Source organism: Rhinoraja longicauda, chromosome 28, assembly GCF_053455715.1.
Source record: "Rhinoraja longicauda isolate Sanriku21f chromosome 28, sRhiLon1.1, whole genome shotgun sequence".
NCBI lineage: Eukaryota > Metazoa > Chordata > Chondrichthyes > Rajiformes > Arhynchobatidae > Rhinoraja > Rhinoraja longicauda.
The window spans coordinates 19,201,756-19,273,844 of record NC_135980.1 but is presented as its reverse complement, the minus strand read 5'-3'; the positions used below and the strand labels follow the sequence as shown (position 1 = coordinate 19,273,844).

The 72,089-nt window shown below is 40.4% G+C and overlaps 1 protein-coding gene and 1 long non-coding RNA gene across 2 annotated transcripts; both read left to right on the top strand.

The window, feature by feature from the left end:
* The first annotated feature begins 34,332 nt into the window (after positions 1–34,332).
* LOC144607160 (uncharacterized) lies at positions 34,333–37,466 on the top strand. The gene is made up of 3 exons (XR_013549070.1): positions 34,333–34,382; positions 34,470–34,537; positions 37,361–37,466. It is a non-coding gene; the product is annotated as an uncharacterized LOC144607160 (long non-coding RNA).
* A 2,229-nt stretch (positions 37,467–39,695) lies between these two features.
* LOC144607159 (mucin-16-like) lies at positions 39,696–63,191 on the top strand. Its single transcript, XM_078423801.1, has 17 exons — positions 39,696–40,189; positions 45,614–45,750; positions 45,841–45,908; positions 46,316–46,485; positions 46,771–46,797; positions 47,069–47,202; positions 47,290–47,357; positions 48,522–48,688; positions 50,001–50,027; positions 53,807–53,925; positions 54,012–54,079; positions 55,583–55,746; positions 56,373–56,560; positions 56,784–56,851; positions 58,690–58,844; positions 61,955–62,070; positions 62,844–63,191. The coding sequence occupies exons 1-17, from the start codon at positions 39,823–39,825 to the stop codon at positions 62,934–62,936; spliced, it is 2,136 nt and encodes a 711-aa protein (XP_078279927.1). The 5' UTR covers positions 39,696–39,822; the 3' UTR covers positions 62,937–63,191.
* The last annotated feature ends 8,898 nt before the right edge of the window (positions 63,192–72,089 follow it).

The following is a 72,089-nucleotide window of genomic DNA, read 5'->3' as shown; positions in this document are numbered from 1 at the left end:
TGACAGCAGTCAAATCACCTGGGCCTCATCAGATATATCCTCGATTCAAGCAGGGATGCAGAGAAAATGCAGGGACTATTGGCCAGTGAGCTTAACATCTGTAGTTGGAAAGTTACTGGAGAATATTCTGAGGGATATGATATACATGTATTAGTTTGGACATATTGGCTGATGTGAACAAGTTGAATGAAGGGCCTGTTTCCAAGCTGTATGACTCTATGACTCGATGGCATCCTCACTTCCTGGAGGGGAGACATAGGTGCGAAACCAGGTGTGGCACCGAAGAGGGGGCAGGGTGGGGGTTTTGTTAGCGGTCACTTAAAATTAGAAAATTCAAAGTTCACAATGTTGGTTGTTAACTACCTATGTTTCTTTCTTTGCTTCCAGGTTACACTGTGCAGCCCATTGTCACTGGTGAGTTTGGGTTTCCTTTTAATTGTTTCAGAAATCTTTGGATATTCACTGCAATTATGACACTTCCACCATCCATTTTCTGCATGGATATCTGTTGAAACTCGTGAAATTATACTTTGTCCTTTGCTCACAAATACGATCTTGATTGCAAAATGAATGGATTGAAAACTTTCCTCACTGATGGTCAGGTTTATGTTTCTTAAAAAAACAAAAGCAGTTTGGATAGTTACCTCTCAGTCTTTTGCTCGGTACAACCCACAAATTCTCCCATCTACATCATGTGCAGAATGTCACTCAAAAGTATCAAACAATTTTCTCCGATGACATTTGTTCTTCTCGATCTGTTGCTTAAGCTGTGTAGAATTCCATAACAGGAAAACACCATATTTTAAGATGGTGGTACTTACTGCGTGCTAAATTGCTTACTCTATTTCTGCAGTTCCCATTCCAATCGAGGTAACAAATCACATCAATTACAACGTGACGTTCATTGTTGACAGACTGTCAATTGCAGAAATTCAAGTAAACCCTTCAGATACAGCAACCAAGATTGCAGCTGAGGTGAGAAAGTTTACAAGATACTTTACTGCTGATATATTACTTCATCCTTGCTTTTTCATCTCTCATTCTGACACAATTTTTCTTAATGCCCTCAGCTCACGGACCTGTTCATGAACAGCAGAATCAATGCAACATTCTTAAAGTGTATTGTGGAATCATTCAGGTAACTACAATAACTTTCCTATTAAGCTACGTAAATACATTCCTTTCACTTCCAATTGTTCATGCTCAGCTTCCAACTTGCAATCCCAAAAGTCTCAAAAACAAATTACCCACAAATATCATTGCAAAGTTCATATCAATTCGAACAGAAAAAAACCCTATAATATGCTGGAGTATCTCAACAGGACAGGCTGCAAATGACTATGCAAAGTTTTGGATCGGGCCCTTTTTCAGACTGATTGCAATAGGGGTGAGAAAGCTGGATGAGGTGTGGTGAAAGCTAAGAACGATGGGAACTCTGTCCTTGTTCCGTCTGGGAGAGGGTAATGTGAGAGCAGATCTAGAAGATGACGTGGGGGAGTCACCCATTTAATCAGACAAGGCTAATTCACATTTATCAAGAAATTGGACATCTCTGATGGCCTAAAATGAGATGCCTCATTGTTGGAGCAGATGTGGCGGAGAAGGGCAAATTGAGAGTCAGATTTCTCTGACCATTGCTTCTCTTCTTGTAATCAGCCACGGAAACATTTCAGCTGTTCTCTTGCTAAAACTGCAAACAACTTTGCACCAAATTCTTTTCCACTTATTACGTTTTTTGCAGAGAGGTAATGGTTAACAGCACCAGAGTGAGAACTAATTGTTCATTCCAAAACCTGTCAACCATGGAACCCATCAACCGAGAAGAGGTTTATGATGTATTTAGCGAGAAGACCAATGACATTACCTCACTGGAACCATACGCGCTGCAAAGATATAGCCTCTATGTAGACGGTATTTATCAAAATATTCCTCAGTGTTTTTCTTCATATTGTTATTCACGCAACCTATTGTTGGTGTTGACTTGAAGTCAAGTCGTTTTGGTAATTACATATTCAGATCTGGGACAACGAGGTGTGATATCCGATGGGCTTTGGAAAAGCAAATCTTAAAGTCATTCATTAAATTTAATATTAGGGTTGAAGAAGTGCTGAATGTACTATCGTGTATGACAGCAGTCAAATCACCTGGGCCTCATCAGATATATCCTCGATTCAAGCAGGGATGCAGAGAAAATGCAGGGACTATTGGCCAGTGAGCTTAACATCTGTAGTTGGAAAGTTACTGGAGAATATTCTGAGGGATATGATATACATGTATTAGTTTGGACATATTGGCTGATGTGAACAAGTTGAATGAAGGGCCTGTTTCCAAGCTGTATGACTCTATGACTCGATGGCATCCTCACTTCCTGGAGGGGAGACATAGGTGCGAAACCAGGTGTGGCACCGAAGAGGGGGCAGGGTGGGGGTTTTGTTAGCGGTCACTTAAAATTAGAAAATTCAAAGTTCACAATGTTGGTTGTTAACTACCTATGTTTCTTTCTTTGCTTCCAGGTTACACTGTGCAGCCCATTGTCACTGGTGAGTTTGGGTTTCCTTTTAATTGTTTCAGAAATCTTTGGATATTCACTGCAATTATGACACTTCCACCATCCATTTTCTGCATGGATATCTGTTGAAACTCGTGAAATTATACTTTGTCCTTTGCTCACAAATACGATCTTGATTGCAAAATGAATGGATTGAAAACTTTCCTCGCTGATGGTCAGGTTTATGTTTCTTAAAAAAACAAAAGCAGTTTGGATAGTTACCTCTCAGTCTTTTGCTCGGTACAACCCACAAATTCTCCCATCTACATCATGTGCAGAATGTCACTCAAAAGTATCAAACAATTTTCTCCGATGACATTTGTTCTTCTCGATCTGTTGCTTAAGCTGTGTAGAATTCCATAACAGGAAAACACCATATTTTAAGATGGTGGTACTTACTGCGAGCTAAATTGCTTACTCTATTTCTGCAGTTCCCGTTCCAATCGAGGTAACAAATCACATCAATTACAACGTGACGTTCATTGTTGACAGTCTGTCAATTGCAGAAATTCAAGTAAACCCTTCAGATACAGCAACCAAGATTGCAGCTGAGGTGAGAGAGTTTACAAGATACTTTACTGCTGATATATTACTTCATCCTTCCTTTTTCATCTCTCATTCTGACACAATTTTTCTTAATGCCCTCAGCTCACGGACCTGTTCATGAACAGCAGAATCAATGCAACATTCTTAAAGTGTATTGTGGAATCATTCAGGTAACTACAATAAATTTCCTATTAAGCTACGTAAATTACATTCCTTTCATTTCGAATTGTTCATGCTCAGCTTCCAACTTGCAATCCCAAAAGTCTCAAAAACAAATTACCCACAAATATCATTGCAAAGTTCATATCAATTCGAACAGAAAAAAACCCTATAATATGCTGGAGTATCTCAACAGGACAGGCTGCAAATGACTATGCAAAGTTTTGGATCGGGCCCTTTTTCAGACTGATTGCAATAGGGGTGAGAAAGCTGGATGAGGTGTGGTGAAAGCTAAGAACGATGGGAACTCTGTCCTTGTTCCGTCTGGGAGAGGGTAATGTGAGAGCAGATCTAGAAGATGATGTGGGGGAGTCACCCATTTAATCAGACAAGGCTAATTCACATTTATCAAGAAATTGGACATCTCTGATGGCCTAAAATGAGATGCCTCATTGTAGGAGCAGATGTGGCGGAGAAGGGCAAATTGAGAGTCAGATTTCTCTGACCATTGCTTCTCTTCTTGTAATCAGCCACGGAAACATTTCAGCTGTTCTCTTGCTAAAACTGCAAACAACTTTGCACCAAATTCTTTTCCACTTATTACGTTTTTTGCAGAGAGGTAATGGTTAACAGCACCAGAGTGAGAACTAATTGTTCATTCCAAAACCTGTCAACCATGGAACCCATCAACCGAGAAGAGGTTTATGATGTATTTAGCGAGAAGACCAATGACATTACCTCACTGGAACCATACGCGCTGCAAAGATATAGCCTCTATGTAGACGGTATTTATCAAAATATTCCTCAGTGTTTTTCTTCATATTGTTATTCACGCAACCTATTGTTGGTGTTGACTTGAAGTCAAGTCGTTTTGGTAATTACATATTCAGATCTGGGACAACGAGGTGTGATATCCGATGGGCTTTGGAAAAGCAAATCTTAAAGTCATTCATTAAATTTAATATTAGGGTTGAAGAAGTGCTGAATGTACTATCGTGTATGACAGCAGTCAAATCACCTGGGCCTCATCAGATATATCCTCGATTCAAGCAGGGATGCAGAGAAAATGCAGGGACTATTGGCCAGTGAGCTTAACATCTGTAGTTGGAAAGTTACTGGAGAATATTCTGAGGGATATGATATACATGTATTAGTTTGGACATATTGGCTGATGTGAACAAGTTGAATGAAGGGCCTGTTTCCAAGCTGTATGACTCTATGACTCGATGGCATCCTCACTTCCTGGAGGGGAGACATAGGTGCGAAACCAGGTGTGGCACCGAAGAGGGGGCAGGGTGGGGGTTTTGTTAGCGGTCACTTAAAATTAGAAAATTCAAAGTTCACAATGTTGGTTGTTAACTACCTATGTTTCTTTCTTTGCTTCCAGGTTACACTGTGCAGCCCATTGTCACTGGTGAGTTTGGGTTTCCTTTTAATTGTTTCAGAAATCTTTGGATATTCACTGCAATTATGACACTTCCACCATCCATTTTCTGCATGGATATCTGTTGAAACTCGTGAAATTATACTTTGTCCTTTGCTCACAAATACGATCTTGATTGCAAAATGAATGGATTGAAAACTTTCCTCACTGATGGTCAGGTTTATGTTTCTTAAAAAAACAAAAGCAGTTTGGATAGTTACCTCTCAGTCTTTTGCTCGGTACAACCCACAAATTCTCCCATCTACATCATGTGCAGAATGTCACTCAAAAGTATCAAACAATTTTCTCCGATGACATTTGTTCTTCTCGATCTGTTGCTTAAGCTGTGTAGAATTCCATAACAGGAAAACACCATATTTTAAGATGGTGGTACTTACTGCGAGCTAAATTGCTTACTCTATTTCTGCAGTTCCCGTTCCAATCGAGGTAACAAATCACATCAATTACAACGTGACGTTCATTGTTGACAGACTGTCAATTGCAGAAATTCAAGTAAACCTTTCAGATACAGCAACCAAGATTGCAGCTGAGGTGAGAAAGTTTACAAGATACTTTACTGCTGATATATTACTTCATCCTTCCTTTTTCATCTCTCATTCTGACACAATTTTTCTTAATGCCCTCAGCTCACGGACCTGTTCATGAACAGCAGAATCAATGCAACATTCTTAAAGTGTATTGTGGAATCATTCAGGTAACTACAATAACTTTCCTATTAAGCTACGTAAATTACATTCCTTTCACTTCCAATTGTTCATGCTCAGCTTCCAACTTGCAATCCCAAAAGTCTCAAAAACAAATCACCCACAAATATCATTGCAAAGTTCATATCAATTCGAACAGAAAAAAACCCTATAATATGCTGGAGTATCTCAATAGGACAGGCTGCAAATGACTATGCAAAGTTTTGGATCGGGCCCTTTTTCAGACTGATTGCACTAGGGGTGAGAAAGCTGGATGAGGTGTGGTGAAAGCTAAGAACGATGGGAACTCTGTCCTTGTTCCGTCTGGGAGAGGGTAATGTGAGAGCAGATCTAGAAGATGACGTGGGGGAGTCACCCATTTAATCAGACAAGGCTAATTCACATTTATCAAGAAATTGGACATCTCTGATGGCCTAAAATGAGATGCCTCATTGTAGGAGTAGATGTGGCGGAGAAGGGCAAATTGAGAGTCAGATTTCTCTGACCATTGCTTCTCTTCTTGTAATCAGCCACGGAAACATTTCAGCTGTTCTCTTGCTAAAACTGCAAACAACTTTGCACCAAATTCTTTTCCACTTATTACGTTTTTTGCAGAGAGGTAATGGTTAACAGCACCAGAGTGAGAACTAATTGTTCATTCCAAAACCTGTCAACCATGGAACCCATCAACCGAGAAGAGGTTTATGATGTATTTAGCGAGAAGACCAATGACATTACCTCACTGGAACCATACGCGCTGCAAAGATATAGCCTCTATGTAGACGGTATTTATCAAAATATTCCTCAGTGTTTTTCTTCATATTGTTATTCACGCAACCTATTGTTGGTGTTGACTTGAAGTCAAGTCGTTTTGGTAATTACATATTCAGATCTGGGACAACGAGGTGTGATATCCGATGGGCTTTGGAAAAGCAAATCTTAAAGTCATTCATTAAATTTAATATTAGGGTTGAAGAAGTGCTGAATGTACTATCGTGTATGACAGCAGTCAAATCACCTGGGCCTCATCAGATATATCCTCGATTCAAGCAGGGATGCAGAGAAAATGCAGGGACTATTGGCCAGTGAGCTTAACATCTGTAGTTGGAAAGTTACTGGAGAATATTCTGAGGGATATGATATACATGTATTAGTTTGGACATATTGGCTGATGTGAACAAGTTGAATGAAGGGCCTGTTTCCAAGCTGTATGACTCTATGACTCGATGGCATCCTCACTTCCTGGAGGGGAGACATAGGTGCGAAACCAGGTGTGGCACCGAAGAGGGGGCAGGGTGGGGGTTTTGTTAGCGGTCACTTAAAATTAGAAAATTCAAAGTTCACAATGTTGGTTGTTAACTACCTATGTTTCTTTCTTTGCTTCCAGGTTACACTGTGCAGCCCATTGTCACTGGTGAGTTTGGGTTTCCTTTTAATTGTTTCAGAAATCTTTGGATATTCACTGCAATTATGACACTTCCACCATCCATTTTCTGCATGGATATCTGTTGAAACTCGTGAAATTATACTTTGTCCTTTGCTCACAAATACGATCTTGATTGCAAAATGAATGGATTGAAAACTTTCCTCACTGATGGTCAGGTTTATGTTTCTTAAAAAAACAAAAGCAGTTTGGATAGTTACCTCTCAGTCTTTTGCTCGGTACAACCCACAAATTCTCCCATCTACATCATGTGCAGAATGTCACTCAAAAGTATCAAACAATTTTCTCCGATGACATTTGTTCTTCTCGATCTGTTGCTTAAGCTGTGTAGAATTCCATAACAGGAAAACACCATATTTTAAGATGGTGGTACTTACTGCGAGCTAAATTGCTTACTCTATTTCTGCAGTTCCCGTTCCAATCGAGGTAACAAATCACATCAATTACAACGTGACGTTCATTGTTGACAGACTGTCAATTGCAGAAATTCAAGTAAACCTTTCAGATACAGCAACCAAGATTGCAGCTGAGGTGAGAAAGTTTACAAGATACTTTACTGCTGATATATTACTTCATCCTTCCTTTTTCATCTCTCATTCTGACACAATTTTTCTTAATGCCCTCAGCTCACGGACCTGTTCATGAACAGCAGAATCAATGCAACATTCTTAAAGTGTATTGTGGAATCATTCAGGTAACTACAATAACTTTCCTATTAAGCTACGTAAATTACATTCCTTTCACTTCCAATTGTTCATGCTCAGCTTCCAACTTGCAATCCCAAAAGTCTCAAAAACAAATCACCCACAAATATCATTGCAAAGTTCATATCAATTCGAACAGAAAAAAACCCTATAATATGCTGGAGTATCTCAAGAGGACAGGCTGCAAATGACTATGCAAAGTTTTGGATCGGGCCCTTTTTCAGACAGATTGCACTAGGGGTGAGAAAGCTGGATGAGGTGTGGTGAAAGCTAAGAACGATGGGAACTCTGTCCTTGTTCCGTCTGGGAGAGGGTAATGTGAGAGCAGATCTAGAAGATGATGTGGGGGAGTCACCCATTTAATCAGACAAGGCTAATTCACATTTATCAAGAAATTGGACATCTCTGATGGCCTAAAATGAGATGCCTCATTGTAGGAGCAGATGTGGAGGAGAAGGGCAAATTGAGAGTCAGATTTCTCTGACCATTGCTTCTCTTCTTGTAATCAGCCACGGAAACATTTCAGCTGTTCTCTTGCTAAAACTGCAAACAACTTTGCACCAAATTCTTTTCCACTTATTACGTTTTTTGCAGAGAGGTAATGGTTAACAGCACCAGAGTGAGAACTAATTGTTCATTCCAAAACCTGCCAACCATGGAACCCATCAACCGAGAAGAGGTTTATGATGTATTTAGCGAGAAGACCAATGACATTACCTCACTGGAACCATACGCGCTGCAAAGATATAGCCTCTATGTAGACGGTATTTATCAAAATATTCCTCAGTGTTTTTCTTCATATTGTTATTCACGCAACCTATTGTTGGTGTTGACTTGAAGTCAAGTCGTTTTGGTAATTACATATTCAGATCTGGGACAACGAGGTGTGATATCCGATGGGCTTTGGAAAAGCAAATCTTAAAGTCATTCATTAAATTTAATATTAGGGTTGAAGAAGTGCTGAATGTACTATCGTGTATGACAGCAGTCAAATCACCTGGGCCTCATCAGATATATCCTCGATTCAAGCAGGGATGCAGAGAAAATGCAGGGACTATTGGCCAGTGAGCTTAACATCTGTAGTTGGAAAGTTACTGGAGAATATTCTGAGGGATATGATATACATGTATTAGTTTGGACATATTGGCTGATGTGAACAAGTTGAATGAAGGGCCTGTTTCCAAGCTGTATGACTCTATGACTCGATGGCATCCTCACTTCCTGGAGGGGAGACATAGGTGCGAAACCAGGTGTGACACCGAAGAGGGGCAGGGTGGGGGTTTTGTTAGCGGTCACTTAAAATTAGAAAATTCAAAGTTCACAATGTTGGTTGTTAACTACCTATGTTTCTTTCTTTGCTTCCAGGTTACACTGTGCAGCCCATTGTCACTGGTGAGTTTGGGTTTCCTTTTAATTGTTTCAGAAATCTTTGGATATTCACTGCAATTATGACACTTCCACCATCCATTTTCTGCATGGATATCTGTTGAAACTCGTGAAATTATACTTTGTCCTTTGCTCACAAATACGATCTTGATTGCAAAATGAATGGATTGAAAACTTTCCTCACTGATGGTCAGGTTTATGTTTCTTAAAAAAACAAAAGCAGTTTGGATAGTTACCTCTCAGTCTTTTGCTCGGTACAACCCACAAATTCTCCCATCTACATCATGTGCAGAATGTCACTCAAAAGTATCAAACAATTTTCTCCGATGACATTTGTTCTTCTCGATCTGTTGCTTAAGCTGTGTAGAATTCCATAACAGGAAAACACCATATTTTAAGATGGTGGTACTTACTGCGAGCTAAATTGCTTACTCTATTTCTGCAGTTCCCGTTCCAATCGAGGTAACAAATCACATCAATTACAACGTGACGTTCATTGTTGACAGACTGTCAATTGCAGAAATTCAAGTAAACCTTTCAGATACAGCAACCAAGATTGCAGCTGAGGTGAGAAAGTTTACAAGATACTTTACTGCTGATATATTACTTCATCCTTCCTTTTTCATCTCTCATTCTGACACAATTTTTCTTAATGCCCTCAGCTCACGGACCTGTTCATGAACAGCAGAATCAATGCAACATTCTTAAAGTGTATTGTGGAATCATTCAGGTAACTACAATAACTTTCCTATTCAGCTACGTAAATTACATTCCTTTCACTTCCAATTGTTCATGCTCAGCTTCCAACTTGCAATCCCAAAAGTCTCAAAAACAAATCACCCACAAATATCATTGCAAAGTTCATATCAATTCGAACAGAAAAAAACCCTATAATATGCTGGAGTATCTCAATAGGACAGGCTGCAAATGACTATGCAAAGTTTTGGATCGGGCCCTTTTTCAGACTGATTGCACTAGGGGTGAGAAAGCTGGATGAGGTGTGGTGAAAGCTAAGAACGATGGGAACTCTGTCCTTGTTCCGTCTGGGAGAGGGTAATGTGAGAGCAGATCTAGAAGTTGATGTGGGGGAGTCACCCATTTAATCAGACAAGGCTAATTCACATTTATCAAGAAATTGGACATCTCTGATGGCCTAAAATGAGATGCCTCATTGTAGGAGCAGATGTGGAGGAGAAGGGCAAATTGAGAGTCAGATTTCTCTGACCATTGCTTCTCTTCTTGTAATCAGCCACGGAAACATTTCAGCTGTTCTCTTGCTAAAACTGCAAACAACTTTGCACCAAATTCTTTTCCACTTATTACGTTTTTTGCAGAGAGGTAATGGTTAACAGCACCAGAGTGAGAACTAATTGTTCATTCCAAAACCTGCCAACCATGGAACCCATCAACCGAGAAGAGGTTTATGATGTATTTAGCGAGAAGACCAATGACATTACCTCACTGGAACCATACGCGCTGCAAAGATATAGCCTCTATGTAGACGGTATTTATCAAAATATTCCTCAGTGTTTTTCTTCATATTGTTATTCACGCAACCTATTGTTGGTGTTGACTTGAAGTCAAGTCGTTTTGGTAATTACATATTCAGATCTGGGACAACGAGGTGTGATATCCGATGGGCTTTGGAAAAGCAAATCTTAAAGTCATTCATTAAATTTAATATTAGGGTTGAAGAAGTGCTGAATGTACTATCGTGTATGACAGCAGTCAAATCACCTGGGCCTCATCAGATATATCCTCGATTCAAGCAGGGATGCAGAGAAAATGCAGGGACTATTGGCCAGTGAGCTTAACATCTGTAGTTGGAAAGTTACTGGAGAATATTCTGAGGGATATGATATACATGTATTAGTTTGGACATATTGGCTGATGTGAACAAGTTGAATGAAGGGCCTGTTTCCAAGCTGTATGACTCTATGACTCGATGGCATCCTCACTTCCTGGAGGGGAGACATAGGTGCGAAACCAGGTGTGACACCGAAGAGGGGGCAGGGTGGGGGTTTTGTTAGCGGTCACTTAAAATTAGAAAATTCAAAGTTCACAATGTTGGTTGTTAACTACCTATGTTTCTTTCTTTGCTTCCAGGTTACACTGTGCAGCCCATTGTCACTGGTGAGTTTGGGTTTCCTTTTAATTGTTTCAGAAATCTTTGGATATTCACTGCAATTATGACACTTCCACCATCCATTTTCTGCATGGATATCTGTTGAAACTCGTGAAATTATACTTTGTCCTTTGCTCACAAATACGATCTTGATTGCAAAATGAATGGATTGAAAACTTTCCTCACTGATGGTCAGGTTTATGTTTCTTAAAAAAACAAAAGCAGTTTGGATAGTTACCTCTCAGTCTTTTGCTCGGTACAACCCACAAATTCTCCCATCTACATCATGTGCAGAATGTCACTCAAAAGTATCAAACAATTTTCTCCGATGACATTTGTTCTTCTCGATCTGTTGCTTAAGCTGTGTAGAATTCCATAACAGGAAAACACCATATTTTAAGATGGTGGTACTTACTGCGAGCTAAATTGCTTACTCTATTTCTGCAGTTCCCGTTCCAATCGAGGTAACAAATCACATCAATTACAACGTGACGTTCATTGTTGACAGACTGTCAATTGCAGAAATTCAAGTAAACCTTTCAGATACAGCAACCAAGATTGCAGCTGAGGTGAGAAAGTTTACAAGATACTTTACTGCTGATATATTACTTCATCCTTCCTTTTTCATCTCTCATTCTGACACAATTTTTCTTAATGCCCTCAGCTCACGGACCTGTTCATGAACAGCAGAATCAATGCAACATTCTTAAAGTGTATTGTGGAATCATTCAGGTAACTACAATAACTTTCCTATTAAGCTACGTAAATTACATTCCTTTAACTTCCAATTGTTCATGCTCAGCTTCAAACTTGCAATCCCAAAAGTCTCAAAAACAAATCACCCACAAATATCATTGCAAAGTTCATATCATTTCGAACAGAAAAAAACCCTATAATATGCTGGAGTATCTCAATAGGACAGGCTGCAAATGACTATGCAAAGTTTTGGATCGGGCCCTTTTTCAGACTGATTGCACTAGGGGTGAGAAAGCTGGATGAGGTGTGGTGAAAGCTAAGAACGATGGGAACTCTGTCCTTGTTCCGTCTGGGAGAGGGTAATGTGAGAGCAGATCTAGAAGATGACGTGGGGGAGTCACCCATTTAATCAGACAAGGCTAATTCACATTTATCAAGAAATTGGACATCTCTGATGGCCTAAAATGAGATGCCTCATTGTAGGAGTAGATGTGGCGGAGAAGGGCAAATTGAGAGTCAGATTTCTCTGACCATTGCTTCTCTTCTTGTAATCAGCCACGGAAACATTTCAGCTGTTCTCTTGCTAAAACTGCAAACAACTTTGCACCAAATTCTTTTCCACTTATTACGTTTTTTGCAGAGAGGTAATGGTTAACAGCACCAGAGTGAGAACTAATTGTTCATTCCAAAACCTGTCAACCATGGAACCCATCAACCGAGAAGAGGTTTATGATGTATTTAGCGAGAAGACCAATGACATTACCTCACTGGAACCATACGCGCTGCAAAGATATAGCCTCTATGTAGACGGTATTTATCAAAATATTCCTCAGTGTTTTTCTTCATATTGTTATTCACGCAACCTATTGTTGGTGTTGACTTGAAGTCAAGTCGTTTTGGTAATTACATATTCAGATCTGGGACAACGAGGTGTGATATCCGATGGGCTTTGGAAAAGCAAATCTTAAAGTCATTCATTAAATTTAATATTAGGGTTGAAGAAGTGCTGAATGTACTATCGTGTATGACAGCAGTCAAATCACCTGGGCCTCATCAGATATATCCTCGATTCAAGCAGGGATGCAGAGAAAATGCAGGGACTATTGGCCAGTGAGCTTAACATCTGTAGTTGGAAAGTTACTGGAGAATATTCTGAGGGATATGATATACATGTATTAGTTTGGACATATTGGCTGATGTGAACAAGTTGAATGAAGGGCCTGTTTCCAAGCTGTATGACTCTATGACTCGATGGCATCCTCACTTCCTGGAGGGGAGACATAGGTGCGAAACCAGGTGTGGCACCGAAGAGGGGGCAGGGTGGGGGTTTTGTTAGCGGTCACTTAAAATTAGAAAATTCAAAGTTCACAATGTTGGTTGTTAACTACCTATGTTTCTTTCTTTGCTTCCAGGTTACACTGTGCAGCCCATTGTCACTGGTGAGTTTGGGTTTCCTTTTAATTGTTTCAGAAATCTTTGGATATTCACTGCAATTATGACACTTCCACCATCCATTTTCTGCATGGATATCTGTTGAAACTCGTGAAATTATACTTTGTCCTTTGCTCACAAATACGATCTTGATTGCAAAATGAATGGATTGAAAACTTTCCTCACTGATGGTCAGGTTTATGTTTCTTAAAAAAACAAAAGCAGTTTGGATAGTTACCTCTCAGTCTTTTGCTCGGTACAACCCACAAATTCTCCCATCTACATCATGTGCAGAATGTCACTCAAAAGTATCAAACAATTTTCTCCGATGACATTTGTTCTTCTCGATCTGTTGCTTAAGCTGTGTAGAATTCCATAACAGGAAAACACCATATTTTAAGATGGTGGTACTTACTGCGAGCTAAATTGCTTACTCTATTTCTGCAGTTCCCGTTCCAATCGAGGTAACAAATCACATCAATTACAACGTGACGTTCATTGTTGACAGACTGTCAATTGCAGAAATTCAAGTAAACCTTTCAGATACAGCAACCAAGATTGCAGCTGAGGTGAGAAAGTTTACAAGATACTTTACTGCTGATATATTACTTCATCCTTCCTTTTTCATCTCTCATTCTGACACAATTTTTCTTAATGCCCTCAGCTCACGGACCTGTTCATGAACAGCAGAATCAATGCAACATTCTTAAAGTGTATTGTGGAATCATTCAGGTAACTACAATAACTTTCCTATTAAGCTACGTAAATTACATTCCTTTCACTTCCAATTGTTCATGCTCAGCTTCCAACTTGCAATCCCAAAAGTCTCAAAAACAAATCACCCACAAATATCATTGCAAAGTTCATATCAATTCGAACAGAAAAAAACCCTATAATATGCTGGAGTATCTCAATAGGACAGGCTGCAAATGACTATGCAAAGTTTTGGATCGGGCCCTTTTTCAGACTGATTGCACTAGGGGTGAGAAAGCTGGATGAGGTGTGGTGAAAGCTAAGAACGATGGGAACTCTGTCCTTGTTCCGTCTGGGAGAGGGTAATGTGAGAGCAGATCTAGACGATGACGTGGGGGAGTCACCCATTTAATCAGACAAGGCTAATTCACATTTATCAAGAAATTGGACATCTCTGATGGCCTAAAATGAGATGCCTCATTGTAGGAGCAGATGTGGCGGAGAAGGGCAAATTGAGAGTCAGATTTCTCTGACCATTGCTTCTCTTCTTGTAATCAGCCACGGAAACATTTCAGCTGTTCTCTTGCTAAAACTGCAAACAACTTTGCACCAAATTCTTTTCCACTTATTACGTTTTTTGCAGAGAGGTAATGGTTAACAGCACCAGAGTGAGAACTAATTGTTCATTCCAAAACCTGTCAACCATGGAACCCATCAACCGAGAAGAGGTTTATGATGTATTTAGCGAGAAGACCAATGACATTACCTCACTGGAACCATACGCGCTGCAAAGATATAGCCTCTATGTAGACGGTATTTATCAAAATATTCCTCAGTGTTTTTCTTCATATTGTTATTCACGCAACCTATTGTTGGTGTTGACTTGAAGTCAAGTCGTTTTGGTAATTACATATTCAGATCTGGGACAACGAGGTGTGATATCCGATGGGCTTTGGAAAAGCAAATCTTAAAGTCATTCATTAAATTTAATATTAGGGTTGAAGAAGTGCTGAATGTACTATCGTGTATGACAGCAGTCAAATCACCTGGGCCTCATCAGATATATCCTCGATTCAAGCAGGGATGCAGAGAAAATGCAGGGACTATTGGCCAGTGAGCTTAACATCTGTAGTTGGAAAGTTACTGGAGAATATTCTGAGGGATATGATATACATGTATTAGTTTGGACATATTGGCTGATGTGAACAAGTTGAATGAAGGGCCTGTTTCCAAGCTGTATGACTCTATGACTCGATGGCATCCTCACTTCCTGGAGGGGAGACATAGGTGCGAAACCAGGTGTGACACCGAAGAGGGGGCAGGGTGGGGGTTTTGTTAGCGGTCACTTAAAATTAGAAAATTCAAAGTTCACAATGTTGGTTGTTAACTACCTATGTTTCTTTCTTTGCTTCCAGGTTACACTGTGCAGCCCATTGTCACTGGTGAGTTTGGGTTTCCTTTTAATTGTTTCAGAAATCTTTGGATATTCACTGCAATTATGACACTTCCACCATCCATTTTCTGCATGGATATCTGTTGAAACTCGTGAAATTATACTTTGTCCTTTGCTCACAAATACGATCTTGATTGCAAAATGAATGGATTGAAAACTTTCCTCACTGATGGTTAGGTTTATGTTTCTTAAAAAAACAAAAGCAGTTTGGATAGTTACCTCTCAGTCTTTTGCTCGGTACAACCCACAAATTCTCCCATCTACATCATGTGCAGAATGTCACTCAAAAGTATCAAACAATTTTCTCCGATGACATTTGTTCTTCTCGATCTGTTGCTTAAGCTGTGTAGAATTCCATAACAGGAAAACACCATATTTTAAGATGGTGGTACTTACTGCGAGCTAAATTGCTTACTCTATTTCTGCAGTTCCCGTTCCAATCGAGGTAACAAATCACATCAATTACAACGTGACGTTCATTGTTGACAGACTGTCAATTGCAGAAATTCAAGTAAACCTTTCAGATACAGCAACCAAGATTGCAGCTGAGGTGAGAAAGTTTACAAGATACTTTACTGCTGATATATTACTTCATCCTTCCTTTTTCATCTCTCATTCTGACACAATTTTTCTTAATGCCCTCAGCTCACGGACCTGTTCATGAACAGCAGAATCAATGCAACATTCTTAAAGTGTATTGTGGAATCATTCAGGTAACTACAATAACTTTCCTATTAAGCTACGTAAATTACATTCCTTTCACTTCCAATTGTTCATGCTCAGCTTCCAACTTGCAATCCCAAAAGTCTCAAAAACAAATCACCCACAAATATCATTGCAAAGTTCATATCAATTCGAACAGAAAAAAACCCTATAATATGCTGGAGTATCTCAATAGGACAGGCTGCAAATGACTATGCAAAGTTTTGGATCGGGCCCTTTTTCAGACTGATTGCACTAGGGGTGAGAAAGCTGGATGAGGTGTGGTGAAAGCTAAGAACGATGGGAACTCTGTCCTTGTTCCGTCTGGGAGAGGGTAATGTGAGAGCAGATCTAGAAGATGATGTGGGGGAGTCACCCATTTAATCAGACAAGGCTAATTCACATTTATCAAGAAATTGGACATCTCTGATGGCCTAAAATGAGATGCCTCATTGTAGGAGCAGATGTGGAGGAGAAGGGCAAATTGAGAGTCAGATTTCTCTGACCATTGCTTCTCTTCTTGTAATCAGCCACGGAAACATTTCAGCTGTTCTCTTGCTAAAACTGCAAACAACTTTGCACCAAATTCTTTTCCACTTATTACGTTTTTTGCAGAGAGGTAATGGTTAACAGCACCAGAGTGAGAACTAATTGTTCATTCCAAAACCTGCCAACCATGGAACCCATCAACCGAGAAGAGGTTTATGATGTATTTAGCGAGAAGACCAATGACATTACCTCACTGGAACCATACGCGCTGCAAAGATATAGCCTCTATGTAGACGGTATTTATCAAAATATTCCTCAGTGTTTTTCTTCATATTGTTATTCACGCAACCTATTGTTGGTGTTGACTTGAAGTCAAGTCGTTTTGGTAATTACATATTCAGATCTGGGACAACGAGGTGTGATATCCGATGGGCTTTGGAAAAACAAATCTTAAAGTCATTCATTAAATTTAATATTAGGGTTGAAGAAGTGCTGAATGTACTATCGTGTATGACAGCAGTCAAATCACCTGGGCCTCATCAGATATATCCTCGATTCAAGCAGGGATGCAGAGAAAATGCAGGGACTATTGGCCAGTGAGCTTAACATCTGTAGTTGGAAAGTTACTGGAGAATATTCTGAGGGATATGATATACATGTATTAGTTTGGACATATTGGCTGATGTGAACAAGTTGAATGAAGGGCCTGTTTCCAAGCTGTATGACTCTATGACTCGATGGCATCCTCACTTCCTGGAGGGGAGACATAGGTGCGAAACCAGGTGTGACACCGAAGAGGGGGCAGGGTGGGGGTTTTGTTAGCGGTCACTTAAAATTAGAAAATTCAAAGTTCACAATGTTGGTTGTTAACTACCTATGTTTCTTTCTTTGCTTCCAGGTTACACTGTGCAGCCCATTGTCACTGGTGAGTTTGGGTTTCCTTTTAATTGTTTCAGAAATCTTTGGATATTCACTGCAATTATGACACTTCCACCATCCATTTTCTGCATGGATATCTGTTGAAACTCGTGAAATTATACTTTGTCCTTTGCTCACAAATACGATCTTGATTGCAAAATGAATGGATTGAAAACTTTCCTCACTGATGGTCAGGTTTATGTTTCTTAAAAAAACAAAAGCAGTTTGGATAGTTACCTCTCAGTCTTTTGCTCGGTACAACCCACAAATTCTCCCATCTACATCATGTGCAGAATGTCACTCAAAAGTATCAAACAATTTTCTCCGATGACATTTGTTCTTCTCGATCTGTTGCTTAAGCTGTGTAGAATTCCATAACAGGAAAACACCATATTTTAAGATGGTGGTACTTACTGCGAGCTAAATTGCTTACTCTATTTCTGCAGTTCCCGTTCCAATCGAGGTAACAAATCACATCAATTACAACGTGACGTTCATTGTTGACAGACTGTCAATTGCAGAAATTCAAGTAAACCTTTCAGATACAGCAACCAAGATTGCAGCTGAGGTGAGAAAGTTTACAAGATACTTTACTGCTGATATATTACTTCATCCTTCCTTTTTCATCTCTCATTCTGACACAATTTTTCTTAATGCCCTCAGCTCACGGACCTGTTCATGAACAGCAGAATCAATGCAACATTCTTAAAGTGTATTGTGGAATCATTCAGGTAACTACAATAACTTTCCTATTAAGCTACGTAAATTACATTCCTTTAACTTCCAATTGTTCATGCTCAGCTTCAAACTTGCAATCCCAAAAGTCTCAAAAACAAATCACCCACAAATATCATTGCAAAGTTCATATCATTTCGAACAGAAAAAAACCCTATAATATGCTGGAGTATCTCAATAGGACAGGCTGCAAATGACTATGCAAAGTTTTGGATCGGGCCCTTTTTCAGACTGATTGCACTAGGGGTGAGAAAGCTGGATGAGGTGTGGTGAAAGCTAAGAACGATGGGAACTCTGTCCTTGTTCCGTCTGGGAGAGGGTAATGTGAGAGCAGATCTAGAAGATGACGTGGGGGAGTCACCCATTTAATCAGACAAGGCTAATTCACATTTATCAAGAAATTGGACATCTCTGATGGCCTAAAATGAGATGCCTCATTGTAGGAGTAGATGTGGCGGAGAAGGGCAAATTGAGAGTCAGATTTCTCTGACCATTGCTTCTCTTCTTGTAATCAGCCACGGAAACATTTCAGCTGTTCTCTTGCTAAAACTGCAAACAACTTTGCACCAAATTCTTTTCCACTTATTACGTTTTTTGCAGAGAGGTAATGGTTAACAGCACCAGAGTGAGAACTAATTGTTCATTCCAAAACCTGTCAACCATGGAACCCATCAACCGAGAAGAGGTTTATGATGTATTTAGCGAGAAGACCAATGACATTACCTCACTGGAACCATACGCGCTGCAAAGATATAGCCTCTATGTAGACGGTATTTATCAAAATATTCCTCAGTGTTTTTCTTCATATTGTTATTCACGCAACCTATTGTTGGTGTTGACTTGAAGTCAAGTCGTTTTGGTAATTACATATTCAGATCTGGGACAACGAGGTGTGATATCCGATGGGCTTTGGAAAAGCAAATCTTAAAGTCATTCATTAAATTTAATATTAGGGTTGAAGAAGTGCTGAATGTACTATCGTGTATGACAGCAGTCAAATCACCTGGGCCTCATCAGATATATCCTCGATTCAAGCAGGGATGCAGAGAAAATGCAGGGACTATTGGCCAGTGAGCTTAACATCTGTAGTTGGAAAGTTACTGGAGAATATTCTGAGGGATATGATATACATGTATTAGTTTGGACATATTGGCTGATGTGAACAAGTTGAATGAAGGGCCTGTTTCCAAGCTGTATGACTCTATGACTCGATGGCATCCTCACTTCCTGGAGGGGAGACATAGGTGCGAAACCAGGTGTGACACCGAAGAGGGGGCAGGGTGGGGGTTTTGTTAGCGGTCACTTAAAATTAGAAAATTCAAAGTTCACAATGTTGGTTGTTAACTACCTATGTTTCTTTCTTTGCTTCCAGGTTACACTGTGCAGCCCATTGTCACTGGTGAGTTTGGGTTTCCTTTTAATTGTTTCAGAAATCTTTGGATATTCACTGCAATTATGACACTTCCACCATCCATTTTCTGCATGGATATCTGTTGAAACTCGTGAAATTATACTTTGTCCTTTGCTCACAAATACGATCTTGATTGCAAAATGAATGGATTGAAAACTTTCCTCACTGATGGTCAGGTTTATGTTTCTTAAAAAAACAAAAGCAGTTTGGATAGTTACCTCTCAGTCTTTTGCTCGGTACAACCCACAAATTCTCCCATCTACATCATGTGCAGAATGTCACTCAAAAGTATCAAACAATTTTCTCCGATGACATTTGTTCTTCTCGATCTGTTGCTTAAGCTGTGTAGAATTCCATAACAGGAAAACACCATATTTTAAGATGGTGGTACTTACTGCGAGCTAAATTGCTTACTCTATTTCTGCAGTTCCCGTTCCAATCGAGGTAACAAATCACATCAATTACAACGTGACGTTCATTGTTGACAGACTGTCAATTGCAGAAATTCAAGTAAACCTTTCAGATACAGCAACCAAGATTGCAGCTGAGGTGAGAAAGTTTACAAGATACTTTACTGCTGATATATTACTTCATCCTTCCTTTTTCATCTCTCATTCTGACACAATTTTTCTTAATGCCCTCAGCTCACGGACCTGTTCATGAACAGCAGAATCAATGCAACATTCTTAAAGTGTATTGTGGAATCATTCAGGTAACTACAATAACTTTCCTATTAAGCTACGTAAATTACATTCCTTTCACTTCCAATTGTTCATGCTCAGCTTCCAACTTGCAATCCCAAAAGTCTCAAAAACAAATCACCCACAAATATCATTGCAAAGTTCATATCAATTCGAACAGAAAAAAACCCTATAATATGCTGGAGTATCTCAATAGGACAGGCTGCAAATGACTATGCAAAGTTTTGGATCGGGCCCTTTTTCAGACTGATTGCACTAGGGGTGAGAAAGCTGGATGAGGTGTGGTGAAAGCTAAGAACGATGGGAACTCTGTCCTTGTTCCGTCTGGGAGAGGGTAATGTGAGAGCAGATCTAGAAGATGATGTGGGGGAGTCACCCATTTAATCAGACAAGGCTAATTCACATTTATCAAGAAATTGGACATCTCTGATGGCCTAAAATGAGATGCCTCATTGTAGGAGCAGATGTGGAGGAGAAGGGCAAATTGAGAGTCAGATTTCTCTGACCATTGCTTCTCTTCTTGTAATCAGCCACGGAAACATTTCAGCTGTTCTCTTGCTAAAACTGCAAACAACTTTGCACCAAATTCTTTTCCACTTATTACGTTTTTTGCAGAGAGGTAATGGTTAACAGCACCAGAGTGAGAACTAATTGTTCATTCCAAAACCTGCCAACCATGGAACCCATCAACCGAGAAGAGGTTTATGATGTATTTAGCGAGAAGACCAATGACATTACCTCACTGGAACCATACGCGCTGCAAAGATATAGCCTCTATGTAGACGGTATTTATCAAAATATTCCTCAGTGTTTTTCTTCATATTGTTATTCACGCAACCTATTGTTGGTGTTGACTTGAAGTCAAGTCGTTTTGGTAATTACATATTCAGATCTGGGACAACGAGGTGTGATATCCGATGGGCTTTGGAAAAACAAATCTTAAAGTCATTCATTAAATTTAATATTAGGGTTGAAGAAGTGCTGAATGTACTATCGTGTATGACAGCAGTCAAATCACCTGGGCCTCATCAGATATATCCTCGATTCAAGCAGGGATGCAGAGAAAATGCAGGGACTATTGGCCAGTGAGCTTAACATCTGTAGTTGGAAAGTTACTGGAGAATATTCTGAGGGATATGATATACATGTATTAGTTTGGACATATTGGCTGATGTGAACAAGTTGAATGAAGGGCCTGTTTCCAAGCTGTATGACTCTATGACTCGATGGCATCCTCACTTCCTGGAGGGGAGACATAGGTGCGAAACCAGGTGTGACACCGAAGAGGGGGCAGGGTGGGGGTTTTGTTAGCGGTCACTTAAAATTAGAAAATTCAAAGTTCACAATGTTGGTTGTTAACTACCTATGTTTCTTTCTTTGCTTCCAGGTTACACTGTGCAGCCCATTGTCACTGGTGAGTTTGGGTTTCCTTTTAATTGTTTCAGAAATCTTTGGATATTCACTGCAATTATGACACTTCCACCATCCATTTTCTGCATGGATATCTGTTGAAACTCGTGAAATTATACTTTGTCCTTTGCTCACAAATACGATCTTGATTGCAAAATGAATGGATTGAAAACTTTCCTCACTGATGGTCAGGTTTATGTTTCTTAAAAAAACAAAAGCAGTTTGGATAGTTACCTCTCAGTCTTTTGCTCGGTACAACCCACAAATTCTCCCATCTACATCATGTGCAGAATGTCACTCAAAAGTATCAAACAATTTTCTCCGATGACATTTGTTCTTCTCGATCTGTTGCTTAAGCTGTGTAGAATTCCATAACAGGAAAACACCATATTTTAAGATGGTGGTACTTACTGCGAGCTAAATTGCTTACTCTATTTCTGCAGTTCCCGTTCCAATCGAGGTAACAAATCACATCAATTACAACGTGACGTTCATTGTTGACAGACTGTCAATTGCAGAAATTCAAGTAAACCTTTCAGATACAGCAACCAAGATTGCAGCTGAGGTGAGAAAGTTTACAAGATACTTTACTGCTGATATATTACTTCATCCTTCCTTTTTCATCTCTCATTCTGACACAATTTTTCTTAATGCCCTCAGCTCACGGACCTGTTCATGAACAGCAGAATCAATGCAACATTCTTAAAGTGTATTGTGGAATCATTCAGGTAACTACAATAACTTTCCTATTAAGCTACGTAAATTACATTCCTTTCACTTCCAATTGTTCATGCTCAGCTTCCAACTTGCAATCCCAAAAGTCTCAAAAACAAATCACCCACAAATATCATTGCAAAGTTCATATCAATTCGAACAGAAAAAAACCCTATAATATGCTGGAGTATCTCAATAGGACAGGCTGCAAATGACTATGCAAAGTTTTGGATCGGGCCCTTTTTCAGACTGATTGCACTAGGGGTGAGAAAGCTGGATGAGGTGTGGTGAAAGCTAAGAACGATGGGAACTCTGTCCTTGTTCCGTCTGGGAGAGGGTAATGTGAGAGCAGATCTAGACGATGACGTGGGGGAGTCACCCATTTAATCAGACAAGGCTAATTCACATTTATCAAGAAATTGGACATCTCTGATGGCCTAAAATGAGATGCCTCATTGTAGGAGCAGATGTGGCGGAGAAGGGCAAATTGAGAGTCAGATTTCTCTGACCATTGCTTCTCTTCTTGTAATCAGCCACGGAAACATTTCAGCTGTTCTCTTGCTAAAACTGCAAACAACTTTGCACCAAATTCTTTTCCACTTATTACGTTTTTTGCAGAGAGGTAATGGTTAACAGCACCAGAGTGAGAACTAATTGTTCATTCCAAAACCTGTCAACCATGGAACCCATCAACCGAGAAGAGGTTTATGATGTATTTAGCGAGAAGACCAATGACATTACCTCACTGGAACCATACGCGCTGCAAAGATATAGCCTCTATGTAGACGGTATTTATCAAAATATTCCTCAGTGTTTTTCTTCATATTGTTATTCACGCAACCTATTGTTGGTGTTGACTTGAAGTCAAGTCGTTTTGGTAATTACATATTCAGATCTGGGACAACGAGGTGTGATATCCGATGGGCTTTGGAAAAGCAAATCTTAAAGTCATTCATTAAATTTAATATTAGGGTTGAAGAAGTGCTGAATGTACTATCGTGTATGACAGCAGTCAAATCACCTGGGCCTCATCAGATATATCCTCGATTCAAGCAGGGATGCAGAGAAAATGCAGGGACTATTGGCCAGTGAGCTTAACATCTGTAGTTGGAAAGTTACTGGAGAATATTCTGAGGGATATGATATACATGTATTAGTTTGGACATATTGGCTGATGTGAACAAGTTGAATGAAGGGCCTGTTTCCAAGCTGTATGACTCTATGACTCGATGGCATCCTCACTTCCTGGAGGGGAGACATAGGTGCGAAACCAGGTGTGACACCGAAGAGGGGGCAGGGTGGGGGTTTTGTTAGCGGTCACTTAAAATTAGAAAATTCAAAGTTCACAATGTTGGTTGTTAACTACCTATGTTTCTTTCTTTGCTTCCAGGTTACACTGTGCAGCCCATTGTCACTGGTGAGTTTGGGTTTCCTTTTAATTGTTTCAGAAATCTTTGGATATTCACTGCAATTATGACACTTCCACCATCCATTTTCTGCATGGATATCTGTTGAAACTCGTGAAATTATACTTTGTCCTTTGCACACAAATACGATCTTGATTGCAAAATGAATGGATTGAAAACTTTCCTCACTGATGGTCAGGTTTATGTTTCTTAAAAAAACAAAAGCAGTTTGGATAGTTACCTCTCAGTCTTTTGCTCGGTACAACCCACAAATTCTCCCATCTACATCATGTGCAGAATGTCACTCAAAAGTATCAAACAATTTTCTCCGATGACATTTGTTCTTCTCGATCTGTTGCTTAAGCTGTGTAGAATTCCATAACAGGAAAACACCATATTTTAAGATGGTGGTACTTACTGCGAGCTAAATTGCTTACTCTATTTCTGCAGTTCCCGTTCCAATCGAGGTAACAAATCACATCAATTACAACGTGACGTTCATTGTTGACAGACTGTCAATTGCAGAAATTCAAGTAAACCTTTCAGATACAGCAACCAAGATTGCAGCTGAGGTGAGAAAGTTTACAAGATACTTTACTGCTGATATATTACTTCATCCTTCCTTTTTCATCTCTCATTCTGACACAATTTTTCTTAATGCCCTCAGCTCACGGACCTGTTCATGAACAGCAGAATCAATGCAACATTCTTAAAGTGTATTGTGGAATCATTCAGGTAACTACAATAACTTTCCTATTAAGCTACGTAAATTACATTCCTTTCACTTCCAATTGTTCATGCTCAGCTTCCAACTTGCAATCCCAAAAGTCTCAAAAACAAATCACCCACAAATATCATTGCAAAGTTCATATCAATTCGAACAGAAAAAAACCCTATAATATGCTGGAGTATCTCAAGAGGACAGGCTGCAAATGACTATGCAAAGTTTTGGATCGGGCCCTTTTTCAGACTGATTGCACTAGGGGTGAGAAAGCTGGATGAGGTGTGGTGAAAGCTAAGAACGATGGGAACTCTGTCCTTGTTCCGTCTGGGAGAGGGTAATGTGAGAGCAGATCTAGAAGATGATGTGGGGGAGTCACCCATTTAATCAGACAAGGCTAATTCACATTTATCAAGAAATTGGACATCTCTGATGGCCTAAAATGAGATGCCTCATTGTAGGAGCAGATGTGGAGGAGAAGGGCAAATTGAGAGTCAGATTTCTCTGACCATTGCTTCTCTTCTTGTAATCAGCCACGGAAACATTTCAGCTGTTCTCTTGCTAAAACTGCAAACAACTTTGCACCAAATTCTTTTCCACTTATTACGTTTTTTGCAGAGAGGTAATGGTTAACAGCACCAGAGTGAGAACTAATTGTTCATTCCAAAACCTGCCAACCATGGAACCCATCAACCGAGAAGAGGTTTATGATGTATTTAGCGAGAAGACCAATGACATTACCTCACTGGAACCATACGCGCTGCAAAGATATAGCCTCTATGTAGACGGTATTTATCAAAATATTCCTCAGTGTTTTTCTTCATATTGTTATTCACGCAACCTATTGTTGGTGTTGACTTGAAGTCAAGTCGTTTTGGTAATTACATATTCAGATCTGGGACAACGAGGTGTGATATCCGATGGGCTTTGGAAAAGCAAATCTTAAAGTCATTCATTAAATTTAATATTAGGGTTGAAGAAGTGCTGAATGTACTATCGTGTATGACAGCAGTCAAATCACCTGGGCCTCATCAGATATATCCTCGATTCAAGCAGGGATGCAGAGAAAATGCAGGGACTATTGGCCAGTGAGCTTAACATCTGTAGTTGGAAAGTTACTGGAGAATATTCTGAGGGATATGATATACATGTATTAGTTTGGACATATTGGCTGATGTGAACAAGTTGAATGAAGGGCCTGTTTCCAAGCTGTATGACTCTATGACTCGATGGCATCCTCACTTCCTGGAGGGGAGACATAGGTGCGAAACCAGGTGTGACACCGAAGAGGGGGCAGGGTGGGGGTTTTGTTAGCGGTCACTTAAAATTAGAAAATTCAAAGTTCACAATGTTGGTTGTTAACTACCTATGTTTCTTTCTTTGCTTCCAGGTTACACTGTGCAGCCCATTGTCACTGGTGAGTTTGGGTTTCCTTTTAATTGTTTCAGAAATCTTTGGATATTCACTGCAATTATGACACTTCCACCATCCATTTTCTGCATGGATATCTGTTGAAACTCGTGAAATTATACTTTGTCCTTTGCTCACAAATACGATCTTGATTGCAAAATGAATGGATTGAAAACTTTCCTCACTGATGGTCAGGTTTATGTTTCTTAAAAAAACAAAAGCAGTTTGGATAGTTACCTCTCAGTCTTTTGCTCGGTACAACCCACAAATTCTCCCATCTACATCATGTGCAGAATGTCACTCAAAAGTATCAAACAATTTTCTCCGATGACATTTGTTCTTCTCGATCTGTTGCTTAAGCTGTGTAGAATTCCATAACAGGAAAACACCATATTTTAAGATGGTGGTACTTACTGCGAGCTAAATTGCTTACTCTATTTCTGCAGTTCCCGTTCCAATAGAGGTAACAAATCACATCAATTACAACGTGACGTTCATTGTTGACAGACTGTCAATTGCAGAAATTCAAGTAAACCTTTCAGATACAGCAACCAAGATTGCAGCTGAGGTGAGAAAGTTTACAAGATACTTTACTGCTGATATATTACTTCATCCTTCCTTTTTCATCTCTCATTCTGACACAATTTTTCTTAATGCCCTCAGCTCACGGACCTGTTCATGAACAGCAGAATCAATGCAACATTCTTAAAGTGTATTGTGGAATCATTCAGGTAACTACAATAACTTTCCTATTAAGCTACGTAAATTACATTCCTTTCACTTCCAATTGTTCATGCTCAGCTTCCAACTTGCAATCCCAAAAGTCTCAAAAACAAATCACCCACAAATATCATTGCAAAGTTCATATCAATTCGAACAGAAAAAAACCCTATAATATGCTGGAGTATCTCAATAGGACAGGCTGCAAATGACTATGCAAAGTTTTGGATCGGGCCCTTTTTCAGACTGATTGCACTAGGGGTGAGAAAGCTGGATGAGGTGTGGTGAAAGCTAAGAACGATGGGAACTCTGTCCTTGTTCCGTCTGGGAGAGGGTAATGTGAGAGCAGATCTAGAAGATGACGTGGGGGAGTCACCCATTTAATCAGACAAGGCTAATTCACATTTATCAAGAAATTGGACATCTCTGATGGCCTAAAATGAGATGCCTCATTGTAGGAGTAGATGTGGCGGAGAAGGGCAAATTGAGAGTCAGATTTCTCTGACCATTGCTTCTCTTCTTGTAATCAGCCACGGAAACATTTCAGCTGTTCTCTTGCTAAAACTGCAAACAACTTTGCACCAAATTCTTTTCCACTTATTACGTTTTTTGCAGAGAGGTAATGGTTAACAGCACCAGAGTGAGAACTAATTGTTCATTCCAAAACCTGTCAACCATGGAACCCATCAACCGAGAAGAGGTTTATGATGTATTTAGCGAGAAGACCAATGACATTACCTCACTGGAACCATACGCGCTGCAAAGATATAGCCTCTATGTAGACGGTATTTATCAAAATATTCCTCAGTGTTTTTCTTCATATTGTTATTCACGCAACCTATTGTTGGTGTTGACTTGAAGTCAAGTCATTTTGGTAATTACATATTCAGATCTGGGACAACGAGGTGTGATATCCGATGGGCTTTGGAAAAGCAAATCTTAAAGTCATTCGTTAAATTTAATATTAGGGTTGAAGAAGTGCTGAATGTACTATCGTGTATGACAGCAGTCAAATCACCTGGGCCTCATCAGATATATCCTCGATTCAAGCAGGGATGCAGAGAAAATGCAGGGACTATTGGCCAGTGAGCTTAACATCTGTAGTTGGAAAGTTACTGGAGAATATTCTGAGGGATATGATATACATGTATTAGTTTGGACATATTGGCTGATGTGAACAAGTTGAATGAAGGGCCTGTTTCCAAGCTGTATGACTCTATGACTCGATGGCATCCTCACTTCCTGGAGGGGAGACATAGGTGCGAAACCAGGTGTGGCACCGAAGAGGGGGCAGGGTGGGGGTTTTGTTAGCGGTCACTTAAAATTAGAAAATTCAAAGTTCACAATGTTGGTTGTTAACTACCTATGTTTCTTTCTTTGCTTCCAGGTTACACTGTGCAGCCCATTGTCACTGGTGAGTTTGGGTTTCCTTTTAATTGTTTCAGAAATCTTTGGATATTCACTGCAATTATGACACTTCCACCATCCATTTTCTGCATGGATATCTGTTGAAACTCGTGAAATTATACTTTGTCCTTTGCTCACAAATACGATCTTGATTGCAAAATGAATGGATTGAAAACTTTCCTCACTGATGGTCAGGTTTATGTTTCTTAAAAAAACAAAAGCAGTTTGGATAGTTACCTCTCAGTCTTTTGCTCGGTACAACCCACAAATTCTCCCATCTACATCATGTGCAGAATGTCACTCAAAAGTATCAAACAATTTTCTCCGATGACATTTGTTCTTCTCGATCTGTTGCTTAAGCTGTGTAGAATTCCATAACAGGAAAACACCATATTTTAAGATGGTGGTACTTACTGCGAGCTAAATTGCTTACTCTATTTCTGCAGTTCCCGTTCCAATCGAGGTAACAAATCACATCAATTACAACGTGACGTTCATTGTTGACAGACTGTCAATTGCAGAAATTCAAGTAAACCTTTCAGATACAGCAACCAAGATTGCAGCTGAGGTGAGAAAGTTTACAAGATACTTTACTGCTGATATATTACTTCATCCTTCCTTTTTCATCTCTCATTCTGACACAATTTTTCTTAATGCCCTCAGCTCACGGACCTGTTCATGAACAGCAGAATCAATGCAACATTCTTAAAGTGTATCGTGGAATCATTCAGGTAACTACAATAACTTTCCTATTAAGCTACGTAAATTACATTCCTTTCATTTCGAATTGTTCATGCTCAGCTTCCAACTTGCAATCCCAAAAGTCTCAAAAACAAATTACCCACAAATATCATTGCAAAGTTCATATCAATTCGAACAGAAAAAACCCCTATAATATGCTGGAGTATCTCAACAGGACAGGTTGCAAATGACTATGCAAAGTTTTGGATCGGGCCCTTTTTCAGACTGATTGCAGTAGGGGTGAGAAAGCTGGATGAGGTGTGGTGAAAGCTAAGAACGATGGGAACTCTGTCCTTGTTCCGTCTGGGAGAGGGTAATGTGAGAGCAGATCTAGAAGATGACGTGGGGGAGTCACCCATTTAATCAGACAAGGCTAATTCACATTTATCAAGAAATTGGACATCTCTGATGACCTAAAATGAGATGCCTCATTGTAGGAGCAGATGTGGCGGAGAAGGGCAAATTGAGAGTCAGATTTCTCTGACCATTGCTTCTCTTCTTGTAATCAGCCACGGAAACATTTCAGCTGTTCTCTTGCTAAAACTGCAAACAACTTTGCACCAAATTCTTTTCCACTTATTACGTTTTTTGCAGAGAGGTAATGGTTAACAGCACCAGAGTGAGAACTAATTGTTCATTCCAAAACCTGTCAACCATGGAACCCATCAACCGAGAAGAGGTTTATGATGTATTTAGCGAGAAGACCAATGACATTACCTCACTGGAACCATACGCGCTGCAAAGATATAGCCTCTATGTAGACGGTATTTATCAAAATATTCCTCGGTGTTTTTCTTCATATTGTTATTCACGCAACCTATTGTTGGTGTTGACTTGAAGTCAAGTCGTTTTGGTAATTACATATTCAGATCTGGGACAACGAGGTGTGATATCCGATGGGCTTTGGAAAAGCAAATCTTAAAGTCATTCATTAAATTTAATATTAGGGTTGAAGAAGTGCTGAATGTACTATCGTGTATGACAGCAGTCAAATCACCTGGGCCTCATCAGATATATCCTCGATTCAAGCAGGGATGCAGAGAAAATGCAGGGACTATTGGCCAGTGAGCTTAACATCTGTAGTTGGAAAGTTACTGGAGAATATTCTGAGGGATATGATATACATGTATTAGTTTGGACATATTGGCTGATGTGAACAAGTTGAATGAAGGGCCTGTTTCCAAGCTGTATGACTCTATGACTCGATGGCATCCTCACTTCCTGGAGGGGAGACATAGGTGCGAAACCAGGTGTGGCACCGAAGAGGGGGCAGGGTGGGGGTTTTGTTAGCGCTCACTTAAAATTAGAAAATTCAAAGTTCACAATGTTGGTTGTTAACTACCTATGTTTCTTTCTTTGCTTCCAGGTTACACTGTGCAGCCCATTGTCACTGGTGAGTTTGGGTTTCCTTTTAATTGTTTCAGAAATCTTTGGATATTCACTGCAATTATGACACTTCCACCATCCATTTTCTGCATGGATATCTGTTGAAACTCGTGAAATTATACTTTGTCCTTTGCTCACAAATACGATCTTGATTGCGAAATGAATGGATTGAAAACTTTCCTCGCTGATGGTCAGGTTTATGTTTCTTAAAAAAACAAAAGCAGTTTGGATAGTTACCTCTCAGTCTTTTGCTCGGTACAACCCACAAATTCTCCCATCTACATCATGTGCAGAATGTCACTCAAAAGTATCAAACAATTTTCTCCGATGACATTTGTTCTTCTCGATCTGTTGCTTAAGCTGTGTAGAATTCCATAACAGGAAAACACCATATTTTAAGATGGTGGTACTTACTGCGTGCTAAATTGCTTACTCTATTTCTGCAGTTCCCGTTCCAATCGAGGTAACAAATCACATCAATTACAACGTGACGTTCATTGTTGACAGTCTGTCAAATGCAGAAATTCAAGTAAACCCTTCAGATACAGCAGCCAAGATTGCAGCTGAGGTGAGAGAGTTTACAAGATACTTTCCTGCTGATATATTACTTCATCTTTCCTTTTTCATCTCTCATTCTGACACAATTTTTCTTAATGCCCTCAGCTCACAGACCTGTTCAAAAACAGCAGTATCAATGCAACATTCTTAAAGTGTGTTGTGGAATCATTCAGGTAACTACAGTAACTTTCCTATTAAGCTACGTAAATGACGTCTCTTTCAGGTGTAGCGCAAGGATTGTTGGGTCCAAAGGGAAGAGGGCATTTTCAGGTTATTTATGTAAAATTGGAGTATTCATTATTCATACTATTAGGCCCTAAGCTACTCTTCGGAATATGAGGTGCTGTTCCTCCCGTTTGAGTGTGGCCTCACTCTGGCAAATGATGAGGCCCAGGACAGATTGGTCGGTATGGGAATGGGAAGAGGTGTTAAAATGTTTTAAAACTGCGAGATCCAGTAGGCCTTGGTTGACCCTGCACGTGTTCAGCTAAATGGTCACCTGGACTATGCTTGGTCTTGCCAACGTAATGGTGACCATATCAGGAGCACCAAATGCAGTGAATGAGATTCAAGACGGGGGGCGTGAAAGCTAAGGACGAGTGGAATTCTATCCTTGTTCCGTCTGGATGAGGCAGATGCGAGAGCAGAACCAGATGAGACATATGTGAGGGATTCATCTATGACAGCCCGTGGTAATCCATGGTTACTCAAGAAATGGCATATCTCAGATGCCCTAGAATGGGAAGCCCATTCCCGTGGGAGTGGGAGCAGATGCAGCGGAGACAGACAAATTGAGAGTCGGCTTTCTGTGACCATTGCTTCTACTCTTATAATCAGCCACAGCATTTTTAGCTGTGCTCTTGCTAAGACTGCAAACAACTTTGCACCTAATTATTTTACACTTATCACAAATGTCTTTTGCTTTTTTGCAGAGAGGTAATGGTTACCAGCACCAGAGTGACAGCTAATTGTTCATTCCAAAACGTATCCACTATGGAGCCCATCAGCCGAGAAAAGGTTTATGATGTATTTAGCGAGAAGACCAATAACGTTTCCTCATTGGAGCCATACGTACTGCAAAGCTACAGCCTCTATGCAAATGGTACTTGTCAAAATATTCCTTGGTCTTTCTCTTTATATTGTTCATCACGTTATCTATGGCAACTGTTTATTTGTAGTCGAGTCCTTTGGTATTTACATATTCATACCAGGGAGAACCAGGTATGATATCTGATAGGATTTGGGAAAGCGATTCGTAAAGTCATTCAGTCTTGCTCTTTGGAGCCAGCTTTCACACAAACCCTCTGCTTCACTGTTTTGACACATTTACATAAGTGTTTACTTTCTGATAGATGTTCAAGGTGCACGTAAAAATACATCTTCTCCAATAAAACATTGCAAGGAAGATAGATGTTTCTTTAAAAGAAGACGTAAACGCCTGGAGTAACTTGAGGTCAGGCAGCATCTCTAGAGAACTTGGGTCGGTGTTGTTTCACCTCAATCAGTTCTTCAGACTAATTGTGGGAGGGGTGTAGGGAGAAGAAAGCTCGAATAGAGGAGGCACAGTACAAAGCCTGTCAGGTAAACAGGTGAATACAGGTGAGGTAGAGTTTTGATAAGCATATGGTTGGCCAAAGATGAAAAAAAACAGAAGGTGTGAGATTTGAGATAAAACATAAGGTGTGAGACAAAATAATTGATGATTTACGAATTCAAAGCCGGAGGAAGGAATGTAGATGGAGGGAAGAAGGGGATAAAAAGTGCTAGTCCAGTTTGGGCACAGTGGATGGTGGTTGGGGGTGGGTGCTTATTTGATGTTATCTAAACTTTAAAGTTGATACCATTGAGTTATAACCAAATTATGACTTCTTGACAAATGTCCAAGCCAATAGACAATAGACAATAGACAATAGGTGCAGGAGTAGGCCATTCAGCCCTTCGAGCCAGCACCGCCATTCAATGCGATCATGGCTGATCACTCTCAATCAGTACCCCGTTCCTGCCTTCTCCCCATACCCCCTCACTCCGCTATCCTTAAGAGCTCTATCCAGCTCTCTCTTGAAAGCATCCAACGAACTGGCCTCCACTGCCTTCTGAGGCAGAGAATTCCACACCTTCACCACTCTCTGACTGAAAAAGTTCTTCCTCATCTCCGTTCTAAATGGCCTACCCCTTATTCTTAAACTGTGGCCCCTTGTTCTGGACTCCCCCAACATTGGGAACATGTATCCTGCCTCTAATGTGTCCAATCCCCTAATTATCTTATATGTTTCAATAAGATCCCCCCTCATCCTTCTAAATTCCAGTGTATACAAGCCTAATTGCTCCAGCCTTTCAACATACGACAGTCCCGCCATTCCTTTTATAATCTTCAAAATGTTATGCTTTCAAAATCTTTGGCCATAATTTTATCTCTTCATCATTACATCCATATCAGAAATTCACCAATCACTTTAGTTGTCAGAAGCTCACTGTAGCTGTATTCATAATCCTCCTCATGTTGCCTTTTTGAGATTCTAATCACGTCGTAGATACTTGCACCGCTGCAGATAATAAAACTGGACTTTTGGCATGGAGAAAACTTGGAGTCAGTCGTTTGCCTTTTGTCTATACTGACATTTATTTTTACATTCTGTTTTGGCATTATGTTTGTCTAATCAGAAATTCTGATGATTACAAAAATTACTAATATGTATTTTTGAATACATGACAAAACCCTCACACAACATAAAGCTGCTCTGTGAGATTTTGTTTGAATGAAGTAGAAGCCTTTACAGGTGGCACACAATAGTGTACCTGAGCAGAGGACCATGTGGTGACAATTATTTCTGATTGTAGAATCTTTTTCATATCTCCAGATTTCAGCAGATCAGCTTCTAGAAATGGTAAGTTTTCGTGTTTGCGGTTTTTTTAATCGACTAGTTTCATTCTATTTACAACATAGATGCAGATTACCTATTCCAAAAGATTCATGTTAATCTACTAATTTTCTTTGTGATCTCAAATAGAATTTGTAGATAGGTCCACATTCTTTCCACTCTCTGCTGCAATATTCCCCCTGAAATTTTGCTTTCCATTAATTAATAACCATCATATTTTCCCCGGTTCTAAATTCCCGAGGAATTCTGGTACACCCTAACAGTCACATGACAACTTGGCTGGGCCTGGTGTTGGTTTGCTTCTGCAAATGTATCTTCTGGTTGCACTGGTGCACTGCTTCCGCATGGAAAATGCGCTGCCCTGCAAGCAATATGTTCAAGATGGTTGGCAGCAACAATTCTAATGAGGACTTTACTTCTGCTGATGGGAGAATGGTTTTAAATGGTGGTGGTGATGGAGGTTGGGGTTCTGACAGATCACAACTAAGACTCGGGCAACATCGAGTCAGTAATTTCTTTTTTGCCAATTTTGTTCCCATTTATTTTGTTTTAATGTTTTGTGTGGCATTTAAAAGAGACTAAAGTTGGTTGGTATATTTCATGATCCAATTATTTTTCCTTGTTCCAAAAACACTAATAGCAAATCAAGCACCGGTTGAATTTAATGTGACTTTCACTGTAACAAATTTGCCATTCCTGGAGTTATTGCATGAGAAAACATCCCCCTTGTATCAATCAGCATCGACAGTTATGACACAACAGGTAAACTATCAAAACAATATTTATTTAAATTGATTTTCATAATCAGTCAAAATATTAATCTAACTGGAACATATATCTTTTATGCAGCTGAATACTTTGTTTAGGAACAGCAAAATCAAGGAACAGTTTAATAACTGTGAAACAATGTCTCTAAGGTGAGAATTATTCATTTTTTTCTTTGTTCTGCAGGAATCTGATAACAGGGTAGTTCCATTTGCTATTTATTTGATATCACATCATCACTCTTTGCAGCATTTCATTTTTCAAATGTTTATCTCAATTCTCTTAAAACACTGACCTGCTTCATCTGTGATACTATTTCAAATCCATTGATAACTTTACAGCAACTTCCTTCGAGCTGTTTTCATTGTAGATGTTATAATGATCAGACAATCCTTTCCGATTCTAATCATGAAGCAGTTTTTCCACTGCCACAAATGCTGTCACTGAGCCACATTATTGCTGGTTGCATGATCTCGCTGAAGCTCGTCTCCCGCCAACTCGTTTGGCGGAGTGAAGCTCGGATTGTCTCAGACCTGGCATCTGCTTGTAGAGATGACCTGCCATGGCCAGCAATTTATTCCTTGAGCCATCATGGTTATTGAATGAACTACACTGAGTACTGGAGCCACTCAGCGGATCAGACAGCATCACTGGAGCATGAATACGCAAAGACTGAATGTGGTGTCTCTTGTGCAGCTTTGTGAAGGATGGGCTTGACTTCATTGCTATAGCATGTCACATTCGCTTGAACTGTGCTACACCTCTTGCCCCTCACAGAATATCTGTGCAGGGAAACACTTTTGATCACGTCAGTCGGTCAGTGGATGGATAGAATGTCCCGGAGGCCCATGGCAGAAGGAGACAGCGGACTCTGGGATGGTTTCCTGATCAGTTATTTGGTTGAGTGCCACATCACCAAAGTTCTCGAACAGCACCATGACTTCACTCGGGTAGTGGTGAAAGGGGCTGAATCCCACCAAGCACTGCCCTGAAGATGGCTGTGATGCACATAAGAAAGTTAGCCACCTCCTAGTAGACTGGATGTTTGCAGGTGTGGAAAAGGACGCAATGATCTCTGTCAAAGTTTTTCCCAAGAAGTTGTGTAACGTGCAACCCTTCGGATTACTCTCAGGGACATACAATGAGCCATTGGAAGATCATCAACTTAGTAAAAGATGAACATTTGTCTGCTGGAAACTTATTGGTCTTCCAGGAGTTGTTCGCAAGTGCCTGCTTGCATGTTCCAAGGTGCGGGAGTATGGGCCAAGAAATGCATTCAAGCTCAATTTAACAAATGCAAAGGGCTTTGTTGGGAAAAACCACAGTCTCGGGACATCGCAGGGTCAGGCTCCATGTAACTGCATTTCAAACAGCGCACTGATTCAAAGTTTGCTGATGAAACATTAATGATGTTAACTCATTGTAAGTGAATACACCGTATCCCTTGATGCAGTGAAATAAAATAATTACATGTCCCAATTGACTTCCTTAAAAATAAGGTATATATTCGGTGGATGGGAAAGAAATCAATTGAAAGGGGCTGCTGTCCTTGTGCTGGTTTACATCTGTACAGCCTGGGAGCAGGGATCTCTGCAGGAAGCTGGTAGCACCCAAAGGGCTTACAGAAACTCCACAGCTTCATCGCAGGGGGTTCAGTAGTGCAGTCACCAGAGCAGGGAGGTGGAGCTGCTGATAAGGCCCATGCAAGCTCAGATTTCCCGTGAGAAATCTGGGTAAGTCCTGAGGTTAGATCTGGTGCTGGGCCAGAATACACAACCCATTTATAATGTACAAATCATTTTGCTGTTCTGTCATGAATGATTCATTTACATTTTTCATATATAACATCTCCACCAATTAAAGATGAGAATCTTTTTCCGAATGTGGAAATGTCAGACTAGAGGGCATAGCTTTCAGTTGTGAGGGGCAAATTTTAAAGGAAGATAAATAGAAAATGCTGGAGTAACTCAGCGGGACAGGCAACATCTCTGCCTCAGAAGGCAGTGGAGGCCAATTCTCTGAATGCATTCAAGAGACAGCTAGATACTCTTAAGGATAGCGGAGTCAGGGGGTATAGGGAGAAGGCAGGAACGGGGTACTGATTGAGAATGATCAGCCATGATCACATTGAATGGCAGTGCTGGCTCGAAGGGCCGAATGGCCTCCTCCTGCACCTATTGTCTATCTCTGGAAAGAAGGAATGGGTGATGTTTAGGGTCGAGACTCTTCTTCTGAAGAAGGTATAAAGAAGGGTCTCGACCCGAAACGTCACCCATTCCTTCTCTCCAGAGATGCTGCCTGTCCCACTGAGTTGCTGCAACATTTTGTGTCTACCTTGACTTAAACCAGCATCTGCAGTTCTTTCCTACAAATTTTAAAGGAAAAATGCAGGGCAAGATTTTTACACAGAAGTGCCTGGAACGTGCTGCCAGGGGTGGTGGTGGACACAAATGCAATAGTGGTGTTGAAGTGGCTTTTAAATAGGCACATGAAAATACAGGGAATGAAGGGATATGGATCATGTGCAGGCAGAGGAGATTAGTTTTACTTCTGAAGAAGGGTCTCGACCCGAAACGTCACCCATTCTCTCTCTCCTAGATGCTGCCTGACCTGCTAAGCTACTCCAGCATTTTGTGATACCTTAGTTTTACTTGGCATCATTCAGCATGGAATTGAGAGCTGAAGAGTGTGTTCTATTCTATGTTCTATGTTTCTTTTTATGTAGTTGATGCTTTTAGCTGGCTCTATGAATAAATATACTTTATAACACAGAATGCAATTCAATAATGGTACATTTCTGAAGGTAGCAATCCTTCTGTCAATCATTATCTCTTTTTTAATACCTATTGGTTAAATGAAAATATGCATTAGGTTTTATTAATTTGGGCAGTAATTTTGTTTGTACCTGTTGTTAATTCATCCTTATGTAACAATATTTTAAAAATTATTATTATTATTATTTTGTTGTCTCACAGTGTTCTAAATCAAAATACCCAAGTGTACGCAGTCTGTACCTTCAACAATTCTCCTACCAGGACAATTGACAGAGTTACTGTGTATGAACAAATCAGTTACGGCACAGACAGCATTACTACATTGAGACCTTATCTTCTGGACAGCAACAGTCTCTTTGTTGATGGTACGTATTACTTATTCCTTTACACAATACTGGAGATTAATTCAGGAATTTCAGTGGAAGTGTGTGTTTTCACAGCTACTGGGCAAACTGTGAGGATTTCAATGTTGCTGTTATTTTGTCAATCGGAATTTTCTTGCATTCACTTTTCCCAGTGGATCCCCACCGTATATCAGCAAAACATGATGATTATTGCTAAAAAACCCACGAAGAATGTGCTATAGGTTATTACAGAAAGTTCTGACTAATTAAACTTTGCCTTCACTTTTCAGACTACAATGAATCAACACCTCCATCTGGTGAGTATGTTTATTATGGGTTTTAATTGTTAATAACTCTACAACTTATCTGCAATTTTGATTATTTAAATGTTTTGCTTTCTTTGGAATTCTGCAAACTAGATGTCTAAGCTTGCCTGCACTGGGACGTTACATTCCTTTCTCAGCTCCCAGGTATACCTATGTTGGTCCTATTCCAATCTAATCACACATCCTCCTGACTCGCCTTCCTTATTCCAATCTCTGTAAATCCAAGGTTTGCCACACCTCTGCTGCCCTTGTCTTCACTGAGATCCACGTTATTCCCGTGAGGCACATCCTGTAATCTACTTTTTACTTCAAACCTTTAAATGCTTATTCTAATATATTCATGGGATTTATGTCAAATTTTCTTTCTTTGATGCTCATATGAAATGCCTTGGGACTTCTTGCAAGATTAAATATGTAATGCAAATAATTATTCTGTTGTTATGACTCCTTTTAACACAGAGAAAAAAAATATTATTCCCATTTAAATGTTGGAAAATTAGGTATGGTTTTGTGACTTTTGCTTGATTTAAACATTATATTTGGAACAATGAATGGATGAGCAATATTGTTGACTTGCTCAAATAATTGTTCATTTTCTCTTTCTTTGCAGCTACAGAACCAATTGGAAAAGTAATAACATCTGGGCTTAATGTGACATTTATTATACCAAGTCTGACCTTCACTGCAGCTTTTAATGACCCCTCATCACTGTTGCACCAATCGGCATCAGAATCTATTACTTGGAAGGTAGTGCATCAAAGTATTATTTATCAGAATAATTTGACAATTATTTAATTTCATCTTCTAACTGAAATAATGCAAATACCTTCCTTGCAGCTCAATACCCTTTTCCAGAACAGTGATATAGCACCAGCATTTACAGACTGCAAAGTAATTTCTTTGAGGTAAGTTATATAACGTTGCCTTTATTCTTCACGTTATTTATATTATTTATATGCACAAAGTATTTTACCTAGGGTAGAGGAATGAAGAACTAGAGGACATAGGTTTAAGATAAAATGGGAAAGATTTAATGGGAACCTGAGGAGCAACATTTTCACTCAGAGGATGGTCGGTATATGGAATGTGCTGCCAGAGGAGGTAGTTGATAAAATAACAACATTCCAAATAGAATTTCCTAAAAGATTCTGTTGCATTGTGTATAATATAGTTGATTTAAAAAAAAATTGTTAAAACTATTTTAAGCACATTGTGACAATTTAAGGAATCGGTTTATAAACTGGTGCAATCTCCATCTTTATGTCACAGTACCTGTCTTGTTTCATGTACATGAACATTTTCTTTTTGACAGTGCTGCAAACAATCGGGGGACTGGCGTGTATGCTATCTGTTCCTTCAACAATACTTCTGCAGCAAAGAATGTGGACAGAGTTATTGTGTATCGCCAGTTCAGTTACACCACACAGAACATCATCAACTTTGGACATTATCTTCTGGATCCAAATAGTCTCTATGTTAACGGTAGGAACTGTATAATCATTTGACATTGTACTGCAGAATTCATAACAGAACCTGATCAGCAAATTGTGTTCATTTAATCTGTATTCTGTTTTTGTAATGTTATCTTTAAAGTAAAGCCACTTGAAAACAGCTTCCCCATTAGAGTTTGATACTACATTTTTTTCTTTTAATTTTGTAACAGCGGCACAAAGTTCTTCTTAATTTGACAGGCATCAAATACAGGAAGTATTTCATATCAGGTTCAAAAAAGCTCCAATTAATTTATCATTGCTATCATCTTTTCAGGTTACCACGAATCAAAACAGGCAAATGGTGAGTATGATTTCGGGCGTTGTTGCTTGTTAATGCTTCTTAAATAGTATTCCTGAAAGGGGGCGGCACGTGATGACGTAGGCACAGGTCGTGGTATTCCAGCTCCTCCGAACAAAACTTAGAAAAGTACCGAGTAAAATTGAACAAAGTTTCTTAGAAAGTCTATAATTCTCTATAAAGATTGGGGGATTATTTAGACATGTCTCTTAAACAAAAACTGAAGAAACCCACCGGGTTAAAGAGATCGGGTGAGAAGAGAGAAGGAGGCCCTGTTGCGTTGGAGAATCCTCGTGCTCAAGTTGAGAGGACTGGTCCCGAAGAAAGGCAAGCAGGAGCGGCGGCACCCGGGAGGAAGAGGCATGCCTCGCGTGAATACGGGGATCCGCGCATGCGCGAACAAGGGGAACCGCGCATGCGCGAAATGTCACAAGGCAAGTTAAAGAAACTACAATCCCAGGAGGCCTCTGCCACAGATAGTGACACCGACCAGGACCAGGACCAAGAACATACAGACGATCAAGAAGATTCATCAGAAGGTGAACCTTGCCTTCCAGATAGACCTAAAGGTATAATTGGAAGCAAAAAATATAGGGGAAGTATAGAAGAGATCTTAAAAGAAGTATGTGAACAATTAAAAAATAATACCATTGCTATCAACAGAAGTTTTAAAAAAATGGATAAATTGGATAAAAAAGTTTAAAAACTGGAAGTTAAGACTGAAGATACTACTGAAAGAGTGAATAAGATCGAAGACAACGTAACTGCTTGGATAACAGAAAGGAAACAGATATTTGAAAAACTGGACTTGTTGGAGAATACTAGTAGACGAAACAATATAAAGATTGTTGGTCTTGAAGAAGGCGAAGAGGGAGAAGACTCAATAGAATTCTTTCGAAAGTGAATTCCGAATATTTTGGAAATGGAAAAAAGTGAAATTGAAATTGAAAGGGCACACAGGGCATTAAGACCAAGTCCAAAACAGGGTCAGTATCCGAGATCAATTCTCATAAAATTATTGAGATATCAAGATAAAGAAAGAATTTTGAAGGCGGCTGTACAATGCAAAAAGAATTCTACTCCTCTGAAAAGTGGAGAGAATAATCTTTTTTTTCTATCCTGATATAAGTTATGAGCTTCTAAATAGAAGGAAGGAATTTAACCCTGCGAAAAAAGCCCTGTGGCAAAAAGGTTATCGATTTTACCTGCGATACCCTGCAACATTGAAAATTTTTATAGAAAAAGAAGGAAACAAATTTTTTACTGATCACAAGGAAGCTGAGGAATTTGCTTTAAAACTTCCAAAGGCTCAACAGATACAAGAAGATTGACAAGGAGACATGGACTGAAACGGATATGAACGGAGAGAAGATAAAGGATATGAAATGTAAAGAGTTAATGAAAAATGATTGGGAGAAAAGGTTATGCTAGTTCGGGGGGGGGGAGGGAGAACCACCAATTGATGACTGCGGGATTCATGTGTGTATTCATGGCGTGTGTCATGACCCGTAAAATAGAGGGAGGTAATGCTGTTTTATTTTTTATAAACAGCATTAGTAGGGGGTTATTTTGGGTTTTTTTAACTATTCCTTTTTCTTTTTCTTTTTCTTTTTCTTCTTTTGGCCTGGATGTTGGGGGGGGGGGGGATGTACAGCAACATGGTGAATTTTAAGGAAACTCCCCAAAGAACCATGAGAAACGAGGTGTTAAGTAATGTTATAGATAGGAGTAATTTTGTTAAGAATAATGGTTAAATTACTGAACTTTTTGAGTTTTAATGTTAATGGGTTAAATGGACCGATAAAAAGGAAGAGAATTTTAACACAGATGAAAAAATTGGAAGTGGATATAGCTTTCTTACAAGAAACACATCTAACTGAAAAAGAACATCAAAAGTTAAAGAGAGATTGGGTAGGAAATATGGTATCATCTTCTTTTAATTCAAAAGCAAGAGGGGTTGCGATCTTATTTAAGAAAACGCTACCAATTAAGATACAAAACATTGTAAGTGACCCAGTAGGTAGATTTATAATTGTACATTGTCAAATTTTCTCAGAATTGTGGACTTTAATGAATATATATGCACCAAATACAGATGATGAGAAGTTTGTGCAGGATACTTTTCTAAATCTAGCGGAAGCACATGAAAATATATTGATAGGGGGAGATTTCAATTTTTGTTTAGATCCAGTAATGGATAGATCATCAAGGACACCGACAAGGACAAGAGCAGCGAAGACAACCTTGAATTTAATGGAAAGTTTAAATTTAATAGATGTTTGGAGGAAAAGCCATCCCAAGGAAAGAGATTACTCTTTTTATTCCAATAGACATGATACATATTCTAGAATAGATCTATTTTTGATTTCAGCTCAATTAAGCGGTAGAATAATACAAATAGATTACAAGGCTAGATTGCTATCGGATCACTCACCATTATTAATGAAAATTACGATGCCAGATAAAGAACAGTCAGTGTATAGATGGAGACTCAACTCTTTACTATTGAAAAGGCAAGACTTCTGTGATTTTATTCGAGGACAAATTGAATTATATTTGGAAACAAATTTAAATTCAGTGGATGATAAATTTATTGTATGGGATGCAATGAAGGCTTATTTGAGAGGCCAAATTATAAGCTACTCATCTAAGATAAAGAAAGACTATAGGAAGGAATCTGAAAGATTAGAAAAAGAAATCACCGTATTAGAAAAAGACTTACAGAAAACTTCTTCAGATACAAAAAAAACACAACTTGCAAATAAAAAATTTCAATACAATACTTTACATACTCACAGAACAGAAAAACTAATATTACGAACGAACCAAAGATATTATGAATTAAGAGAAAGAGCGCACAAGGTATTGGCATGGCAACTGAAAGAAGAACAAATATCAAGAACAAATATCAAGAACAATAAATTCAATTAGAACAAATCAGAACATTATTACTTATAAACCTAGAGAAATTAATGAGGTATTTAAGCAATTCTACACTAATCTGTATCATTCTGAATCTGAAAAGGATGAAATTAAGATAAATAATTTTTTATCCAAGATACAATTACCAACAATCTCTAATGAGGAGCAGATGGGACTAAATGCCTCCTTTACTTTGAGAGAGGTGGAGGAAGTATTATATTCTTTACCAAGTAATAAATCTCTAGGGGAAGATGGTTTCCCGCCTGAGTTCTATAAAAAATTTAAAGATTTGTTGTTACCACTATTTATGGAAGTGATACATTAAGCGGAAAAAACTTCTACATTACCAGACTCCTTCTCACTGGCAATTATAACTGTAATTTTTTTAAAAAAAGGGAAAGACCCTTTAAATGCATCTTCTTATAGACCAATATCATTGTTGAATGCAGATTATAAAATAGTTGCTAAACTTTTAGCAAGGAGATTGGCAGAATATTTACCGAAGCTGGTTAAAGAGGACCAAACTGGATTTGTCAAAAAAAGGAAAATATCTGATAATGTAGCAAGATTTATAAGTATTTTACATTTAGCACAGAAAAGAAAGGAATTGAGCGTAGCAGTTGCTTTAGATGCTGAAAAGGCGTTTGACAGGTTAGAATGGGATTTTTTATTTAAAGTATTAGAGAAGTACAGATTAGGAAATGGTTTTATTAACTGGGTAAAAGCTCTTTATAAACAACCTAAAGCCAAAGTGGTGACAAATGGCCAATCTTCTCAATCATTTAATTTGGAAAGATCTAGTAGACAGGGATGTCCCTTGTCACCGGCTTTATTTGTATTGGCCATTGAACCTCTGGCAGAGCTAATAAGATCAGATTTAGATATTAAAGGATTTAAAGTTAATCAGGAAGATCACAAAATTACTATATTTGCAGATGATGTCTTAATTTGTCTTACTAGACCATTGGAATCCTTAAGAAAATTATATTTCAGACTGGAAGAATATGGGAAAGTATCAGGATATAAAATTAATAAAGATAAAACTGAAATAATGCCTCTTGTTGAAGGCAATTATGATCAATGTAAAAGAGAAAGTCAGTTTAAATGGCAAAAAGAAGGCATTAAGTTTTTAGGAGTTAAAGTAGATAATAAGTTAAATAATTTGTATAAATTAAATTATAAACCACTAATAAAAAAAATAGATGAGGACCTGAAGAAATGGATGAATCTTCCAATTACATTGATAGGGAGAGTGAATTGTATTAAGATGAATATTTTTCCGAGGATACAGTATTTATTTTCAACACTGCCTATACCTTTGCCAAATAAATTTTTTCAAGAATTGAACAAAACTGTGAGGAATTTTCTTTGGAAAGGTAAAATGCCAAGAGTGTCTCTGGAAAAATTAACATGGAAATTTGAATTAGGTGGATTGCAATTACCAAATTTTAAAAATTACTATCTGGCAGCACAAATGAGTTTTATTTCATCCTTTTATCAAGAGGGTGGAAAAACAGCATGGGTTAAAATTGAAATGGATAAAATAAAAGAGTCTTGTCCAGAAGAATTTATATATAAATGGGAAGCGAAGCTATTAGTTAAGGATAAAGAGTCACCTTTGCTAAAACATTTAATTAATACATTGTTGAAAACAGTTAAAGTTAAGGATAAAAGATTTTTTTTAACAGCTAAAACTCCATTAGTAAAAAATGGATTATTGCCGTTTGCTTGGAATAATCAAATACTACAACTCTGGGAACAGAAGGGTATTAAAAATATAGGAGATTGCTATGAAGGAAATACCTTTTTGACATTTTCTCAATTGAGAAATAAATATCAAATTCCAGGGAATAGTATTTTTTTCTATTATCAATTACAATCTTTTTTAAGGGAAAAGTTAGGTAATTCAATGTCTCTATTTCAGATTAAAGGAATGGAATCCTTGATTCAGGGCAAGGGAATTAAAAAATTTATATCATCAATGTATAAACTACTACAAATATCTAGTCCAAAGATAGGAATTCATAAGGCAAGACAAAGATGGGAAACAGATCTTAATATTATTATTGATGAACCAAGTTGGGAAAGACTGTGTCTAGATAGTATGAAAAATACTATTAATGTGAGATATAGCTTAGTACAATATATTTTTTTGCAGCAACTATATTTAACCCCGGAAAAATTAAAAAAATTTAAACCAAACTCATCGGAAATTTGTTTTAGATGCAACCAAGACGTGGGCACTTTTTTACACTCTACATGGGCATGTCAGAAGGTAACTCCTTTTTGGCAAGACCTAAACAAGTTTTGGGATCAATTGATGAATAAGATCATACCAATGGATTCAAGGTTGTTTTTGTTAGGAGATACAAAAGGAATAATACCAAAGCTAATTTTGGATAAATATCAGGAAAGATTTCTCAAAATATCATTAGCAGTAGCAAAAAAATGTGTAGCGGTTACTTGGAAAGAACAAAATGAAATAAGATTTGAAAGATGGTATGCAGAAATGCGGAGTTGTATCCCATTAGAAAAAGCAACGTATAATCTGAGAAATGGATACGACTTCTTCTTGAAGGTGTGGAACCCATTCATGGTAAAGCTAGGATTAAAAATAGGAAGTATTTAAACTCAGGATTGTTTGGTTACCTAATAAGAACTTAAAAATAAATTACTCGGCAGTGACTCCCTCGGGACTCCAGGTTTCTCTCTTTCTCTCTTTCTTCTGCTTTTTATTTTTCCTTCTTTTTAACTGGGGGGTGGGGGGGGAGGGGAGGGGGGTGGGGGAGGGGAGAAAATACAGAACAATACGTGTATAATCGAATTTATAAGGTAGTTATTATTGTTTAATATGAAATGTATAATGTATGAGTTCTGTTAAAACTTAAATAAAATATTAAAAAATTTAAAAAAAACACAGAGAAAAAAAATATTATTCCCATTTAAATGTTGGAAAATTAGGTATGGTTTTGTGACTTTTGCTTGATTTAAACATTATATTTGGAACAATGAATGGATGAGCAATATTGTTGACTTGCTCAAATAATTGTTCATTTTCTCTTTCTTTGCAGCTACAGAACCAATTGGAAAAGTAATAACATCTGGGCTTAATGTGACATTTATTATACCAAGTCTGACCTTCACTGCAGCTTTTAATGACCCCTCATCACTGTTGCACCAATCGGCATCAGAATCTATTACTTGGAAGGTAGTGCATCAAAGTATTATTTATCAGAATAATTTGACAATTATTTAATTTCATCTTCTAACTGAAATAATGCAAATACCTTCCTTGCAGCTCAATACCCTTTTCCAGAACAGTGATATAGCACCAGCATTTACAGACTGCAAAGTAATTTCTTTGAGGTAAGTTATATAACGTTGCCTTTATTCTTCACGTTATTTATATTATTTATATGCACAAAGTATTTTACCTAGGGTAGAGGAATGAAGAACTAGAGGACATAGGTTTAAGATGAAATGGGAAAGATTTAATGGGAACCTGAGGAGCAACATTTTCACTCAGAGGATGGTCGGTATATGGAATGTGCTGCCAGAGGAGGTAGTTGATAAAATAACAACATTCCAAATAGAATTTCCTAAAAGATTCTGTTGCATTGTGTATAATATAGTTGATTTAAAAAAAAATTGTTAAAACTATTTTAAGCACATTGTGACAATTTAAGGAATCGGTTTATAAACTGGTGCAATCTCCATCTTTATGTCACAGTACCTGTCTTGTTTCATGTACATGAACATTTTCTTTTTGACAGTGCTGCAAACAATCGGGGGACTGGCGTGTATGCTATCTGTTCCTTCAACAATACTTCTGCAGCAAAGAATGTGGACAGAGTTATTGTGTATCGCCAGTTCAGTTACACCACACAGAACATCACCAACTTTGGACATTATCTTCTGGATCCAAATAGTCTCTATGTTAACGGTAGGAACTGTATAATCATTTGACATTGTACTGCAGAATTCATAACAGAACCTGATCAGCAAATTGTGTTCATTTAATCTGTATTCTGTTTTTGTAATGTTATCTTTAAAGTAAAGCCACTTGAAAACAGCTTCCCCATTAGAGTTTGATACTACATTTTTTTCTTTTAATTTTGTAACAGCGGCACAAAGTTCTTCTTAATTTGACAGGCATCAAATACAGGAAGTATTTCATATCAAGTTCAAAAAAGCTCCAATTAATTTATCATTGCTATCATCTTTTCAGGTTACCACGAATCAAAACAGGCAAATGGTGAGTATGATTTCAGGCGTTGTTGCTTGTTAATGCTTCTTAAATAGTATTCCTGATTAATTTAACACAGCATTCAGCATCTCTTTTAGTTCCATAATCAATTGAATTTTTGTTACCTTGCATTCAAAACAATTATTCAGAGTATAAGTTGAAATTTTCTATTGTTTTCTGTTTCCATTTGATGTTTTCTATTGCCTGATTTCTTACGTGATTTTTGCAAAAACAGCAATGCAATAAGGTTATTAATTTCATCTTTCTTTCTTTTTGGCAGATTTTCCAAATAAAAGTCAATTGCTTACACTATTTAACGTGACCTTTACTGTAACTAATTTGCCCTTCGTTAATGCACTTCATAACCCGGCATCGGTTTTGTACCAATCAGCTATGCACACAATTACTCAAAAGGTGATCAAAGTAATATTCATTGAAATCATTTAACCATCATTTAATTTCGTCAGCTCACTGAAATTCTGAAAATTATCTTTCTTGCAGCTCACTACCTTGTTTACTAACAGTGATATAACTTCAACATTTATTGCCTGCAACACAAACTCCTTAAGGTGAGAATTATTCCTTGTTTTCCTCATTGTTCCCTGAAGCAATCTATGACAGAGGGATTAATCAGGAACTTCGTTCTTCTCTCAATATTTTCCTCTGCAGAAATATAATTTTGCTTCATTTCTCTGACCTTGGCCAATATATTTGAATTGAAGGTAGACACAAAATGCTGGAGTAACTCTGCGGGTCAGGGAGCATCTCGGGAGAGATGGAAGGGGGAACGTTTTGGGTGGAAACCCTTCTTCAGACTGATGTCAGGGGAGGGGGCGGGACAAAGATAAGATGTAGACAGAGACAGGAAGACTAGTGGCAGAACTGGGAAGGGGAGGCAATAGAGAGGGGAAGCATGGACTACCTGAAGTTAGAGAAGTCAATGTTCATACTGCTAGGGGGTAAACTGCCCAAGCGAAATATGAGGTGCTGTTCCTCCAATTTGCACTGGGCCTCACTCTGACAATGGTCAGATTGGGAATGGGAGAGGAAGTTGAAGTGCTGAGTCACCGGGAGATCAGGTTGGTTGAGACGGACTGAGCGGATGTGTTCAGTGAAACGATCGGCGAGCCTGCGCTTGGTCTTGCTGATGTAGAGAAGTTGACATCTGGAACAGCGGATACAATAGATAAGGTTGGAGGAGGTGCGGGTGACCTCTGCCTCTCCTGGAAATACTGTTTGGGTCCTTGTGAGTGGACACTACTCACTATTGAATTCAAAGACTAATGCATGCCTCCCTACCCCTTCTCCTTTTCCTGTGCCCCGCCCTCCCCGGTACTTACCTATTTCCCACCTCATTTTCACCTTCCGTTCTTCAATTCCCTCCCATTTATATCCCTCCCTCTAGCTTTACATTTCATCTTCTCTGCTCCTTATGTGATACACTTTGTCGCCTTTTCACCTCTAGCCTTTGTCACTTACTCCCATCTGCCACTCAAATCACCCTCATCAAGATCCATTATCACTTGCCAGGCTTCGTCCCACCCCACTTCTCTTTTCCAGATTTCTCCCCTCTACTATAATCAGTATGAATGGTCTCAACCCAAAATGCCACCGATCCATTCTCTCCACAGATGTTGCCTGACCTGCTAAGTTACTCCAGCACGTTGTCTTTTGCTCAAAATTCAGCATCTGCAGTTCCTTGTGTCTTAAATTATAATTATTTTGTTTTGCAGCACTGCAACCAATATGATGACCAAAGTATTTGCTATCTGTTCCTTCAATTCCATATCTACAGAGAATGAGGACAGAATTATCATACACGATCAGTTCAGTTCCAACACAAGGAACATCACTATTTTGGGAGCCTATTCCTTGGATAACAACAGTCTCTATGTAAATGGTATGAAATATCTGGTAATTTTTCATTAGAAAATCAAAATCAGTTTGTAACCTCCATGTGCTCCTGCCCCATGTGAAAGGGTTGGATAACCTTTACTCTGATATGTCCAAGTGGAATTCCTCTTTTCTTCTCTAGTGGCAGTGAAAAATAAGTAGTCTATTCCCCCCCCCCCCCCCCCGACCCTGTTCCAACATTCAAAGAGGTCCTGGCTAATTGGTGACCTAACTCCATGTCCCATACCCTAACTGTCCATAATGTTATCCATGTCAGATTTATAGTTAGAATTCACTTGGTCAATTGTTAGAAAAGGACCCCAGATTTCATTCTCATTTCATATTGATTTTTTTTACCAATTTCTCTCCTGGATGGGCTAGGCCTATTTCTTAAACAATGTCCCTCAATTCGAGGCACTCTAGCCACCAAAAGCATTTCCTATCTATTCCATTAGTTCATCCAACCATCTGGAAAATGTCAATCAAATTAAACCTTAACTTTTCATTTATCAGTAGGTAAACTGATCGTAGAAATCCTAGTAGCATTCCTATAAACTTATGTTATTCTTTCACCAAGAACAACATATCTTTCCCAGGGTGAAGTCCCAAGAACTGTTTTCAAAACTCTTGTAGTCTAACCATAGATTTGCACAATGTAGCACGATCCCTTGTGGTCTCGTTCTCTGCGTTTAAAATATGTGCATCATGAGACGTACCTATTTTCTGTTCTTGTCAAGGATCAATGCTCATCAACAATAAAATATTTTAGAATCTCAATTGCAAATACTAGATAAAAATGTATCTGGAAAACTGATGGTGCTATAGGTTGACAATTATCTGGATCTGATGACCAGAGTTCTATAATTTCAAAGAACGTGGCTACAGAAAGAGGGACCTTTGAATCTGCCATGGCTCCCTGGAATCTGAGGAGGACCCAGAGGACTGGAACACTGCAGATGTAATGTCACAGTTCAAGAAAACAAGAGACTATGTGCTTAACAACTGACAAAGGGAACATTCTGGAATCCATCATTAAGAAGCAAATAGTCTGACATTTGGAGAATCTATAGATTCTCTACCTCCTTTCATTTAGAAAATGATTTTCTGCCATCATTTTTCTTACCAATTAAAACAATAAACCTCAATTTATTATCGGTATCCCTGTTAGTTTTTGATTTTTAAATGTGTTCAGTTCATGTTGTTTCTTACAAACAGTGATCCATAGCTTTTTATTTACGTTTTCTTAAGCTCCAATTTCAATATAATAACAATACAAACATTATCCTGACATTTAATTCTGCTATATTGTTGTTTTTCAGACTATCATAAATCAGGTTTTCCAATCAGTAAGTACAATTCATTAGTCCTTTTTCTCTTTTGCCATTTGAACATTATGCTTCATTTTCAATACTGACATTCTGACATTATGCTTAATTTTCAAAACAGACACTCAGATCATGGCTGATTATTATCCATTCACATCGTTCTTAATGATCTCTCTTCATTGCTGCATTGTGTTTTAACGAATTTGGGAGAACCATTTTTTGTGGGGTTCTTTCTAGTTTTCTGCCCCGTTAACATATTTTTCTTTTTGCAAGGGGTTTCACCCTCATTTAGAGTCAACGAGCCACACCAGCCAGCATGTCCCATCTACATTAGTTCCATCTGCCTGCGTTTGGCCCATGTCCCTCTAAACCTGTCCTATCCATGTACCTGTCTAAGTCATAGGCTCATACAGCATGGAAATGGGCCCTTTGGCACAACTCGTCCATGCCGACCAAGATGCCCATCTAAGTTGGTCTCATTTGCCTGCGTTTGGCCATATCCCAATAACCTTGTTACTTGAGTTACTCCAGAATTTTGTGTCGATCTCCTTTTCTTAATTTCTCATACACTTTGAACGGTGTGGTTTCTGAAAAGTATGACCTCTTGTGGCTTCCCAGTGTAGAAACGCAGAGTAAAATGCAATAGCTCAAAGGTGATCAGCAACAAATTAAGCAGGCAGCACCAAAACTGCACACAGGAGCACAATGGTACACCATAAATAAACCATACAAACGTACCCTTATTTACATATACTGAAGTTTACAGGCATTAAACCTCACAAAACCTGACCTGCTGAGTTACTCCAGCACCTGACCTGCTCCAGCACCTGACCTAGTTACTCCAGCATTTTGGGTCTACCCTGACAAAACTATACATTGTTAAACCTCTTAAATTGTTGCACGTTGAACATTTGTTTTTGTGATTATTTTTTTCATTCTTTTTATCTGCTTAAGTGGCTTAATACCTATCTATAACAACACAATGTAAAGCTTTCTTTGTTGGAGGCATATAAATGCACGACAACTGCTAATATATTTTCTTTCAGTCCACCTTATGGTCAGTGGTTGAGACACAGTTAAAATTTTATAAAGTATATTGTTCAATTTTACTCTTTGATTAGGAATTATTATTTTTTAATTTCTATTTGCCTGCACATTCATATGTTGTGTAGTATGTAGGAGTTAAACCCCTTCCCTTTTCCATGTATCATCTGAGCTAATCATCTAAAGACTACATAACATAGATGCATAGATACATAGAAAATAGGTGCAGAAGTAGGCAATTCGGCCCTTTGAGCAAGCATCACCATTCAATGTGATCATGGCTGATCATCCACAATCAATATCCCGTTCCTGCCTTCTCCCCATATCCCTTGATTCCGCTAGCCCCAAGAGCTCTATCTAACTCTCTTTTGAGTGCATCCAGTGCATCCCCGATTTCTGGAGCCACTTCCTTGAGTACCCTGTGATGCAGACCATCAGGCCCTGAGGATTTATCAGCCTTCAGTCCAATTGTCTTAATGATAGCGGAGTCAGGGGGTATGGGGAGAGGGCAGGAACGGGGTACTGATTGTGAATGATCCGCCATGGTCACATTGAATGGCGGTGCTGGCTCGAAGGGCCAAATGGCCTACTCCTGCACCTATTGTCTATTGTCTATCAGTCGACCCAACACCATTTCCTGATTGATGCGAATTTCCTTCCGTTCCTCCATCACTCTAGATCCTCTGTCTCCTGGTACATCTGGGAAATTATTTGTGTCTCCCTTAGTGAAGACAGAACCAAAGCTGTTCAACTCATCTGCCATTTCCTTGTTCCCCATAATAAATTCACCTGTTTCTGTATTCAAAGGACTCACATTTGTCTTAACCAATTTTTTCCTCTTCTTCCTCCATGACCTGGAGAGCATGTTGTTTGCCACCCTCCTGTGGTGATCCACTAGTCTGCCTTCTAAGTTAGCTTGACTGTGAATTGAATGTAATTTTCACCTACAGCATACAACATCTACATTCAGCTCTTTAATGGGTTATCCTATTCGGCCCCCCCGACTCCATCAAATTGATAACAGGCAGTCTTGGAAGCCTATCCTGCCTAGTCAAACCGCATGTCAAAAACCTCGGCATGATATTTGACTCTGCATTAAAATTTGATAAGCAAGTCAACGCTGTGGTAAAAGCCAGCTTCTTCCAACTTCGAACCATAGCTAAAATCAAACCTTTCCTCAAATTCGACGACACAGAAAAAATCATTCACGCTTTCATTTCCTCCCGCCTAGACTACTGCAACTCCCTATACACTGGGATCAGCCAATCTTCCCTGTCCCGCCTGCAACTGGTCCAAAACGCCGCAGCGAGACTCCTGACGGGTACCCGTAAAAGGGACCACATCACCCCGATTCTGGCCTCTCTCCACTGGCTCCCTGTACGGTACAGAATCAACTTCAAGCTCCTCCTATTCACGTATAAAGCCCTAAATGGACACTCCCCCCCCTACATCAAAAATCTTCTAACCCCCCTCTCTAACTCCAGGTCCCTCAGATCGGCCGACTTGGGGCTATTCACTATCCCACGGTCTAGGCTTAAACTCAGGGGTGACCGCGCTTTTGCGGTTGCAGCTCCTAGACTGTGGAACAGCATCCCTCTCCCGATCAGAACTGCCCCCTCCATCGACTCCTTTAAGTCCAGGCTCAAAACATATTTCTACTCCCTAGCGTTTGAGGCTCATTGAGGAGGCGCTGTGAACTGTTTGCGTGCTACTGTATGTTTTCATTTTTTTTTATTTTTTTTCTATTGGAACCTAATCAAATGTACAGCACTTTGGTCAACGTGGGTTGTTTTTAAATGTGCTATACAAATAAAATTGACTTGACTTGACTTGACTTATAAATAAACATTGATGCATTTTAGGCATATTTAAAAAAGAATTTTAAAGCAATTTTAAAAGTAATTTAGGAAGGAGAAAACTAAAGCAGAAAGTGGAATTTGGAAAAGTAACATGTGCAATAAATAAGCAAAAGCAAAATATAGGCAGCCAATAAGGTCAATGGACAGAACAAAGTTAAAGAGGCAACAATTCTGCCTGTGTGGCTTACAACCCAACAATAGGAACTTCGAATTCTTCAATTTTAGGTAACACCCCCCTTCCCCCCCCCCCCTCTCTTTCTTGTGCCCTCCAACCTACTCTCCCACCGCCTATATCCCTACCTCTGGCTTTACATTTCACTCCTCTACTTATCCGACACCTCTTTGTCTCCTTTGCACCTGTAGCTTTTGGCCACCCATCTGTCAATCACTTCCCCCACTCCTTCACCTGTATGAACCCATCACTTGCCAGGCTTTGTCCTGTCCCCACCTCATTTCCAGCTTTCTTCCCCACACCCCTCCATACAATCAGTCTGAAGGATCCCGACCTGAAACATTGGCTTTCCATGTCTTCCAGAGGCGTTGCCTGACCCGCTGAGAGGTGACTCAAAGGATTTTAGATAGGCACATGGATTTGCAGTGTATGGAGGGATAGAGATCATGTGCAGGCAGATTCGTTTATCTTGGCGTCATGTTCGACACAGACATGTTGCACCAGAGAGCCTGTTTCTGTGCTGTACTATTCTACGTTCTAATTGGGGAATTGGTAATATATTTCCCAGCATCTTTCTCAATGTTTGTGCAAGTTGCAATGATAAAGCAAAGCCTTATAATTATATTCATTCCATTACAATGTTCAAAAACAAATGAAGCAGGTTGCCAGTAAAACACCATTGCTTATTTTATGTTTTCTCATCCAAACCATAACTCAACAACCAGGTCAGAAAACTCTGTGCTTTGATGTGTCTGTTATCATCACCAACCTACCAGTCAGTTCAGTTCTACTTGACCCAACCTCGGCACTGTATCAGTCGGCTTCAGCTAATGTCATTTATCAGGTATCCCTAAATAAATTTAAATAATCTTTATTAAAATAATTTAAATAATGTGATAATAATTATTAACAAGTATATTTTTCTTTCAGCTCAATGCCATCTTTCGCAACAGCAAAATAAGGGCTCAATTTTTAGAATGTACAAACATCCGCTTAAGGTAAGAATCCTTTCTTACCTTTTATAGATTTGCTTAGAAATTGGGGATCTTGTAGACTTCTACTCATGATAAGCCATGATCACATTGAATGGCGGTGCTGGCTCGAAGGGCCGAATGGCCTACTCTTGCACCTATTGCTAATCTATTGTCTACTCATCAATACTATGAGTGCCTGATTTAGTACTAATACATAATGGTGCCTTCGTATCAATATGATTGACAACAGGTTTAAATGATTAATCGGATTAGAATGACTATTTATTTAGTATTGCCCTTTATTCTCCAAGTTATGATTCATTCCATGGAATCCTTTGCCACAAAAGGCTGTGAAGGCCAAGTCAATGGATATTTTTAAGGCAGAGATAGATAGTTTTTTGATTACTATGGGTGTCCGGGGTTATGGGGAGAAGGCAAGAGAATGTGGTAAGGAGGGAGAGATAGATCAGCCATGATTGAATGGTGGAGTAGACTTGATAGGCCGTATGGCCTAATTCTGCTCCTATTACTTATGATTCCACGTTATCAGGCAAGAATCTCATTATAAAAGAAATATCCTAGAAGGTTTTGCTTTGTGCTCTGGCTTCACGGAGCTGTTTTTCACCAGAATTAATCTCAGAGACAATGCACAATGTTCTCAAAGTGCTCTACAGAGCATTTAATATTGTTGTTTGGGGATAGATGACAAGGCAATTATTTTGATAAAGGAGATGTAATTTCCTCTAAAATTTGACTTGATAAAGTATTGATCAATAGGAATAAAAATATAGTTAAATTATTGGGACAACGCAAGTTAGTGCTGATATGGTAAATACCACAGGATAGGTTTCACCTTGGTTTTAGCATCTCAGACATATCATTCCTTCCTGGTCCTCCTTGCAGCTCTATCGGCTTATTTTGTCTCCTTCTCCATTCTGATGAAAGGTCAGGACACAGAACATAGAACAGTACAGCACAGCAACAGGCCCTTTGGCCCACAATGCCAAGATAAACAAATCTCCTCTACTAGCACATGATCCATAACCCTCCATTCCCCGCAACCCAGGTGTCTATCTAAAAACCATTGCCTTCACCACCACCCCTGACAGCACATTCCTGACCTGCACCATTCTCTGAGTCTTCAACCTGAAAAATCGACACTATTTCTCACTGTGCTGATACAGTTGAGTATTGGTCCAGCATTTTCTATTTTCATTTTAGTTTTCCAGCATCCTTTTTTTTTTGGTTTAAAATGGGACAGCAGGCTGAATCTGTGGCTGTGCACAACCTGTAATTGTACAATTGTGACACATAATAGAGTCATGTAATCTGTGGAGCTGAAGGTAGATTAAACACCCTGTCCTTCACTGCATAGAGCATTCAGCCTGTGAAAAAGCCAAGAACAACTATTCCTCTGAAGTAAGTCTGATTTAAGCTAGCTAAAGATATGCAATTTAGTGAATAGTGCTCTCTCGAAACTAAGAGTATTTTTTAGAAATAACATTTCAATTAATTTACATTTGGCAGCGCGACAAACGAGGGCTTTGTGAAAGCACTTGCCGACTGCTTTTTCAAGAATTCTTCACAGCAGATTGACAATGTTATCGTGGAGCAGGCATTCAGAGACGGAACAAATAATACCTCCAGCACTGCAACTTATGAATTTAACACCAATAATGTTCAGATAACTGGTATTTAACTTATTTTATTCATATGCCATATGCATTTCAATAAGTCCATACATATCAACGTGAATTATATTTGGAATTCATTCTCATTATGTGTACTTCTAGCCTGTCCATTGAATTGCGTCCTGAGCTAATGAATGATTAAAGATTTCTGTTTGTCAATGATAAAAATGTATTAGTTTATTCATTAAACTGAACACTAAAGCTTTAGAACATTTTCTAAGGATAAAATTTGGTGAATGGCTTATTATTCTATTAGTTTTTCATAGTGAATTGCTAACAGCCAAATAGATTAACTTAAAAAAAATGAAACAGGGAACATTCAGCCATTCGTGCCCATTCTGGCATGCAATAACATCACAATATTGGTCCTATACCTCAGCACCACTTTCCTATGCTAACCTCATATCTATCCCCTGACTCTCTTAAATTAATATATTCATCAATATCTTAAATGTTGATATTTATATGTTTATAAACTTGTATAAATTAACCCGTTTCATTGTTGTTTTTTAAAGTAAGAGGTGTTAACATTAAAGATTATAAATTTTAGATATAGATTTTACGCTTGACTGTAATCATTTCTGATTTAACTTTAGAGTAATATTTTAAAACATGTCTTATTTTAGGCTGTGAGGAAGCAAAATCTCCGGTCACAGTTGCTACATCAGTACAGCCTCCAACAACAGTTTCACTACGCAAATCGGACCTCGGCTTTCAAATTAACTTCACAATAGTAAACGTCAACTTTACAGACCAACTCCAAATTTTAGAATCTTCTTCATATAAAAACCTAACAACGAATATCATGGCAAGGGTAATGATTTCTGCTTATATTAATTGTTGGACATTAAAATATTTTAAAGTTAATGACAAAATCTTGGACTTGATCTATTAAAATTTGAAATAATTGTAATGTAACACAAATGTGATAAATTTATTTTGTTCCACTTCATTTATTTTCAGGCAAATTCATTTAAATTATTCTTTTTTTTTGTTTACAAAGGATTAGATTTATATTTACCATCATTCTTTTACAGCTTCAAGATCTTTTTATAAACAGTGTTCTAAGCGAATGCTATAAATTTTGCAATGTTTCTAATTTAAGGTAAGGAAAAGAGTTATGTATTTATGTATTTCATAAAAACATCTAGAAATCTATCTTAATATAAATAAATAGCCAATTGTTAAACTTATTAAATATTATTTATGTCAATTTTAGTTATTCTTCGTTGTCACTGAATTCTATAAACTATAAAACTAGCCTTGCAAGATTTTTACACAAAGCAAAACCTGGTGTCAATGGCTGTCAGAATGATTCAGCTCCCCTGAAAAGATGAAGAAACAAGAGTCTAGATTTTAGAATCAGGAGTAAAAAGAAAACAGCTGGAGGAACTCAGCGGGTCAAATAGCATCTTTGATGAGAAATGAACAGTTCATATGGAGAGGGGAATGTTGAGGGAAATGCTTTGAGTCGAGACGCTTCATTTGGACTCAAAGAGTAGAGGATTGATTAACAGTTCATATGAAGGTTCTCAGCCCAAATGTCCACGGTCTGTTCCCTCCAGATGCTGCCTGATCCACTGAGTTCCTCCTGGGACCTATTCACTGCTGAGGTCTCACTTTGACTTCCCAGATGCCAGCAGGATGCCCAGTTTCATTAAAACCCTCCCCCCCCCCCCCCCCCCACCCAACCCCACCCCCCCCTCCCCCACCACAGGTAAATGCAGACAGGCAGTATGTTCATACAGTCAGTCTGGATGTTGGGGTGAAATCAGGTACAATTTTGTCCTTAGTTTCACTTAGATTCATTGCAGAAATGATATTAATTAGTATTCAGAAAGGACTTTGATTTAAGTGGAAACCTTTTGTTAGAATTGGACTTCCTTGTAGACTTCCTCTGGAGCTTTCCCTGGTAAGTTCTATTCTGACCACAACTCATTCCCGTCAGTTGTGTAAAGCGTTTTATGTGCTTGTGTTGGCATGTCGTAATTTGCCTCCTTTCGAGGAACTACAACCCATAGATCCAGCCAGATATGCATTTAGAGCTCATGGCTATCAATGAATTTCTAGGCCTTATTATCTGTGCTTCCATGCCGACTGATGTATCATCAAGATAATGGGAAGTGTCAGTCATAGCATTTAATTCATATAGTAAGCATGTTGGCAATACGGCATGAAAAAATGAATGTGTAGAAAAGAACTGCAGATGCAGGTTTAAATCAAAGTTAGACACAAAAAGCTGGAGTAACTCAGTGGGACAGGCAGCATCTCTGGAGAGAAGGAATGGATGATGTTTCGGGTCGAAACCCTTCTTCAGACTGATGTCAGGGGAGTGGGCAGGACAGAGATAGAATATAGTCGGAGACAGTAAGACTGGTGGGAGAACTGGGAAGGGGGAGGGGATGGAAAGCAAGGGTCATTTGAAATTAGAGAAGTCAATGTTCATACCGCTGGGGTGTAAGCTACCCACGCGAAATATGAGGTTCTGTTCCTTTTAGAAAAAGGAACAGCATGAAGACCTTGTGTGAATGTTGAGGGAGATATGAGAGAGAAATTAAAAAATGACATTGTTTAAAAAAATCTCCAAAAACAAATTTAATTCAAAGCATAAGACTCTGCTAGTTAAAGTTAATTTTCATTACTGGAGAGGTTAAGATTGATTGTCATTAAAATATATTTGTATGAAGGATTTATTCTAAGATCTCCCAACTTAAATGTGTGTCTCAATGATCAATCTTTAAGGAGATATCATTTTTTGCAGTTTTTGGAAGAGTAGAGCTTGCTCTATATATTTAGCTATGTGTGTGATTACTGTAAGTTACTGTTGATTTAATAAGATTTGAATGATGAGCAATGATATTTCTCCTGTGAAATACACTATTAGCATGAGTTAAGAATGAAACTCATATTTTACTCTGTGTTAAATTGTTATCTCCCCAACAGCTCAGGATCAGTGAAAGTTTCCACTTCTTGCTTCTTTGACCCTTTGAAAGGAAACGTAATCACTTCAGAAAGAATCCAATCACAATTTGTTCTTGGAACAAATGAATCAACGCAGCTTGCTGAATTTCAGCTAAAACCTGACAGTGTACTTGTAGGTATGTATCACTGCTGTTTCTCTTCATATATTCACTTATACTATGTTGGCACGCCTATTCCATACTCAAAGACACAAGTTATTACAGATGCTGAAATCTTGTACAAAAAAGAAAGTGGTGAAGGAACTCAGCAGGTCAGGCAGCATCTGGAGGGAATGAACAGATGGCATTTTGTTTATTCTGCAATTGTTAATATCGGGCAGAACCTATCAAAAATAGATTGCGACCAGCTAATTTCAGGTGAAATGCCATCCCATAAATAAGTCCCTTAAAGAGCGATAGTGAGAGGTCAGAGTCAACATGTCATGAAAAGTAAGGATGGCGAGATTAGGGAATCCTGGTTGACACAAGATGCTGAAGGATTGATGAGGAATCAAAAGGAAGCATTTGACAAGTATAAGCAACTGGAAATGGTAGAGTCATGTGAGGCATAAAGGGAGAGAAGGAAGGTATTTAAAAAGGATATTAGGAGAGCAATAAGAGGTCATGAATAGGCTGGCAAGATTAAGGAGAAACCCAAGGTATTCTATAAATATTTTATATTGAAGGGAATAACCGGGGAGAGAGTAGATTCCTTTAGGAATCAAAGGGATAATCTGTGTATGGAGCTATGGTCGTGGACAATTACCTAAATAATTAGTAAGGATGTCAAAGGTTAGGGGATTAAGGCAGGAGAATGGGATTGAGGGGGAAAAATAGATCAGCCATGATTGTATGATGAAGTAGACTCAAAGGTCTGAAAGGCCTAATTCTGCTCCTATGTCAAATGGATACTTTTCAACAGTTTTCACTAAGGACATGGGGAGGGAGAGTTCAGAGCATTGAACAGTGATGTTCACGTTAATGTTAGGAAGAACGAGCTGCTACATATCTTAGGACACATAAAGGTGAATAGTCCCCAGGGCCTCATGAATGCATCTCAGACAGCAATTGGAGGATAAAGACGAGATTGCTGGGACCCCAATTGACAAATTTGCATCTTTGTTAGCCATGGGTGAAGTACTAGATTACTGGAGGATTTCTATATTTGCTCCTTTATTCAAAAAAAGTCTGCAGGGATTAGCCTGCTAATTACAAGACAGTGAGTCTTACATCATTACCAGGGAAACTAATGAAAAAAAATCAAAGGGGCAGAATTTATATTCACTTGGAAATGCCAAGATTGGTTCATGGTAGTCAGCACGGCCCTCTATAAAGGAAACCCTGTCTCACAAATCTGTTTGAATGCTTGGAGACGGTATATAGGCACTTTGATGAGGGGAGTGTGATAAATGTTGTCCACATGGATTTTAGTAAGGCCTTTGACAAGGTCTTGCATAGTAGGCTGTTCCGGAAGTTAACAGCCCATGGGATCCAGAACAGGCTGGCAAATCAGATCCAAAATTGGCTTGGTTACAGGAGGCAGAGGGTGGTGATGAAGGATTGCTTTTCTGTTTGGAGGTGTATGACCTCTAGTATAGTGCAAGATTAGTGCTTGAACCCTTGATGTGTATGGCACATTAATGACTTGGGTATGAATGTACTAAGTGTGGTAAATAAGTCTGCAGATGATACAAAAATTGGTGTTGTAGATAACAAGGAAATTGCTTTAAAGCTACAGCATCAGCTGGAAAGTTGGGTAGAGCAAAAATAAATAGAATTTCTTCCTGGCAAATGCAAGGTAAAGTATTTTTATACACAGTAGATGGTAGTGTCAAGGGTGTATTGATGAACCCTGGATTCATTGGTTACAAATCGATAGACTCCCTGAAAGTGGCAGTTCAAATGGATAGGGTGGGATTCTTGTCTCCATTGGATGCTGGCCTTCATTGGCCACGGAATAGAATATAATGACTGGAATATCATGTTACAGCCTTATAAAACATAAGCTTGGCCATACCTAGACTTTTATGTGCAGTTTGTGGAAAAATGTGTTTGGAGAGAGTGCAGAACGTTGCCTGGTTTGAAGGATGTTATTTACAGGGAAAGATTGGATAGGCTGACTTATTTTTCCTGAAGGAAAGAGACTAAGAGGTGATCGAAGCAGATATTCTCACTACATTTTGTGAAACAAGACAAGTACTTGCATCATCAAGGCATGGAAGGCTATGCCTAAGACAGGTAAATAGGATGAGGTACAATAGGCAGCATAGACATGGTGAGTCGAAGGGCTTACTTCTGTACTCTGCGACTCTATGACTCTTTGGTTTATAGTGCTAACTCCCAAGATATCAGATGGGATGGAAATTGAATTTGCATAGATTTTGAAAGCTGTTTCTCAGATACTTTTGGACAACATGAATAACTCCAGATCCATTATTCTCCTCTCAGAATTAATTATTCTCATTTACTAGTTTTAAAGTTCCCAGTAAACTAGTTTTACAGGAGCCAAGGAGAAGTCCTCAGAGCTGTGTATAATTGGTGTAGGACGGGCTTTCGCATTGTTATGTTTAAAGATAACAAAGTTCCAAAACAGATTCTGTCGAATGTGCCCATGAGTGCAAAAACAACCTCCTTTACATTATTACCATTTGCTTAATCATAAATTGCTTCATAATAAATCCAGCTCAGCCAACCTCTTGATATTTCTTAAGTTCAAGTTCAGGCTTACTGTCATACACATGAGTTTGACAAGGCACTGATACAAGGACAAATCCTGCTTGGAGCAGTATCACAGGCATGTAGACTCAGACAGACACACCAAAGCAAATTATTCATAAATTAAACATAACATTCTAAAAGAAAGAAAATAGTACAAAAAAAATAATTTGTGCAAAAACATAATTAAAAAAGAAAAAGTTCATAGCAGTGCAAGAAGTGGGTCGTAGCGTTCTGTTGTCAAGATAAGTTAGGGCTGCGTCGGTCGGTTCAAGAACATGATAGTTGCAGGACAGTAGCTGTTCCTGAACTGGTTCAGACTCACACTGGTTTGGGATTACAGTGCATTAAACCTGATATTGTTAACAACAATTTCCAATCAACCCTTGCCCACACTCCATAATTTTGCACAACATTTCCTCAAATAAGTGGGATATATTTGATGTATAAAGTAGACAATTAAACCTAGTAGCCATAATTAAAATATTATTTGTTTTGTATAATTATATTGCAATGTATTTGTTTACCTTCAGCAGGTCCCAGGTCATCTGGATTTTTGGGTGGAAGTGAATTGCCATATTGGGCCATCATACTGATAGTATTGGCCATTCTGCTGGCTTTGTTTCTCCTTGTCCTTTTGGGCTGTTTGGTAAGTACATTCAGTTCTTGTAATGATATATAACCATATCTAACGCACTGTTACGTTAAGCAGCCCAGGTTAACATATGCTACAAGTTGCTCACTAATTACATAGATCTCTGATAAAATTAACTAAAATGGGCAAATTTATACAGTTACCTAGTAATTGTCAGAATCAACTGATGGAAATGTCTATTCAAAACAATAACCAATTTCAGAATTACATTTAACAACTGGATACAGGTGAGGGAGGTTTGATTGGCAGATGCATATTTATCACAACAAATTTTGTCTCCAACATTTGTCACTTACTCCACCCATCTGCCAATCACCTCCCTCCCTCACCTGCATCTACCTATTACTTGCCAGGCTTTGTCCCCGTCCCCCCCCCCCCCCCCCCCCCACCCACCCACATCTCTTTTCTACCTTTTTCTCCCACTTACAACAATCAGTGTAAAAAAGGGTTCCAACTCGTAACATCACCTCTCCATATTCCTCAGAGATGCTGCCTGACCTGCTGAGTTATTGCAGCAATTGTGGTTTGCTCAAGATTCCAGCATCTGTAGTTCCATGTGTCCCTTTAGCTTTGTTCAATCTCTCCTAATGGAAAAAGCATAGGATTCATTTTAACTTGGAGTTCAAAATGATCAATCAAATAATTTAGATTTCCTTATCTTTTCACCTTGTTTCCATGAACAAATAGACTGCATCTTGAAAACTCACATTTGCTTACATATTCTTCGACTTCAAGCCTAACACTCTCCAAATCTCATTTTCTTCCAGATTACTTTGTGCATTAAGAAGAAGTTTCATGGCTTCTATGAGATGTTACAAAATCCCTTTGGAATCTACTATTCTCATCTGGATGGAAAATAGTAGTTCTTGCACTTGAAAGTTAGTCTTTCCAACATAATCATTGTAATATTTAAGAATGTACGGAATGAAAGTTTGTTACAACAAATATGCAGAGATGTTTTATATATTTATGAGTAAATTAGCTTGAGCAGCAACCTATGCCAAAGATTTTATTCTTCCTTGAGTTTGTTCTGAGAATGTAATGCCTGTCTCTTGTGCATATACATCCAATTCTTTTCTGGAAAAAAATTAGAAACAATTTTAGAACCCTTTTCAAAGAGTGAAAATGTCTTTCATCCTTCACAGTATCAAATATAAATGATCTACTGTTGTATAATTTAATTAGCGAAGGGATGGTATTTATGTATCCACTCGGTCTACTGATTTGATTACACATAAGTAAAGAGAATATTTAATACATTTTTTGTAGTTAAAAAGGAAATAAAGTTTTGTATATTGAAATGAACCTGTCTACACAAGTCATTTTTGTATTTAGAAAATGGTTTAAATTTCAGCTCAAATTTCCACTTCTGTGCTGCTTTTACCAGCTTCCCAGGGGCCACTGCCAACCCACATCAATCGATTCCACTTTGTCTCTTGCTCATTACCTTCACCTCAGGCTTGGTCCCACCACCACCAATAACCTAGCTATCAGCCAAAGGAATTCAACAGGTCCCATCTGGCTAGTGCCCACAATTCATCCATCTTATATCAACAAGGCTCAATGCTGAATTGACCTCACTCCTCAGACAGCTTATGGATTCTTCATCAACTCGATGATCATTTTGGGTATTGAATTCTGTTTCCCAATGTGCCCATATGAAGGAGCACACACATTAAACATGCATTTGTTGACAGCATTCTAATGAAAAGGCATCCACTTTTTAAAATCTTCATATAATCTGCACTTCATTTCCTCATATATCTGCATTTTAATGTAAAGATTATGTCTGTGACTCCATTGTTGCAATATATATTTATAACAAATTGGAGGGATGATTCTGAAGTTTATTGTTGCCCTTGGAGAAGTATTCAAAACAAATACACCAAAAAAATGGGCATAAGGTTTTAAATTACAGAATCAGCCCTCAGAAAATCAAAAGTGTGTTAGTTTTGAAAATCTAATAGAAGAAATAATTTTACATAACTGCTATGTATCATAGTTTTATAATTATTAATTTAATATACCGTTTTGCCTTATTATGTGAACATGTTGAGATTTCCTAACCCAATAAAAGACATCCATGTTTTAATGTTTGAGTAGACCATAGTATTTTTTCGATGTTAACATTAAATTATTTGGTTTTGTTCAGATTCTTTTCGATGTTGTGAAATTAATAATCATTGTCTTGTATAAAGACATTCCAGCTGTTTGCATTCACATTATAAATGGAATATTGAGGGTTAAAAAATGCAATACAGCAGAATCATTAGGATATAACCCAATAAAATGAAAAATAGTCACAATACTCAAACACACAGAACTAATACTTTAATTCATACATGAGCAAATAATAGTTAAGACACACATATCATGTGAATGAGAGTTAAAAACACAAATCACATTGAATGGAAAATAGCTCCTGAGACTTCTGCGGAAGTGAGGCATCAAGGTATGCAAAACATAGTGTGAACACATAGTGTGAAAATAAAAAGCTGCAGAAACTCTGCAGGTCAGGCAGCACCTGTGGAGGGAATGAACATATGATGTTTCAGGTTAAATCCCTGCCTCAGGCTAATTGAGGTGGAGAGAAAGCTGAAAAAGGGAGGTTGGGGTGGGGCAAAGCCTGGCAAGTGATCGGTGAATATAAGTGAGGGGGGAGGGAGGGGTGATTGGCTGATTGGGTGGAGCAAGTGACAAAAGGATGTCAGATAAAAAAAGAAGAGGAAAAGTGCAATGAAAAACTGGAGGGAGTGATAAGGGAGAGGGGAAAGAGAAAATAAAAGGGAAATATGGGCCTCGGAGAAGGAAGGTGAATGTATAGAAAAGATCAAGGTGACTAGGGCGGCAGGAGATGGTTGGAGAAACGTGTAAACACAGGTTGTATCTGTCCAATCCATTCTTCAACTGCTTATTAAATTTCTCCATGGCATTGTTAATGATCCAGACACAAAATGGGAACCCACAGGAAAGAAGGTCCCTGTGTTTTTAAGGGGGAAGGGCCACTCTGTTGGAGAGTTTGGTGCAGGGTCTGTAAGCGAATGTTACATGGTGTGAGGAGCCTAGGGGGATCTGGGTATTAGTTTAACAATATAACTGCCTTAGGTGGTGGTCTGCTGCGTAGGGAGGGAACTAATGTGTGCAGAATACTCCAGAAACCTAAGATTATAGGGCCTCCTGCCTGACAATAGTATTTCCGACAGTGCCACCCAACAGCTGCCTGAGGATGAACTGTGAACTGTTCAGATACAAGGCATTGACCGTGATGAATCTCATTGTATGGTTACTCCTTAGTCCTTCTGTTCTACAATACTCTTGGGAGCCCCAGCATTAACTGTGAATTTGTGAGTTCAGGACATGATAGGCCTTGGGCAGCATTAGTATGTCTGTCATTCCCACAACCTTCTGGAAGCAACACTAAAGGAGGTGGTATCGCAGACAGTGAAGATAGTTTTCAATAATTACAGCACAATCTTGATCAGTAGATGGCTAATAGAGTTCCATGTCGATAAGTATGAGGTGTTGCATTTTGGGAACTCGTAGATCAAGGGGTGATTTTACGAAGGTGTTTAAAATCAAGAGGAGAATTGATAGATTAAAAGCACAGTCGTTTATCCAAGGTAGGGGAATCAATTGGTGGAGGACATAGGTTTTTAAGGTGAGAGGGGAAAGATTTAATAGGAACCTCAAGGGGAATTTTTTTATTCAGAAGGTGGTGGATATATGGAATGAGCTGCCAGAGAAGGTAGTTGAGGCAAATACAATATCAACATTTAAAAGACGTAACATGAGCCGCATTTCCTCGACACCCTTCATCTCCCTCCGAGACGCAGGGAGGCGTGTCCTGTACGGGCTCCTCCTCCACACCCTGCACTTCCTCGCCCTGGTCCACCGTTCGGACACTAAGTGGCGGTCGGTGTTGCCTTCCGGTCACGAGGGGGCCCCGCGGTGGGGGTCCCTCTACGCAGGGATTCTGCCCCTCTCCATCGGGGACCTGGGGTGGAAGGTATTGCACCGAGGAGTCCCCTGCAACCTGTTCCTCGCGCGGTTCACAGACTCGCCAGCCGCCTGCCACTTTTGCGGGTTGGAAGAGTCTGTGTACCACGTGTACATGGAGTGTGTGAGGTTCCAGCCGCTGTTCCAATATCTAAAGGGGCTGCTCCTTGCTTTTTGGCTGCATTTTTCACCCACCATCCTCATCTTTGGACACCCTGTGCGTGGGGGAGAGGGTAGGGCCGAAGATGTCCTTGTTGGGTTGCTCCTGGGCCTGGCCAAGCTGGCCATCCGTGACTCACGGCGCCAGGCGGAAGAGGGCTCTGCCCGAGCCAGCTGCCTACCCCTTTTCCGGGGTTACATCCGCGCCCGGGTGGTGTTGGAGAGGGATTACGTGCTGTCCACGGGCACCCTGGAGGATTTCCGGGACTGCTGGGCACCGCGGGGGATTGGATGTATCCTGGATGGGGATTGTAATATAATTGTATAATAGTTCCAATTGGTATGTTTGTTTGTATAATATTCTGGTGGTGGGTTCTGTTTTGGTTTTAGTGTATTGTATATATTATTTTAATATTTGAATAAATATTTTTGATTAAAAAAAAATAAAAAAATAAAAAATAAAAAAAAACATTTAAAAGACACGGACACGGATAGGAATGGTTTAGAGGGTGTGTTAACTCATCCTCCCAAAGGTCCGCTCCGATCCCTGTAGCCGGCAGATGGGCCAGGTAAAGCCTACTAACACAGCGCCTGGCTGCCAGAAAACACCACCACTCTGGACTAAGCTGAGGTCACAGACAAATGAGCCACAGCTAGGGGGAGAGGGAGAGGGAGAGAGAGAGAGAGAGTGAAAGAGAGAGGGAGATATAAATCTCTTTTTTTTTTTTTTTCCCTTTTCAATGACTTTATTCAGCACAAACACACGATACATCACATCAAAACCACATTCAGAGGTTACAAAACATCAAGTAATCGTTATAATACAATGTTGCCTTCATTATTTACAATGCTCTCAACCCCCCGCGGTGACCAGCATTCACGGAAGGCCTCCAGAGTCCCCGTGGTCTCCGCGTGTTCCCTCTCTAGGGTCACACGCGCACGGACGTAGGCCCGGAAGAGGGGGAGGCAGCCGACTCTGGCAAGACCATCGACCGCCCGCTACCTGGACCCACGAATGGCCATCTTGGCCAGGCCCACGAGCAAACCAACAGGGAAATCCCACCCTCATGACCGGCCCTCCCCATTCCCAGCCCCAAGCCCAAACACCAGGATCGTAGGACTGAAATGCAGCCAAAACTTGAGGAGCAACCCCTTTAGATACTCATACAGGGGCAGCAACCTCACACACTCCATGTACATGTGGAACACGGACTCTTCCTCGCCGCAGAAAATACAGGCGGTCGGCGAGTCCGTGAACCGGCTCAAAAATTTGTTACACACAACGGCTCTGTGCAACACTCTCCACCCCAGGTCCCCGATGTAAAGGGGGAGGACTCCCTTGTAGAGAGACCTCCACTGGGGACCACCCCTGCCATCAGGTGGCAACACGGATCGCCAAAGCGTATCCGGACGGAAGACGAAGGCGAGGAGGTGCAGAGTGTGCAGGAGCATCCTATACAGTAAACGTCTACCTGCATCACGGAACGGCACGCTGGGCATCTGGGAAAGGCGGCTCAAGTTGTGTGGGGCCGGCTCCCGGGAAATATTCCGGAGCCTGGGCCCGATGAGCAGTTCCGGCGGAGCGGGGGTAAGCTCGGCCGGAATCACTCCAAGCACACGCCGCTCCCCGACACCCACCGCGACAGCGTGAGGACCGCCCCCCCCCCCCCCACAGCCACAACACCCCCCTCCCCCTGAGGAGCAACGCGCTGACTGAAGATGACCAAATTCCTCACTCTCAACACATCGCGGTAAAAGCTTGGCATGTCCCGTGTGGCGGGTCGACTGATGCCCGCCACCGGAAGCCGGCAAACCCCCCTTAGGCAACGGCCCTGGCGGAAACAATACGTGGCCAGAGCGTGCCACCTGGGAGGGTGCTCCGCGTACACGTACCTCCGCAGAGTCCTGAGACGGAGAGTCGCCACCTGGGTACGCACGCATACCAAGGACTGGCCACCCTCCTCTAGCGGGAGACTCAGGACTGCTGCTGAGACCCAGTGTTTCCTCCCTCCCCAAAAGAAATCCACTAACCTCTTCTGTACAGCAGTTACAAAGGTAGAGGGCGGGACAAGAGTAGCCAGCCGGTACCATAACATTGAGGCCACCAGCTGGTTTATGACCAGCACCCTACCCTAGAAAGAAATAACCCTAAGCAAGCCTGACCAGCGTCCCAGCCGGGCGACGACTTTCGTCTCTAGCTCCTGCCAGTTCGCCGGCCAAGCATCTTCAGTGGGACTCAGGTAGATCCCCAGGTAGAGGAGGTGCGTGGTGCTCCACGCATAATCTTTCATCTCCTCCGGCAGGGACTCCACCTGCCACTGGCCCACTAGAAGTCCGGAGCACTTACTCCAGTTGATCCTAGCGGACGAAGCAGCTGAGAACACCTGCTGGCATTCGTGCATCCTCCGCAGGTCAACAGGATCAGTAAACGTAAGAAGAATGTCATCGGCATAGGCCGAGAGAACCACCTCCACCCATGGTCCTGGTAGAACCAGGCCTGCCAACCGCCTCCTAAGAAGACACAGGAATGGCTCCACACAGACCGAGTACAACTGCCCAGACATGGGGCACCCCTGGCGTACCCCCCTCCCAAAGCGAATGGGAGCCAACAATGCACCATTAATCTTCACCAGACACTATGCTGTGGCGTACAAAAGCCGGACCCGGGCCACAAAATGCGGTCCCAAACCGAACGCTTGCAGTGTCCCGAAGAGGTAATCATGGTCCACCCTGTCAAAAGCCTTCTCCTGATCCAGGGATAGAAAAGCAGCTGACTGACCAGTGCCCTGGGCCAGATGGATCAGGTCCCTAACCAAATGGATGTTATCTTGGATGGACCGGCCAGGGACTGTATAGGACTGGTCAGGGTGGATCATTTGGGATAGTACGGAGCCCAGGCGATTTGCCATCGCCCGTGCAAAAACTTTATACTCTGTACAGAGGAGAGAGACCGGGCGCCAGTTCTTCAACAGGCGGAGTTCGCCCTTCTTGGGTAGCAGGACAACCACTGCCCTGCGCCACGAGAGGGGCATCTCCCCGGTCGCCAGGCTCTCCCCCAGAACCTTCATGTAGTCACCCCCCCAGGACATCCCAGAAGGCTCTAACAAACTCAACCGTCAGCCCATCCAGCCCAGGGGACTTACCCCTTCTGAGCTGGTGCAGGGCACCAGTCACCTCCTCCAATGATAAGGGGTCATCAAGCTGTTCAAACATCCCTCTATCTATAGTCGGTAGCCCCTCCCACAGAACCCGCTGAGCCTCTCCGCTGAACCCATCCGCGGAGAACAGCGTTCCATAAAAGGACCGAACTAACGCACTAATCCCCTCTGGGTCTGTGACCGAGGAGCCATCGTCCGCGAGCAGCTCGACGAGCTGTTTGCGGGCTCCTCGCCCTTTCTCCAGAGTGAGAAAGAAAGGTGAAGCCCGGTCCAGATCGTGCAGCATCTGGACTCGCGACCTCACGTAAGCACCTCGGGACCGCTCAAGCTGCAGGTCCCTCAGCGCTTCCTTCCTCTCCTGAAACTCTCCCCACTCACAGGAGTCCTCACCGTCCCGACCCAAGCGAGACTTTGCGTCGAGTAACTCCTTCTCGAGTCGCTCGACCGCCGCGTCCCGCCTTCTGGTCGACCCTCCCGTGTTGTCCTGACAGAAAAGATGGATGTAAGCTTTCCCCACATCCCACCACTGCTTAAGGGAAGGGAAGCCCCTCTGCCTCTCTCTCCACTTCACCCAGAACCGCCTGAAAGACTCCCGGAATCGGCGATCCTCCAGCAGCTGGTTATTAAAGTGCCAGTACGCGGACCCAGCCCGTGTGCGCGCTGGAATAAAGTCCACTCGCACCAGGCAGTGGTCCGAACACGGCACCGTCCGCATAGAGGCAGCTGAGACCCGGGAGACATACGTTCTGGAGATGTACACACGGTCGATACGGGAACCACCCCCCTCAGACCTCCGCGAAAACGCGTTGGAATCAGGGTGGAGATTCCGCCACGCATCAACCAGCTCAAAAGATTCAATCACACCTCTCAACTTCTTCGCCACTGCAGGGGCACACTGAATACCAGAACGATCTCGTGCCTCAAGGGTACAATTGAAATCCCCCCCAAGGAAGACACACTCTCCGCAATCAATGGTGCTCAGCAGAGCAGTCACCTCCTGAAGTAACCGCGCCTGCATCGTGCCGGTGCTGGGGGCGTACACGTTAATGAAATGTAACGGCACGCCATCCAGGATCACGGCCAGATAGAGCAAACGGCCTGGCACAACTTCCTGCACCTTCACAATCTCTGGCTGGAAAGTCGGGGCCAACTGGAAAGCCACCCCACATGACTTTGTACTGAGGTGGCTCATGTAGACCCCCCCCTCCCACTCCAGGACCCAGGTGGGCTCGTCACTAACAACAGTGTGCGTCTCTTGTAGAAAGCTCACTGCATACTTCCCCTCTCTGAGGACCGATAGATGGTGAAATCTACGAAGGTCCCCCCTTCCGCCGTTTATATTTAGGCTAACTACAGTGAACTTGAAGGCACACTAGGCTTATTCCTCCCACTCCTTGTGGGAGTGAAGCCCCTCTCTCTTAGGAGCTTCAAAAAATCCTCGAATTGGCGCTTATCACGAACACCTAGAGCATTATCCCTACTGTTAAGGATAGCACTAAGTGTCCGGATAGTTCCCCCCAGGTCTGGCCACCGTTCGGCAGCTAGCCGGACTTTGCTCCGACTGCGATGATGTTCATTCAAAAACTCTCGAATCTCAAAGATGCGGGCCGTTCGAGACACAGCACTGGAATCCGGGCATTCTGCCAACCCACTGACACCTGAAGCAACATCTTCCCCCTCCCTGCACTCAAGGTCATGGCCCAGATTTGGCAGACTGCTGCTGGCTGCCAGCTCGCTCTCTTCACTGTGTAAGCTGGCCCCAACACCCTCCCCCCCCTCCGGCATGATCCCACCCCCGGGATCAATGTCGAGGGAGAGTCCTGACGCCTCCAACAGCGATGAGCCGGCCAGTGAATGGCCAGGCTCCTGCACACTCTCCCCGCCCTCTACAACTGGGCCTGGGGAAGAACAAAAACAGGGCGCCCCCAGGGCCCGCAGTCTACCTTCACCCCCGGAATCCGACTGAGAGACACGACCCGCAACAGCCCCGTCCCCCTCCGCATCCAGGGAACCCACTCCCCCAGCATCACCCAGAGAGTCTCCATCCTCCACCACCAGGGGAGTAACCTCACTGGGGCCCACTGAAGGTGCCAGTGTTTCTGGAGTCCCCACCACCAGGGGAGTACCCTCACTGGGGCCCACTGAAGGAGCCAGTGTTTCTGGACTCTCCCCTACTTCCTCAGCCTGTGGGGCAGCACACCCCTCAGTCACTCTCATAGCTCTAATGAGGAGCATAGGCTGGGAAACCATCCCTACAGCCGAGACCCCCCCTTCGGGTTGTCCCTGCTCGTCCTCCATCCCAGGGGACACATTCCCATGGCAGCCAACCCCAACAACTGGTGAGATAACACCCTCAGAAGGCCCCTGGGATGAAGGGGCAACCTCCGGCCCAGAGGACACTATTCGTGGATCACCATCCTCGACCGGAGTGCAGGGTCTCGAGGTAGGCAGCCCCCTGGCCTTATGCCCAGGGCCATCCTCTTCCTCAAGAGACCCATGCCTCCTCTTTAACCCCACTACGAGCGGTGGTACGGTGACCTCCATAAAGGAGGAGTCCTCCACCTCCACACTGCCAGCTTCCTCTCTTTCATCCCTTTGTTCGGCCACCGCAGATCCCAACTGGAACTCCCCCGCCCCCTTCCGAACCTCCTCAGCTCCTTGCTGAGCCCCGCCAGGTGCCCCCTGGACCTCTCCGGCCCC

What these genes read in the sequence shown, in the direction of transcription:
- LOC144607159 (XM_078423801.1), top strand. Translation starts at nt 39,823, where the DNA reads ATGTCTCTTAAACAAAAACTGAAGAAACCCACCGGGTTAAAGAGATCG. An exon ending in TAAATCAGGTTTTCCAATCA is followed by an intron (nt 50,028 to 53,806) that starts GTAAGTACAATT and finishes CTCAACAACCAG; the next exon opens with GTCAGAAAACTCTGTGCTTT. An exon ending in CAACGAATATCATGGCAAGG is followed by an intron (nt 56,561 to 56,783) that starts GTAATGATTTCT and finishes ATTCTTTTACAG; the next exon opens with CTTCAAGATCTTTTTATAAA.